Source organism: Loxodonta africana, chromosome 19, assembly GCF_030014295.1.
Source record: "Loxodonta africana isolate mLoxAfr1 chromosome 19, mLoxAfr1.hap2, whole genome shotgun sequence".
NCBI classification, from domain to species: Eukaryota; Metazoa; Chordata; class Mammalia; order Proboscidea; family Elephantidae; genus Loxodonta; species Loxodonta africana.
The window spans coordinates 21,069,129-21,124,823 of record NC_087360.1 but is presented as its reverse complement, the minus strand read 5'-3'; the positions used below and the strand labels follow the sequence as shown (position 1 = coordinate 21,124,823).

The 55,695-nt window shown below is 53.1% G+C and overlaps 2 protein-coding genes across 3 annotated transcripts; both read right to left on the bottom strand.

Moving 5' to 3' along the window:
• Positions 1–4,352: 4,352 nt before the first annotated feature.
• Positions 4,353–6,526, bottom strand: TMEM191C (transmembrane protein 191C). Its single transcript, XM_010598892.1, is given in 10 exon segments — positions 4,353–4,557; positions 4,631–4,671; positions 5,004–5,076; positions 5,158–5,222; positions 5,328–5,387; positions 5,503–5,559; positions 5,743–5,820; positions 5,913–5,963; positions 6,136–6,259; positions 6,372–6,526. Coding segments are annotated over 10 exon segments (909 nt in total).
• A 12,834-nt stretch (positions 6,527–19,360) lies between these two features.
• HIC2 (HIC ZBTB transcriptional repressor 2) lies at positions 19,361–54,305 on the bottom strand. 2 transcript variants are annotated; one of them, XM_064272359.1, is made up of 4 exons: positions 54,243–54,288; positions 37,129–37,194; positions 32,817–32,914; positions 19,361–30,695 (listed from the first exon to the last, which is right to left on the bottom strand). In XM_064272359.1, exons 3-4 carry the CDS (start codon positions 32,840–32,842, stop codon positions 28,880–28,882), a joined length of 1,842 nt encoding a protein of 613 aa, XP_064128429.1. In that variant the 5' UTR covers positions 32,843–32,914; positions 37,129–37,194; positions 54,243–54,288; the 3' UTR covers positions 19,361–28,879. The 2 variants fall into 2 exon arrangements, with proteins under 2 accessions (XP_064128429.1, XP_064128430.1); XM_064272360.1 differs by lacking the exon at positions 37,129–37,194 and having other exon boundaries at positions 54,243–54,305.
• Between the last annotated feature and the right edge of the window lie 1,390 nt (positions 54,306–55,695).

Here is a 55,695-nt window from a genome sequence, read left to right as displayed (position 1 = left end):
GAGATTTTTTTTGGGAGTGGGGCTTAATCTCCTGGCATTCAAGGAAATCTCAGGCTAAACACAAGCTAAGCCTTCAACAATCAAGAACAGCAAAAAAATCAAGGAGAATCTGATTTCCAGAGTTAACACATTATAATATTTGAATGCACAGTTTTCAACAAAAAAAAATCACAAAGCATACAAACAAATATGACCCATCCAAAAGAAAAAAATGGACAGGAACCATACCTGAGGAAACCCAGACATTGAACTTACTAAACAAAAACTTTAAATCAGCTGTCTTAAATATGCTCAAAGAGCTAAAGGAAACCACAGTGTAGAACAAAATTAGACTATCAGTAAAGAGTAGACCTTAGAAAAAGGAACTGAATAGAAATTCCGGAACTGAAAAGTAACAACAGAGAGGTTAAACAGCAGATATGAATAGACAGAAGAAAGAATCAGGGATCTTGACAATAGGATAATTGAAGTTATTCAGACTGAGGAGCAGAAAGAAGAATGAGGAAAAGTGAACAGAGCCTGAGGGACACCAACAAGCAGACCAACCTAGGCATTATGGGAGTCCCAGAAGGAAAAGGGAGCAAGAAAGGGTCAGAAAGAGTATTTGAAGAAATCATAGCCCAAAACTTCCAAAATATGATGAAAGACACAAATCTACACATACAAGAAGCTCAATGAACTCCGAGCAGGATAAACTAAAAAGAGATCAACACTGAGACACATTATATTCAAATTGTCAAAACTCAAAGACAGAGAATCTTGAAAGCAGCCAGAGAGAGCCAGCTCATCATTTACAAGCAATCTTCAAAAAGATAAATACCTGATTTCTCATCAGAAACCATGGAGGCCAAAAAGCAGCCAAGAGGCACCTTTATAAGTGTTGAAAGAAAAAAACTGTCAACCAAGAATTCTTTATCCAGCAAAACTATCTTTTCAATAATGAAAGAGAAATTAAGATATTCTCAGAGAAACAAAAGCTAAGGGAATTTGTTACTAATACACCTGCCTCTACAAGGAATGCTAAAGGAAGTGCTTCATGCTGAAATGAAAGGAACTAGACAGTAACTCAAAGCCATATAAAAAAAATTCAATGATACTGGTAAAAAAAAAAAAAAAAAAAGCTCCAAAAGTAAATACAAAAGCCAGTGTTATTGTACTTTTGGTTTGTAATTCCCCTTTTTTTCTATAAAACCCACTGCCGTCAAATCAATCCCGACTCATAGCGACCCTATAGGACAGGGTAGAGCAACCCCATAGACTTTCCAAGGAGCGCCTGGTGGATTCAAACTGCCGAACTCTTGGTTAGCAGCCATAGCACTTAACCACTATGCTACCAGGGTTTCCATATGATTTAGTAATTGCATAAAATAATAATTATAAATTTATGGTAATGGGCACACAGGTATAAAGATGTAATCTGTAACAATAAAAATATAAAGGACAGAGATATGTAAGAGCAGTGTCCTCATATCGAAACAAGGTTGTTATAAGTTTAAGATGGTAATTGTAATCTCAAAGATAACCACTCATAACTGAAAAATATCTACAGAAAAAACCATGAACAATACAGTATGCACTCCACAGGTTCTGTGTCCGCATAGTCAACTAACTGTGGATTGAAAATATTTTTTTAAAAAGTTCTAAAAAGTAGAATTTGAATATGCTGTGAACCAAGCACTAGGCTGAATCCACGTGAATAAGATAATGTGTAGGCATACCCTCCTGTAGCCTCCCGCCACTTCACAGATCCTCAGTCTCCAGTACTCATTGTTTGACCTTGCAAAGTCTGAGAAAGCATTAAATGTTAAGTGTAAGCATTAACAACTATTTACGTAGCATTTACATTGTATTAGGTATTAGAGATGATTTGAAGTATACAGGAGGATGTGCTTAGGTTATATGCAAATACTAAACCAGACCCGTTGCTGTCGAGTCAGTTCTGATGCAAATACTATGCCATTTTATATAAGGACCTTGAGCATCCAAGAGGGGCCCCAGAGCCAATCTCCCCCCAGATACTGAGGGATGACTGTACTACAAAAAATCAACTAGATACCAAAAAAAAAAAAAAAGTTGTAAAGGAGGAACTGAGGAACAAAAAGCATATAAAATATACAGGCAAGAATAGCTAAATGACAGAAATATTTATCATTAATTCCTTTAAATGTAAATGGACCAAACTTTCCAATTTAAAAGGCAGAGATTAGAACTTGTTTTTTTCTTTTTTTTAATCCATCTATATGCTATTCGCGAGAGACTTACCTTAGATAAAAAGACACAAAGAACAGAAAAGATATTCCATGCAAATAGTAACCAAAAGAGAGCTGGACTGGCCAGACTAATATCAGACAAAATAGATTTTAAGTGAGAAAAGGTTATAAGAGACAAAGAAGGATATATTGATAAAAGATTCAATCCATCAAGGAGATAAAACAATCATAAACATATACACACCTTACAACAAAGCACCAAAATATATGTAGCAAAAACTAACAACTGAAGTGAGAAAGACAATAGTAATAGTTGGAAATGCAATACCCCACTTTCAGTAATTAATAGAACAATCAGAGAGAAGATCAATAGGGAGACAGAGGACTTGAACAACACTGTAAACCAATTAGACCTAACACATATGTTGAACGCTCCACCAAACAACAGCAAAATACGCATTCCTCTCAATGTACCTGGAACATTCTCCAGGATACACAGAATTTACAGAAATTAAAAGGATCATAAGAGAATACCATGAACAACTAATGCCAACAAGTTGGGTAAGCTAGATGAAATGGACAAATTCCTAGAAACACAAACTACCAAAATGATTCAAATAGAAAACTTGCATAGACCTATAACAAGTAAGGAGACGAATCAGTAATCAAAAATCTCCAAACAAGAGTTAAGGACCGATAATTTCACCGGTGAATTCTATCTAACATTTAACGAAAAACAACACCATCCTTCTCAAACTCTACCAAAAAACTAAAGAGAGGGGAACACTTTCTAACTCATTCTATGAGGCCATCATTAATTTGATAACGAGGCCAGACAAAGATACTCCAAGAAAACTACAGACCAATATGTCTTATGAATATAGATGCAAAAATCCTCAACAAAATACCAGCAAACCCAGTCCAGCAGCACACTAAGAGGCTAATACACCATGACCAAATGGGATTTATTTCAAAAGTGGTTGAGCATACAGAATTCAATCAGTATAATCATGAATGGAATAAAGGAAAAACCCCACATGATCATCTCAACTGATACAGAAAAGCATTAACAAAGTCCAACTCCCTTTTATAGTTAAAATACTCAGTAAAGTAGGAATAGAAAGGAATTTCGTTAATAACAAAAAGGCCATATATGAAAAACCCACAGCTAACGTCTTACTTGAAGATAAAGACAAAGCTTTTCCCCTAAGATCAGGACCAAGACAAGGATGCCTGCTTTCACCACTTCTATTCAACATAACCAAACCAAAACCCACTGCCATGGAGTCAATTCCGACTCATATCGACCCTATAGGACAGAGTAGAACTACCCCATGGAGTTTCCAAGGAGCACCTGGTGGATTTGAACTGGAGACCTTTTGGTTAGCAGTTGTAGCTCTTAACTATTATGCCACCAGGATTTCCCTATTCGCCACAGTACTGGAAATTCTAGCCAGAGCAATTAGATGGACAGAGAGATAGAGATTAATCCAAATTGGAACGAGAAGTAAAACTATATTTATAGATGACCTGATCTGACATGTAGAAAACCCTAAAGAATACACACACACACAGCTAATAAACGAATTCAGCAAAGTTGCAGTATACAAAATCAACACACAAAAATCAGTATCTACACACTAGCAACGAACAAACCAAAAAGGAAATGGGGAAAAAAAATTCCATTTACTGTACCATCAAAGAGAATAAAATATTTAGGAATAAATTAAACCAAGGAGGCCCAAAACTTGAACCCCGAGAACTACAATATAAAGCACGCAGAAAGAATCTGACCATCAACAGCTGAGCCCAGGATTCACAGAACTCTGAGGAGAAAGCCCACCGGCCAGCAGCGCCCCCCCCGCCACGCCCCCGAGGACGCTCAGGCTCAGCAGGTGGAGCCGCAGAAAAAAAGTCCTCTTTGAGCCTGCCAGCCCTAGCCCGCACCCCCTGCCCAAGCCAGCGGTCCTTGTGCGGGCGGCGCCCTCTCCCCGCCGACTTCTAAGCCCCCGCCCCGGCGCCGCCCCATCAGCCGCCCCATCCCACCCCCCAGCGTCTCCCCCTACCGTGTGGCCCTACCCTCCGGCGCCCCAAAGATCACGCGGAGACCGAGTGCAGGAGGCCGCAGCCTGGCGTGATGCCCTAGGTGGGTAGCAGCCCGCGCGAGCGCAGCTGGAGCAGAGGGGACAGCGTGTAGCGCAGGCGGCGGAGCGCGGCGGCCGAGCTGAGGCGTGGGAGTCCACGGCGGAGCGCAGCGGAGTTCGCCAGCACCAAGTAGAAAAGCGGAAGCGTCAGGAAGCCGAGCGGTAGCAGCAGCAGCGTCTCCAGCACGCCCAGCGCCCACAGCCTGCGAACGGACGACGGACAGCGCGTGGCGGCGGCTGCGCGGCCCGGGGCGGTCGACCCGTGCGCCCGCCCGCCGGACTCACCTGATGCCTGCGGCGCCGAACAACCGCGTCTCCTGCAGGGAGAGGGAGCTGGCGTCCAGCCCCGCGCCCGAGTGGTCGGGGTTCCGGGAGCCGGGCGGAGCCCGGGCGCCGTGGGGGCGAGGGGTGCGGGACCCTGCCCCCAAAGAGGAGCTGGGAAGGGGCGCGGCGCGGCGTCTGAAAGCGGGGGTCCCTCGTGGGCGGTGGGTGCCCCATGGGGACGGGCTCCCCGGGGGCAGTGGGTCCTCTGTGGTTGGTGGGTCTCCGTGGGCGGTGGATCCCCTGTTGGTTTGGGTACCCCGTGGGCGGTAGGTCTCCCCTGGCGGCAGGTCCCGATCCACCCCACCCCGCAGGGGCCCGCGCTCACACAGTCGGCCTTGGCCACCTCCTCCATGAGAGAGCCCGCGCTGTCCTGTACTGGGCGGGGCTGCGAGTCCCACCTGCGGGGAACGGGGCCCAGGTCGGCGCTCTGCCCTGGCCGACAGCCGTCCCGCTGCACCCCACAGTCCTAACCCCCTTACGGTTCCGGGCCGCCCCGCGAGGCGTCCAGCGCAGCCGCCGCCTCCATCACCTTCCCCTGCAGCTCCTGGAGGGTTGGGGGTTGAAGCCTCAGTGCTGGAGAAGGAGAGGGCGGCGGACGCCGCCAAGGAGTCGGAGGTGAGCGGCTCGCGGCGCGGAGGGGGCGCGGCACCTGCAGAACTCCGCTCTGCTCCTGGAAGCTGGCCCAGGCCTCCTCCGTCCGCCGCGCGCTCTGGGGTGCGGGAGCCACATCAGCCTCGGCGGCCACACCCCTCCCCGCCCCGGCACCTGCCGGGACTCTACCCGCACCGGACGCCGGCCCCTCCCAGGCCCCGCTCCGCCCTCACCTGTCGCAGGCCCTCTGCCTGCACCGCATGCTTGGCCTCCACCAGCTCCAGCTGTTTCTTCGGGAGGAGCCGAGAGATGTCAGGAGCCGGTCACGCCCACGCCCCTACCCTCCGAGTCCTGGCCCCGCCTCCGCTTCCTACCAGCCCTTAGGGCTCCGCCCCATCTCTGCTTAGCCCCACCCCTGCCCTCATGGCCCCGCCTCGCTTCTCCCCGCCTCTCCCTCAGGCCCCGCCCAGCACCTGCAGGGCCACCAACTGGGTCCCCATTTGCTGCTCCGCGCGCTGCTGACTCAGCTGTTCCCCTCCATAGTAGAAGAGCTGGGGACGAGACTCGTAAGGGCAGGGTTCGCGGGGCTTATAGGGGCGGGGCGGGCCATGGGAAGCGAGACAGAGGAGTCCCTGGGGCGTACCTGGCTTGACAGCTCCTCCCACTGCTCCTGCAGCTGCCGGTTGTGTAGCTCCTAAGTATGGGGACGAGAGGGTGTTCCGGGCCTCTCCGCGACACCACCCCTGTCCCGCCCCAACATCGGGCCCGGTTCCCAGACTTGGCCCAGCTCCTAGGCCGGATCCGCCCTCGCACCACCCAGGCACCTGCCGGCCCTGCCCCAGCACCACCCCGGCCTCGCCCCGCACCAGTTCCCGCTTCTGCCGCTCCGCCGCCTCCAGCAGCCCGCGCGCCCGCTCGGCGCGCTCTCGTGCCGCCTCGCGCACCTCCCCTCGCAGGGCCTGCGCCGTCTGGCTGCGCTTCCGTTGCAGGCTGCAGAGAAGACGCTAAGGCCGGCGCAGCCTACCGGGCGGCAAACCCACCGGGTCCCGCGCCCCGCCCGCTCCCGGCTCCCGCGCCGCCTGCTAGTCCCCGCGCCCCGCACCTGCGCTCGCGCTCGCGCAGGTCCTGCAGGCGCCCGGTGAGGCTCTCGCTCTCGGCCTCGAGCCCACGCACCAGCTCTTCCAGCTCCTGGTTCCGCAGGCGCCCGTCGCGGTTGTCCTTCTGCAGCTGCAGCAGCAGCTCCTGTGTCTCTGCCATGACCCCGGCTCTGCCGTTCTTCCCTCCCGCCTAACCTCAGCCCCCCCCCCACCCTGGCGGCGTCACAAAGGGCAGGGCGCCCCCGCTCCCGAGCGCAGGGCCCCACAGCGTCACGGCGCCGTCCATCAGACGCCAATACCTGACGCAAGCAGGTTGAGACCAGTGGGCTCCCCCACACTGCTGACGGCCCTCGCAGATTGATACACCTGTCTTTGGGAAAAGGCTTGGAAATGTGTATCAAGATCTACAAATCGTATCTTTTCACCCAATTTTCCCACTCCTGGAAATCTATCTAAGGAGAAAATTTTTTTTAAAACCTATATATTAAATTATTCATAGACGCTTTTAGATACAGTCGCCACGAAAAGGAAAACTATAATTATTAAAATGATATATTTGAATATTATGTGGCATTAAATAGAAATATTATGTACCGTGAATAAAGTAGAATATCACCATTTTTGCTAAATGAAACTAAGACTAAGGTACACAGGTGAGGTCTGTAAAGCCAACAAGAAAAAGACAAGAATTTCATTGTTTGGTGAGACTGTAGGTAAACTTGTTTTAAAAATTGCCATTACTTGGTCAATTTCAGTTACCAACTTGGATGCAAAAATCCTAAATAAATTGTTAGCGAACCAAATCCAAAACCCCAAACCAAAGCCCTTGCTGTGGAGTCGGCTCCAGCTCACGGCAATCCCACGCGTGTCACAGTAGAACAGTGCCCCGTAGGGTTTTCAATGACTGATTTTTCAGAAGTAGGTCACCAGGCCTTTCTCTGAGGTGCCTCTGGGTGGACTCGAACCGGGAAACTCTAGGTTACCAACTGAGCATGTCCACCGTTTGTGCCACCCAGGGACCTTTATCATATCCAAAACCAAAAACAAAAGCCCACTGCCGTCAAGTCAATTCCAACTCGTAGGGACCCTATAGGACAGAGTAGAACAGCCCATAGGGTTTCCAAGGAGTGGCTGGTGAGTTTGAACTGCTAACTTTTTGGTAAGCAGCCTGAGCTCTTAACCACTGTGTCACCAGGGCTCCTTACCATATCAAAAACCAAACCCGTTGCTGTCGAGTTGATTTCTACTCATAGTGACCCTAGATGACAGAGTAGAACTGCCCCATAGGGTTTCAAAGGAGGGCCTGGTGGATTCGAACTGCCAATCTTTTGGTTAACACCCATAACTCTTAATCACTACACCACCAGGGTTTCCACCATATCCAAAAAGGTCAAAAAAGATACATGGGAACCAAGCAGAGTTTCTTCCAGGAATGTGAGGACTGTTAAAGATCAGAAAATCAATGGCATCCCCTGCTAATGTCTCAGAGTGCTGGAGGGCTCACAAAAAGGTAAGGAAAAAAAAAAGTGTATGAAAAGTATGCAAACACTGTTGGTTGCCTACCCTAAAGCTACTCCCCTCTTTCTCCTTGCCAGCATAGCTCCAGAAATCGCTTTCTTCCAAAGGTCTTGGCCTTTGGTGGTGGGGGTGGTGGAATGGAGGTTGGAGGAGTACGGGCTTCCTTTCCTAGCCCTGAGAGTAAGTGGTACAATTCTGCCTGTGAATTTGCTGGGGGTTTCTGGGAGGATACCCTCTCCATAAAAAAAAAAAAAAAAAATCAGATGAGATGTGATTCTATCACATGTCATCTGCATGTGATGCCTGGAACTGCTGCAGCCACGTTGTAACCATGAGGTACCTGCAAGAGCAACTCTGTCTATTCCAGTGCCTCTTTTGCTGAGAAATCTCCCATAGATTTTCCCTTAGCTCTCATGGGCCAGAACTAGGGCACATTCTCACTTCTAAGGAGGTCACCAGCAAACAGGAGTGGCAACGAGACTGAAGTATGGCATAGGGTGGCTGTGAGGGAGTCATCTCCATGATCACATGGCAAAGGGTGCTGGGAAAACTGACTCAGGAATAAAAAAGAAAAAAAATTGATTCCTATCTCACATTCTAAGCAAAGTAATCCCAGATGAATTAGAGGCTTAAATGGGAAACCCAAAATGATAGACTTGGGGCTTAGGTTTGGGGAAAGATTTCTTAAACAAGACACACACCTCAAACAACCTGTGAAGAGAAAGTCGATGGCTTTGATTGTATCAAGAGTAGGAGTTTCTGCTTATCAGAAGACCCCTTGGTGAGGACAGTACTCTATCCTGATCAGGAGGTTGGTTACATTGGTAGATTGTGGACAGAAGTCAAAACTCACTGAACTGAGCACTTAAGATCTATACATTCTATACTCTTTGTAATTATTATACCTCAATCTACAACAATTCGCCTGGGGGAAAATTTTTTGCTTGGAACGAAAAGACACCATGTGGAACCCTCATCCATTGCTGGTGGGATTGCAAAATGGTACAGCGCTGTGGAGAACAGTTTGGCGGTTCCTCACAAAGCTAAACAGATATGACCCAGCAATCCTAATCCTAGCTATATACCCAAAAGAATTGAAAGCAGGAATGCAAACAGAAACCTGTACGGCAGTGTTCATCGCAGCGCTCTTCACAACAGCCAAAAGATGAAAAAACAGCCTCGATGCCCATCAACAGATGAATGGGTAAACAAAAAGTGGCACATACATACAATGGCATACTACTCAGCTGTAAAGAGAAAAGAAGTCCTGATACATGCTACGACATGGATGAATCTTGAAAACATTATGCCGATCAAATACGTCAGTCATAGAAGGACAAATAGCATATGGTCCTACTTACACGAAATAGGCAAATGAGCAGAGACCAAAGCTTATCAGTGGTTCCTGTGGGGGGAGGGGAATCACTGCTTAGGGGACACTGAGTTTCTTCCACGGGAGGAACATCAACTGGGTTGTGTCGTGAGGTGGAATTGTCATGGAGGGGGCGTGTGCCCCTTCACTGTTTACACTGTCACTGTCCCAGGTGGCTCATGGACTGCTGGTTCCCTGTTCCCTCACATCCTTGCTTATATTTGATGTCAGCCACGGTCATCATTTCTGCTGCTCAGCAGGCTGTGAAGTGTAGGGCTTTTCCTGGAAATCTCTTTGGGTGTTGATGGGCTCTCCTGGGAAGTGCCCCGTTGTACAGACTCTTTGCCCCTTTCTCCCTTTGATTATTGGTCTTTCTCATGGTAGCCTCCGGGATTTCCCATATATTCTAGTTATCAATTCTCTGATTGCAATTCTCTTTTCCCATTCTGTCACCAGTTTGTAAATGTTGTCCGTGGTGTCTTCCCCGACCCCTCCCCGCTTGCTTTTCACAACACAGGACTGTAAAATTAGATATTGTAAGCCCTAGCTGATTAAACACACCAGTTTGTTTCCTTAAGAGCAAACAACTCTGTACACCTGGTGCCTGAGCGCCTTTCTCCCAGGTGCCAGGATGAGACGCTCGTTTTTTTTAATTGGGGTAATACATATATACACCTATATAACAGAACGTTTGCCAATTCAACAGTGTTACATGTATAATTCAGTCACCCTGATTATGTTTATCATGTTGTACAACCATCACCTGTTACAGAAACTCAGCAACGAGTCCCCTCCCTTCTGGGTGGTACGCAGAGGAATGTGAGGCTATGTAGTAGCAAGGTTACAGGGGGAGCAGCTTCACGCAGATGCTTCTTGGCGTCTCTTGTGCTGGAATTGGCTCCCTAGACGTGGAAGACGGATTCAGGCGGGGCAGGAAGCGGGGGACAAGGGTGGGCCAGCATCCGAGGAAGTCAACCTGTTCAACCCTTATCAGCCCATTTAAAAAAAAGAAAAAACTGTTGCTGTTGAGTCGACCTCAACTCATGGCGACCCCGCGTGTGTCAGAGTAGAACTGTGCTCCAGAGGGTTTTCAGTGACTTGATTTCTTCCGGAGCAGATCATCAGGACTTTCTTCCGAGGTGCCTCTGGGTAGACTCAAACCACCAACCTGGTCAGTAGCCAAGCGCTTATAACGCTTTGCACCACCCAGGGGTTCCATTGCACAAGCCCATGGAGGGGGCGCTTCATTTCTCAATTTACAGAAGAGGGACTCGAGGGCCAGAGAGGCACCTGTGCCACCACCAACTTGAATTCAAGCCCAGGTTGACCCAAATCCGTGTGCCACCACCACCTTGAATTCAAGCCCAGGTTGACCCAAATCCAGAGAACACACGTGATATTCCCTTTTTCAAATCACTGAGGGCCCCCCACCTCAGCCCCCACATCACAAATCGATGCATCTGCTCTCATTCAACCTCTGCTTGACTGAATCACTGTAGACTTATGTTGTGACGGGAGTCCCTAAGTGGTGCAAATGGTTAACCCACCCAGAGGCACCTCGGAAGAAAGGCCTGGTGATCTAAAAAAACTATCTACTTCCAATAAATCAGCCATTGAAAACTCTGTGGAGCACAGGTCTACTCTGACACATGTGGGGTCACCATGAGTCAGAACTGACTCAGTGGCAGCTGGTTTGCTCTTTGTTTGTTTGGTTACATTGTAATATGGACTACCCTCAGAAGTGCAGGTTTGGGGGCTTTTTTGCTGTGGTTGACGTTAGACCATAAGCTTCTTGAGGGTAGGGAGCAGATCTTGTTCTTCGTTGATACCCAGACCCAGCGCAGGGCCACGGGAGCAATGATTTAGGACCAGTCATTTCTTTTTCCAGATAAACTCTTTGTCAAATTCTCCCAAATACATTGTTTGGAATTTGTATTTAGATTGCCAAAAAGTATACATATGGTAAAAGAGAAAAATGGACATGTTTACAATATTCTATCATCTGCCCTGTGGCCAGAGCCTTTCTGCCCGTTCTAATAGGTCTTGTTTTAGGTCTCCTGTTAATGTTTTAGGTCCCTGGCTGGTGCAAAAGGTTTGTGCTCAACTACTAATCTAAAGGTCGGTGATTCGAACCCACCCAATGGCTCCACAGAAGAAAGGCCTGGTGGTCTGCTTCCACAAAGATTATAGCCAAGAAAACCCTCTGGAGCACAGTTCTACTCTGCAAAACATGGAGTCACCATGAGTTGGAATTGGCTCAAGAGCAACAAGGTTTTTTTGTTGTTTTTTTTTTATCATTTATGTTTTCTGGTTTGCAAACAGGTTTGACACATTAATCCAGGCTACTCCTACATTGGTTCAAAATTGGAAAAGGTGTGCAGCAGAGTTGTATTCTTTCACCTTACTTATTCAATCTGTCTGCTGAACGTATGATCCAAGAAGCCAGACTATATGGTGACTGTGGCATCAGAATTGGAGGAAGACTCATTAACAACCTGCCAGATACAGATGACACAACCTTGCTTGCTGAAAACGAAGACGACTTGAAGGACTTAGTGATTAAGGTAAAAGACTACAGCCTTCAATACGGATTATGCCTGAACGTAAAGAAAACAAAAATCCTCACAACTGGATCAATAAACAACATCAATGAAGAAGTGGAAGTTGTCAATGATTTCATTCTAACAATCAATGCTTATGGAAGCAGCAGTCAAGAAATCAAATGATGTATTGCACTGGGCAAATCCGCTGCAAAAGACCTCTTTAAAGTTGTAAAAAGCAAGGATGTCACTTTGATGACTAATGTGTGCCTGACCCAAGCCTCGTCCCTTCGTGAAACTCAAGCTGCTTCACCTCGTCCAGGAGGCCCAGGTAGGCCGGGGAGAGGTGTGGGTGACTCCAGCCGCCTGCCTGCACACCGCCAGGTGTGGTGTGGCTCACAGGAGCACCTGCCTAACCCCCTCATTCATTTCGCCAATTTCTGCCTGATCCTCAGGACCTGGGTTTGATTTCCTTCTGTCCTTGGAGCCCTCTGCCGGCCACGATGGGCTAAGCACCGCCTGTGATCCCTACCAGGACTGGCCTCCCGCAGGGCCAGACCCAGCCCCCAGTGGACACAGAGAAAGAAGGGGGTGCAGAACGCCACCTGCCCTGCCCTGAGACAGTTCCTGACCCTTTAGAACTTTTGAAATTGTAGTTGACAATAGCTAGCCTAGAGTCCTTGGGTGGTCAAATAGTGAATTCGCTTGGCCACTAACTGAAAGGTTGTAGGTTCGAGTCCACCCAGAGGTGCCTTGGAAGAAAGGCCTGGTGATCTATTTCTGAAAAAACAGCCACTGAAAACCCTATGGAGCGAAGTTCTACTCTGACACACATGGGGGTGCCATGGGTCAGAAGCAACTCCATGGCAACTGGGGAAAAAAAAAAATTAGCCCTAGTACATGTAGGTCATGTTTCCCCAACATCTTATTATGAAAATTCACAAACATAAAAACAAGCTGAATGCATTTAAGGCCAGCTCCCACAAAGGCACACTGGGATTCCAGCACCAGCAAACTCCTCCACCTGTTTCACTGTACACCTGTGCTTGCTCACTTCCAAGTGAGGAACTGGCTGTGTCTGCACCCCTAGCGCCCCCACACATGGCCACGGGCAAGGCCCAGGGCAGCTCTGTGCTTTGTCAGCATGGATGTTTTATTTGGTAGATTTTAATGAAGTATAACATTCATAAGTAGCATGAATGATATAGATGTACGGTTCAGTCATCTTTCACAGGAAGGACACGTCTATGTAAGAAGTTGTTGCTCTTAGTTGCCATCAAGTCGACTCGGACTCATGGTGACAGATGGAAACGTTGCCTGGTCCTGTGTAATCCTCGTGATCACTGGTGTGTTTGAGTCCATCATTGCGGCTATTGTGCCCGTCCACCTCACTGAGGGGCTCCCTCACGCTCATTGACCCTCTGCTTCACCAAACGTCATGTCCTCCTCTAGTGATTGATCCCATCGGATGACACGTCCAACACAAGCGAGTTGAGCCATATTCTGTTGTGATCCATGAGACATTCGTGGGCTGATTTTTCAGAAGTAGATCTCCAGTCATTTCTTCCTAGTTTGTCTTAGTCTGGGAGTTCCGTTGAAACCTATCTACTATGGGTGACTCTGCTGGTATCTGAAATACTAGTAGCACAGCTTCCAGCATCACAGCAACATGCAGGCCCCCACAGCCTGATAAACTGGCAGATAGGGGGTGGGTATAACAAGTACCCGGATGACTTCACAGCTCCAGAGTCCCAGGAAGGCCAGTGGCCCCTCTGTCAACCACTAACCCCCCAAGGAGGTCCCTGGCCTGGCTCTAGCATCCTGTCTTCCTGCACTGGAGGTAAGCGGGGACCTGCAGGACTGCAGGACGCTCCTCTGTGTGTCTCACTTTTAAAGGAGTCCCCCAGGTGACTGAGAGTGGCACGTGCAGGAGGAAAGGCCCTGGGCAGGTATCTGCTTGTCTCTGACTTGCAAGGATGAGGATGACCCTTGGCTGCGGGGCTGCTTAGGTGAGCGGCATCCTACTCTGTGTGTCCCTTGGGGTTCCATTCTCGTTTCTATGACTTCTTATTTAGTGTCCAGTCCTGTGAGAACATCTATAGGGCGTCAGGAACACCACAATTTTCTGTTTGTTGAATAAGAGGGAGAACCATAAAGAATCTATGGTTGTTTGGCAGACCTCAGGGCACTTTTTTAAAATTTGTTAGCTAAGAATATACACAGCAAAATGTAACACCAATTCAACCGTTGGTACAACATGTACAATTCAGCGACACTGATTACATTCTTCGAGTTGTGCAACGATTCTTGCCCTCCTTTTCTGAGTTGTTTCTCCCCTATTCACATACACTCCCTGCCCCCAAAACCAAAACCAAACCCATTGCCATCGAGTTGATTCTGACTCACTGCGACTCTATAGGACAGAGTAGAATTGCCCCATAGGGTTTCCAAGGAGTGGCTACTGGATTTGAACTGCCGACCTTTTGGTTAGTGGCTGAGCTCTTAACCATTGTGCCGCCAGGGTTCCCACTGTTCCCTAAGGTGCACCTGTTTTTTTTTAACATGGTATATGTCACCCAGCTTTATCTTAACATTTTGCCGTATTTGCTCCGGATTATTTTTTAATTATTAAATTTGTATTGTGGTAAAATATATATCACAAAAAATTTGCCATTTTAACCATTCTTAAGTGTACAGCTTAGTGACATTCATTTATCCACTGTGTTATATAACCATAACCATTATTTCCAAAGCTTTTCATCACCCCAACAGGAACTCAGCACCCCTTCAGCAATGAGGCCTCCTTCCCCAGCCCCAGAGCCGCTAATGAACCTCGATCTCCATGCATTTGTCTCAGAGCCCTGTTTGCATGGTTAGAGATTGAGTTCCCTATGCAGAGGTTAGAGGGCAAGCTATTGTATTTGCTTCTTCCCCCCTGAGTCCTCCCTGGTCAATGCGTGTTGCTTTTATAGTAAGAAAAATAAATATTTGTACTTGGAAGGAAAAAGTACTGCAATCCAGGTAGTCCCCGACTTAGGACTTAGTCAAGTTATGACGAACCACACTTACGACCATCTGGGTTTTGTTTTTGGTTTTTTTACATCTTATTGTTAGTACTATGTATTAATACAGTGTTTCAGTGCGTAACATGCTGATGTTATTCTCAGAGTTCACTCGCAGATGTTCAATGTTATGATTTATAAAGATACTGATGATATATAAAAAAAAAAAAAAACCTATTGCCATCGAGTCAATTTCGACTCATAGCGACCCTATAGGACAGAGTAGAACTGCCCCATGGAGTTTCCAAGGAGCACCTGGTGGCTTAGAACTGCCTTCCTTTTGGTTAGCAGCCTACCACTTAACCACTATGCCACCAGGGTTTCCACTGATAATAAAAGGCAATCATAATAAAAACTAAAAAAAAATGAGGTCTTTGGCTTATGTCAGAATCCACTTACGACAGAGTCACCAGAACGGAACCCCGTCGTAAGTCAGGCACTACTTACATATAAGATGACAGCTACCCCCGAATGTGGGGGCTGTGGTGGTTTTATGGTAGAATCTTTGCCTCGCATGCAGGAAACCCAGGTTCAATTCCTGGGCAGTGCACCTCAGGTACAGCCGCCACCCGCCTGTCAGTGAAGGTTTGTCTGTTGCTATGATGCTGAACAGGTTTCAGCAGAGCTTCCAGGTTATGACAGACTAGGAAGAAAGGCCTGACAACCTACTTCCAAAAATCAGCCAATGAAAGCCCTATGGAACACAACGGTTTACTCCACAACTGATCACGGGGATGGTGCAGGACCTGGCAGAGTTTCATTCCATTGTGCACGGGGTCACCATGAGTCCGGGCAGCTCACATCAGCAACAATCCGAACAGCAAGGTCCTCACTGTATCTACAGAGGCACCTACTCCATCCACCAGGCCTGCCCTCCCCAGCTCCCTAGCCCAGCCACCCTGCTGCAGGTGTTCTTGGGGGGCTTCTAGGTAGGAGTCTGCTCCCAGGCAGGGTTATTCAAAGATGGGTCCCTGGCCACTGTTCTGATGGTCCAACTGGGGCCGCAGTCCCCGGGGGCAGAGAGTGCTCAAGCACGACCTTCTTTACAGTTTGTCCTACCAGGGGAGGTCCACACCAGGGAAACTGCCAGAACCAGGCTCACTCGGAGAGAGACAGAGGGTGGTCTCCATCTCCTGGGTGAAGCCCCCTCCCCCTGTCCTGGGGGGAGGAGACTGAGGGAAGGAATATTTTCACACATAGCTTCCTTAGTCACAACATCCCAGGGAGACAAGGCGCTCCATGCTGCTACACCTGGTCACTCAGTTCTTGGCCTCGATCAGCCTCCTCCTGCCCCTCCCCCTGGGGCTGGTCCTCCCAGGGCTCACTCTTTAGTCTTGCCCCTCTCAGGAGCTCATCCAGTGTTGTGGGGCTTAGCCATCTCTCCTCTGTGACACCCAAATCCCATCTTGGTATGGACCTCCTCCCAAAAATCCAACTTCCCATTCAATACCACTTGCTGCAGATCCGACGCCAACTCATGGCAACCCCATGTGTGTCAGAGTAGAACTGTGTTCCATTGGGTTTTCAACAGCTGGTTTTTCAGAATTAGACTGCCAGCCTTTTCTTGCAAAGCACCTCAGGGTGGACTCCAACCAGACGAGCATGTTAACTATTGCACCACCCAGGGACTTTATCCCCACACTAACCTCTGCTGTCGAGTCAGTGTGGATTTGTAGCGACCCAGTAGGACAGAGGAGAAACCCCCACACTAAGGTGTCCGAAATGGGACTCACACTTCAGGTGTCCACAGTCAACCCCTGCTTTCCCCCTGCATTGCCCTACACGGCCCCTCAATGCTTCTTTGCTTCCTAGCCCTCCCATGCACTTCTCCTCCAACTTGTCAGCAAACCCTGGGGCTCCTCCACCACAAACTACTAACCCATCTCTCATCAGGATGGTTGGAAGGGTGAATGAGTTGCTATTTGCAGAGCACTTAGAAGACTGTGGGCACACAGCCAGAGACAGATCAGGGCTCGTTAATTACATTTAAATAAAAAACCCATTGCTGAATTCTGATCTCTTTTACTGCCTTCAACATCACCAGTCCAGATCATTCCAGCAGCTCCTGAACGGTCTGCCTGCTCCCTCCTTGCCTTCCCCACAGCAGCCACAGGGACCCAGCAAACCCACTGGTAGCTTCTGTCTCACGGAGTACAAGCCCTCAAGGCCACCCAGGCCCGGCAGAGCCAGGACTGACTGCAGAGCCTGGGACCTGCCCCAGAGCCCTCTACACCTGCTCTTCCCTCTGCCTGGAGCTGCCCTCACTCCTTCAGGCCTCGCCCCTGTGCTACCCTCCCTTCTCAAGGTGCTGCTTACTGAGCCCATGGCACCCAGCCCCGCCCACCATAAAAAAAATAGCACGTGCTTTCTTACTGTACTTACCATTCTCTCCCCTGCCAGAGCGCAACTGGGAGAGGACCTGGCGCATACCCAGGTGCCGGGGAAATAAATGAAGCACCTGGCCCTCTGGCAGAGATGTGGCATCTTGCCTGAGCACATCGCCCGGGCAATTGGAAGGAGCTGGAATCAAGACCAGGCAGGCATAGCCAAGCCGCAGGCTCCTCTGCCTTATACCCAGCTTCTCACTCTGGACCAGGACCTCCCCCTGCTTCCCTGTGGGATGTGGACCCTCCCTTCCTCACATTTCTCATGCCAAAGGGGAGGTCTCAGCCCAGGTTGTTGCTGTCCTGGCCAGCGAGCAAGGCTCATTCTTAAAAAAAAAAAACAACATTGCCATAGAGTCGATCCGACTCATAGTGACCCTACAGGACAGAGCAGAACTGCCCCATGAGTTTCCAAGGAGCAGCTAGTGGATTTGAACTTCCAACATTTTGGTTATCAGCCGAGCTCTTAACCACTGCACCACCAGGACTCTTAAACCTGAACAAATCCTCCTGCTGAAGGATAGAGGCTGGGCAGCTGCCCAGTAGATTCCAGGGTGTTCTGTGCAGTCCACTGGCGTGAGCCAGGAAGAAGATCAAAGGGAACAAGGATTCGAAGCCTAGTTCTGCTGCTCACAGAATTCCAAAATGGGCTCCGGTGCCTCCCACTGCCCAGAGGGGAACACCCATGTCTGGCCTCCGACCTGCGACCTGACTTTGCTGTGGGTGTGGACCATGGTGAGAAGCACTGGGGGCACAGAGGCTTGAAGACTGACCGGAACAGGGACACGCACTGTTCTGGATCGAATTATACCCATAAATGTATGTTGGAGTCCTAACCTCTGTATCTGTGGCTGTAATTCTTTTGGAGGAATAGGGTTTTCTTTGTTATGTTAACGAGGCCGTATCAGTGTTGGGCGTGTCCTAAACCTATCACTTCTGAGTGATACAAGGAGGAGCAGAGACAGAGAAACAAGCACCAACACTAATGTGGGAGGACAGATGCCATATGGAGATCGCCAAGGACCCAAGGAACTCTAGGGCTACAGAAGCTGAAAAAGAAAAGGACCTTCCCCATAGGAGAGAGAGAGAGCCTTCCCCTAGAGCTGGTGCCCTAAATTCAGACTTCCAGCCTCCTGAACTGTGAGAAAATAAGTTCCTGTTCTTTAAAGCCGCCACAGTGTTTTCATTACAGCAGTACCAGGAGACTCAGACACCAGCCGGCAAGCAAAGATCCCAAGGCAGCTGACTGCTGGGAAGAAGTCTGGCTGTTGGCTGGCGGACTCACACATTGGTGAGCTGGAGGCAGGTGTGGCTGGAGGCAGAGCTGGTGCCCAAGTGAGGCTGAGCCTGGAGGCCAGAGCCACTGGTGCCTGCGGGAGGGAAAGGCACCCCTCAGCCCGGAGGCATCGCTCCCTCGGACACAGGGCGCAGGGGCCAGTGGGAGCACCCCCCACCCCACCGAGGGCCTAGAATCCCCGAGATGGCTCTCTGTGCTCCCTCTCCCTGCACTGCCCACTGCCTCCTGACTGGCCTGGTGGCTTCACAGCCCACCCTGGATGGGCCTCCAGGGCAGAGTCCCCACACTTGGTGGCAGTCATGGGGAAGTTCCGCGCAAGGCTGCAGCACCCTCAGGATTAAGCCCAGCTCCTCAATTTGGCCTCCACAGCCCTCAGGCCACAGCAGGGCCCTCTCCTTGCCTCCTGCCACTCCCTCTTGCTTCTGGCTGCAGGCAACCTGTTTCACTGTCTCCCACACCTCACAGACCATTTCACCTGGTTGAAACCTAGGGCGTGACTAGAAGCAGTTGCCCGACCCCCTCTCTCACCCTCCAGACAGAGCTGTGGAAGCCTCTGTGAACCCCGTGATCATCTCCCCTACCACAGAATCTGTCAGGTGCTCTAAACCCCACCTGTGAGAGCTGGGGTGAGTTCCACTGCAGGCAAATCGGGCATGTTAATACTAAACGGAGTCCCTGGGTGGTGCAAATCATTAACACACTCACTGCTAACCAAAAGTTTGGCGGTTGGAGTCCACCCAGAGGTGCCTGGGAAGAAAGGCCCGGCAATCTACTTCCAAAAAATCAGCCACTGAAAACGCTATGAAGCACGATTTTACTCACTGACACACGTGAGGTCGCCATGAGTTGGAGTTGACCGGACAGCCACTGGTTCAGTTAGCACCTCAGAGCAGCAGTACTGAGGTAGCTGAACTAGTTACTCTGTTCAGCACCTGGGGCAGTGGCTGGCTGTTTGTCACCACGACTGCTGTGATTTATCTGCCCGTCTCTTCCCTGGGCGTCTGGGATCCCAGGAATTTCATGCACTGTTTCCTTCATGCAACAAGTTCGAGACTCGGGACACAACACGGTCTGATGTTTGGGCTCCTTGGTGATGACCTAGATGCATCCCTTTCCGACCCCAAAAAGCTACGATGAGTCCCCCCCTCCTCTATGCTGGGCCAGGTCGCACTTCAGGGAGGCCCACAGACCATTAGCTTTGCTAGCTGTTGCCAAAAAGGACTTGAATGTACGCCAACCTTCATCGCGGCGCTATTCACAATAGCCAAAATGTGGAAACACCCAAGCGTCCATCCACAGATGAACAGGTAAAAACAAAATGTGGAATACACTCAGCCAGAAGGAGAAATAAAGTCCCGATACATGCTACGACATGGATGGACCTCTAAAACATCATGCTAAGTATATCAATCACAAAAGGACAAATACTACATGATGCCACTTATATGAGCTATCTAGAAGAGGCAAATGCCGAGAGACCAAGTTTATTAGTCGTTAGCAGGGCCAGGTGAGAGGGGGCAGGGATGTCACCATTTAGTAAAGACTGAGTTTCTGCTTATGGTGATAGAAGATCTGGCAACAGGTATCGGCAGTGGTTGCACAACGTGATTAACGTAACTGGTGTTACTAAATTGTGCACATGAAAAACCCTGAATTAGCAAATGTTGTATTATATATTTTTTACAACCATTTAAAGAAAAATTCGGTTGATACCAAAGTTGTTTGAAGCTGAAGTTTTCCTTCCAGGGCTGTGAGAGTCGTAACACTGGGTGAAGGGTGTTGGTGGCACTGCCCGAGGCTAGGCCACTCTGGGTAGGGGGCACAGGATGGCTAAGGGCTCGGCCTTCCAGCATCTCTGCCCCACTTATCCTAAGGATCTTCCCCAGGCCCCTACCTGGTGGGTGGATAGGCTGGCCTCCTGCCAACGCCTGCTGAGGGTTCTTTCCTAAGAAGCAGGCCCTCACCACTGCCGTTGGGCTCCTAAAGCAGAGGCTTCCTTTGGGGGATGGGCAGTACAATGCGGGAGGCCTCCCACACTCCGGGCTATTTGCAGCCTCCTTGGCCCCTGGCAGTGCAGGTTCTGCACCCTGATCTGTGGACGTGTGTCTCCTGGCCTAGAATGCCCTTCCTCCACCCTGTTCTCCACCCCTCGGACTCCATGCACTAGTGACCTCCCCTTCAGTGAGCAGTTTTGGTGGCCCCAGCCCTTCTTCCCTGAGGCCTAGAGCTTTGGCAAGGCCACCTGGGCTAGGTGGACAGACAAGCACCAACCAGCTGCCCAAAAAGGGGACCTCAGGGCCACAGTAGGGGTTGCTCGAGCTTAGGCTTTCCTCACGTCCACCACTCTTAGACTGTGGAAAGGGACTTGGCACCCCGTGGAGGGGGGCAGCACCCCACAATCACAATCACATTTTGCAGCACAACATCGGAGACCCTTTAACGACATGACTGGCGTTCGGTGCGGGTCACTTTGGGAAAGAGCCATTCACAAGCTTCCTTCTGCATTTGCTGTGCGACTTGGTAAGTGTGCTCCTACGAGGGACCAAGGGAAACAGTCGTTGAAATATTTAGCATCGGGCAAAGCCTTCGTGTTGTTGAAATCATGACACATCATTACACGTGAAGGCGGAAACCACCTCTAATTCACATTCCCCCTGACCTTTTCTTCTCTACCTCTCTCCCTCTTCTTCTCCCCACTTTTCCGGTTTTTTTTTTTTTTTTGAACACCAGGGAACACAGAGCCAAATATGATGCTCAGTCACCATTTCTGGCTATGTGGCAGCAAAGCTTTTCGTATCCCTGTGCTTTTTCTTGGCTCAAACATTCTCCACAACACAGAAATCCTTTACTGCCACCTACCTCAAACACCTTTGGGAAAGAGTAGTAGGGAGCCCCCAGGTAGTGCAAAAAAATAAAACGCATTCTTAATGGAAGCTGAGGGTCTACAGCTCAAAACTTCTCATTGATCTTTAACTATAGATTTACTCCCTAACCTGTTGTTGCCAGTAGCCATCGAGCTGGCTCTGACTCATGGCAGCCCCATGTACAAAAGAACAGAACAAAATGTTGCCCGGTCATGCACCATTTTCACAATCGTTGGTATGCTCGAGTTCATTGTTGCAGCCACTGGGTATTCTGAGTGCCTCCCAAGCTAAGGGGCTCATCTTCCAGCACTGTATTGGAAAATATTCTGTTGTGATCTGTAGTTTTCACTGGCTAATTTTCAGAAGCAGATCACTAGGCCTTCTTTCCTAGTCTGTTTTAGTCTGGAAGCTCTGCTGACACTTGTCCACTCTCGGGTGACCCTGCTGGTACTTGAAATACTGGTGGCATAGCTCCCAGCATCACAGCAACATGCAAGCCACTACAGTACGACAAACTGGCAGACAGGTAGTGCACTCCCTAACCTACCCCTGACTTAAGCTCAGGCTGCAGTGCAGTATCTCAATCACCCTCATCTCTATCTAGAGTGTTCTTCAGGGCTCTCGTGCTTATATGTTCCTGACTGGTTTCCCATAATGAGGCCCTCTGTTGCAAACACTGTGGCCCATTTAACATGCGTGAAAGTGTTATGTTTATTTCCCTCCACCCACCTTGCAAAGACGAGTGCAATGAAATGTACACATCTTAAGTGGTTGGTTGGTTTCCAGAAGCTTTTCAGGGTCTCCTTAAATATGAATGAACTGTCAAAATCACCTGACATTTGAGGAACACCTCTAAAATTGCAGGAAAAGATAAAAACAAACTGAAAAGGGGGATCTAAGAGGAAACTAGAAACAATGAAGGGAACAGAAGAAAATGTCAAAAACTAAAATATCCTTAGACAGACAACAGATCGCATCCGTGAAAAAAGAACAAAACACAATGATCGAGAAACAAACAGATAAAAGGTTCTTGGAAATTCAATATAATGGCTGAAATGTTTTAAAAACCAGTAAGAGTTCAGTGAAGGGAATGAGTCTCCAGAGTGAAACCATCAAGTGCTTAGTTCAAGGAATGGAGAAGCCATCTAAAATAAAGAGATGATCCTAAAAGCATCCAGAGAGGAAATCAGCTGCATACAAAAGACAAGACTCAGAAGGAAGCTGGACTTCTTTCTCATCGCACTGGAAGGTGGAAGCAATGGTGCAATACCTTCGAAATTGAGAGGGAAAATGATACTCAACCTACAGCTCTATACCCAGCCCAACTATCAATTCGGTGTCCTTTAAAGACATTTTCAACAATCAAAGGCTCAGAAAATTTTTTTTTACTGTGTCTTCTTTCTCAGGGTGGTGCTGGAGGGAATGTCCTGGCAAAATGAGTAGGTAATCCAACAAAGAGAGCACATGGGGCCAGCAAACAGGGCTTCTCGTACAGGACAAAGTCAGGAAGAACTCCAGCCGCTATATGTGCAGGACTACAGCAGGCTCCGGGAAGGATGTCCCCAGGAAAAAAGTAACACAACAGATGACTACCTGGCACATCTGCATTGAAAACTGTCCTGGGAGGCATTTTACAGAGTTGTGTGAAAGACAGAGATTCAAACTAAGCAATTGAAAAAATAATTATTAACCTCAAGAAAAACAACAAATTACCCACACACACAAAGTAGATGAAGGCCCAGGACACCATCTGGTTCAGCAGTCAACATTTACATAGTGATAACAATGAGTATGGATTGGCAAACTACCCTGCCCTAATTTTTGTAAATGAAGCTTTACTGGAACACAGCCTCACCCACGCATTCACAAATTGTTGACGGCTACTTTTGCACTCTGACAGCAGAGTTGAGAAGCTACCACACAGTCCATATGGCCTGAAAAGCCTAAGTTATTTACTATCCAGCTACTCTACAGGGAGACTCTGCCCACCCCTAGATTAAACTAAATGTCCTGGTAATTTTGGGAATATAAGGCAAGGAGAAGAGGTTACACAGGAACTAAAATCCTCATCTATTATAAACCCACAAACTCAAAAGGATGAATAAAAATCAGCAGTATAAAAATATTATTTAGAAACCTGGAGACAAAGGCACTAGAAAGTGCCACAAGTTAAAGCGGGCTGCACATAAACATGACGTGGGCTGGTGGACAAGAGATTTTTGTTTTAAGCCATGTGATTGTCTAAGCTAAGCTCAGGTTTTACCTTGATAAAACAAAAAAAAATTAAAACCACTAAACAGAACTTACCAAGAGTCAGTCGCGACGCCCGTGCTCTTCTGGAGTAGATCTGGGTCACCAGGCTCATCTGTGGCTGTCCTGGAACCACTACGCAGGTCTACAGTCCACAGTGCCGGGGAGCAAAGTTAGCTGGCCATTTAGCTGGCTCCAACCCCACTCCTCCTCCTGGGTCTGCAGTCATTCTGGGATTCCCACCCCAGGTGGCTGGAAGAGACAGTCCTCCAGAGCCATATCCACTACCCCCTGACCCTGGAGTCTGTGGTTACCTTCCCTTCCTTCTTCCCTCCCACACCTTAAGGCCAAAAAGCAGGAAGGAGCCATGGGCAGAAAACAGCCCTCCCTCTGCCTCCAGCCCTTCCTGAACCCCAAACCTGCTTCTCTAACAGAGGGTCCTGGGCATTGACCAGCCTAGGACATTTCCCTCTCATCCCAGTCACCAGATCTACTCCACAACAGTCTACAGAGCCACTGCTAACTAAACGTCCCCAGCCAACTCAGCCCAACACTGCCCAAAACGATGCGGACACCAAGGTGCGAGTTCCCAGGACCGAGGCCCAGGACCAGGCTCCACCCTCTCTGAAATCCGCCCCGTCCGGGCTCCGACCTCCAAAGCAGTGTGTAAAAGAGCCACAGGAGAACACAGATGCCCAACACAAGCTAGTTTTCAATCAAGCTTTTAATGAAAAGATCATAAAATAACAGTTTCTCGTCACTGTACATTAAGACTGCACGCTTCTGAGGGAGAGATCAGTCGTCGGAGAATTGCTTTTCTATGACGTGGGGGGAGCTGCGGTGCAGCTCTGACCTGAATGTATCCAAACACTCCAGGGACGTGAACTCGACGTGATGACTGACAGCGGCGGAGGCCAGTACAGGAGTGCGAGTTGGGGCGCCCCTCCCCCTTCCTGGGAACCATCCGGAGAAGGAGGACTTGACTCCTTTTCCGGCTCCAATTAAACAGAACAGCTGTAAGCCCACCCCGTCCCCCTCGAGGTATTTGTGAATGGGTCTGTTCCCAACCTGGGGCCCCCTGGTGGGGGAGAGCAGTGATGGGTGGGGTACAGAGAAGCTCCCCTCAGCACCTGGCCCCATGGGGCCCCGCCTAGTGGGGGGGGGCCTGGGAGCCTCCCTGTCCCAGGTGAGGTCTGTGGTGCAGCATCTGAGGTCAATAAATTACAGAATAAATAGCAGGTGAGGTAGGGGGGCTCCTGGTAAAATAGTGGGGTGACTGAAGCTGGGGTTCCTAGGAAGGGGTCCTGGGCAGCCTCAACTCTCACAGCTCACGCCCACCCACTTTGGAATGTCAGACTGAGGCTCCAGCTGGGCCCCTCCCACCTCACTCCTAGCATCAGATTCACGGGACTTGGGACACCAGCGAGGGCCTTGGTCCTTTCGGGGAGGCACGGCCGGCTGAGACTTCTGACTCCACCTTCCTCTTTTGTCCCAGAGCATCAGGGACAGGACAGACGCAGCCTCCTCTTCCCTGAGCCCTAGCCCTGCCCTCCCTGCTGCCCAGGCCTCGCCCCAACTCTGGACAGTCATGGGCAGAGCAGGTGGGGCCTGTTGGCCTGGCCTGCTGGCCTGGCCTGCCAGCCCAGGTTACACTCCTGCCGGCAACCTGAGGTTCAGTGAACACAGACTCGGGCGGACAGGGTGGCCCAGCCCAGGGGTAGACGACGGGACACACACGCTGCGTGAGGACATGGAGGTCAGCAGTCTGACTGTTCGGTTCCCAGGCTGAGGTGTATGGCTATGCTGCGGTCTCTGAGAGTCTCGGTTGCGTAAAGGTCCGTCCTGTCTTGGTTCCTTTTTTGCAAACCTGGAGGAGCCCTTGCAGGCTCGGTCTGGCGGGAGCGGGAAGTGGCAGAGCCCGGCCTGCCTCGCGCCCCAAGTCTGAGAAATAAATACATTCATCACTGCACAAACATATTGATACAAAAACAACACTGTTAAGAGTGTTTGCACCGTCTGAAGGTAAGGGCCAGGCCCAGCCAGCCCCTTATGCTGCCCGTGGGGTCCCCGAGATGGGGACTAGCTGGAGTCGGCTGAGCTGTGCAAAGGTCCTGGCTTTTTGGCTTGAGGCGGACCCTCGCATCAGCCCACCTGAGAGCAGCGGGCAGAGAGGCAGGAAGGACTCGTCTCCCTCCCAAGGCCCAAGGTCGGACTTGGGTCCTGTGGCCAGAGCTGATAGCCACCCCTTCCGCGCCAGAGGGCCAGGGTGCCACAGTCCCACCAGGAGGCCGTAGGGACTGGTTAGCACGGGCGAGCTCTTTGGTGCCATCTGGGCTTGGAGCAGCCCTGGGCTGGGGATGAGGGCTCAGGCGACTCCTGGACGCTTCTGCCCACTCCACAGGCCCCCAGGGTCGCCTCTCTGCCCATGAGCCGTCCAGGGGCACCTCAGGGCCTCCGGCAAAAGGTGAGGCTTCACTGGGACTGGCCTTACAGCTGCTGAGGTCTGAAACTGTAAAAGTTTATGTAAACAATGAGATAAATATATTAGTATCTTTTTTCTGAGCCCACTGAGGTTCCATTCGCATTCAAAATGTGCTTTGGTTTAAAAAATAGGTTTTGTGAATTTGGGTATGAGCTTTTTTTTTTTTTTTTTTTTTAAATCCTCTCTTTCCTACATGACATCTGCTACTTTCTGTTTCCTGTTTTTCCGAAACATTCAGGAATTAAGTGACTAAAGAAGAGAAGTGTAAGCCGCCCTTGGCCTCCAACGGCCCAGTGTCCTCGTGAGGCTCTAACATATCTCCACGCACACACTCACAGGCACACACTCAACATGATCAAAGGGAAACGACAAAATGAAGTGTTGTGTTCATCCCGCCCCACCCCCACAAACCCTTGAAATCTTAAATATGAAACTAGTGTTTTGCTTTCTCATTAAAATACAGAAAAGGCTCGGTACAATACTAAGGTGGGTACAATACTATGTCGCACAGACGTCGTAGAGTGAAGGGGGCTCTGCTCCCCGTCCCTGAAGTTCTGCGAATGAGTCGCCTGCTCTCACCAGTCGCCTGGCAGTGCGCGGCCCCGGCCGGGCGGGCGAGCACCCGGTCCTGCGTACAATCCTTGTACGTACAGACTTTGTGTCACGTGGCTTAAGTGCTGACCGGCAGAGGCCGGGGCGGCAGCGGAAGGATATGCTCCACCCAGATCCTTGCCCGCCCGTGCCGGGACCCGAGACCCAGTTCCCCGTGTCCCACCTGGAGGGGACAAGAGCCGGCTCGGGGCTCTGAGAGCTCAGCCCGGAGCCCGTGGGGCCACGCACTGCACCCCTGACCCGCCGCTCGCCACTGAGGTCCCTGAACTCAGGCTCCGTTTCAGCTGGAGGCTCTTTTGAAGGGTGGAGGGGGTCGGTGGAGGGATGACTCCGGAGTTTTTTGGTCTGAACTTAAAATAGAAAGGAAAAAGAAAAAAAAGAGAGAAAAGGAAAATGGAGAGAGTGCAGGCTGGCCGCCCGTCTCCAGCAGCCGAGAACTGCGTGTGGAGGAGGGGTGGCCACTGGGCCTGCGCAGGCATCCCGGCCCGCGAAGAGGCTGAGAAAGCCCAAGGGGAACTGCGAGAGGCAAGGGCGGGACCCCACTCCCCCCCGCCAGATGAGTGACTATGGGGCAGCTTCCTGTCCTCACCTCAACAGAGCCTGCAGGTTCTCCCCACCACCCCTGACTGCACACCTCACTTTGGTCGCAGACCCCACCCTGCACATCGCTGCTCAAACTCTTGCAGGGCCGGCTGGGCCTGCGGAGCGGGGCCTCACGCTCTGTGCTCTCTAAGGTGTGGCACCTGGTCCCACTCTGCGCTCATGGAGTGGATGCCCTTCCCACTCAGTAGCACGTCAACACCCTCGAGGTGGACATGGCTCAAAGCGCTTGGAGAAACGGGTGCACAGAAAGCCTGTGACACTGCAGAAACCTACACCCAGAGACCATCGGCCCGCGCTCCCCTTGCTCTGACCAATCCCAGGCCTTCCTGGTTGGAGGCCAGGTGGCTCCAGTGCACTAACAGGAGGAACACAAGAGTCATGGCCTCCACAGCCAGTCACCAACACATTGTTCTAGTGGATTCAAGAGGTAGCAAAAGGTCAGAAGTCTCTCCACCTTGTTCAGTGAGGAAGGAAAGCGAAGTATCTGTCCACTCTGGCCGCACATCTCTCTCTCTCACTCACTCACACACACACACACACACACAGAGAAAATAAAAAACAAGAGTACCAAGGACTCGGTACCAAGTCCAGCCTACCCACGCCCACCCCCCATTAACCCCGGACTTTCCAGTTCAAACATTCACATAAACGTTACACTGGTTTTTCTCTTAATAAAAAACAAGTACCTCTAAACAAAGAATATTCCTTGGAAACTATAGGAAAAACACTCTCTCCCAAGGCGGCTGAGGCAGGGCCTGGGGCTCCAGGGAAGCCTTTGGGCAAGAAGGGCTTCTGGGGCCTGGGGGGGGGGCTCCCGATTTGCCCTACCACGAAAAGGGGGGGCGGGGGGGAGAGGAAGGGGCAGCTGCCCCTGTTACATTCCAGCTGCAGACCCAGGTTCAGCCCTGGGGGCTGGGGGCAGGGAGGGGCCCTGGAAGAAAATAAACTATTGTCTGTTTTGGTTTAAAAAAAACAAAATTAAAAAGGGAAAAGGAATAGCTCAGTAGGAATAACAGCAACCCAGCCCCAGAGGGCTCTTTAGTTGTAGAGAGGTAGGCAGGGTCACCCTGACTATCCCAGGGCCAGTGGGCAGGGTGCTCCTGGCTCCAGGAAGGGAGAGCGCTTCCCTCTAGCACCGGCTCCCTGGGCCAGGGACCCAGCCTCAGCACAGACACCACCCAGCCACAGGCAGCCCCAGGACGGAGGGAGGCCCTCCCCGCACACAGCCCTTCTCCAAACCCGAGGCAGGAGAGCAGCCGGGCCACAGTGTGACCAGGGCGGGAGGGGAGGTAGACTGACTCGCTGGGCGTGGTTCCATCAGCGTCCCTTCTTTGCTTCCCTTGGTATACACTGTCCATTAAAGCTCTTGGGGGGGGGCGGGGCGGGGAGGGACTGCGCCCAGAGCCCCACCGGACACCCGCCCCACTTTGCCCTCGGCTTCCTTTCCGGCGGCTCCCCCGTGGCGAGTCTTCGGAGGCCACCGGTGCTGGCTCACAGCGGGCGGGCAGCGGGCCGACGGTCTTTGGCTTCTAGGAGGGGGAGGTGTGCATGCGCAGGTGGCTGATGAGGTTGCGCTGCTGGGTGAACTTGCCCCCACAGAGCTGGCACTCGTAGGGCTTCTCGCCCGAGTGCACGCGCATGTGCTCGGTGAGGCGGTACTGGCGGGTGAAGCGCATGCCACACTCGTCACAGGCAAAGGGCTTCAGGCCCAGGTGGCTGCGCATGTGGCGGGTCATGGTGCCGCGCTGCGTGAACATCTTGCCACAGATGTTGCAGGGGAAGGGCCGCGTCAGCCAGTGCGTCTTCTCGTGCTGCCGCAGCGTGGCCGGGTCCTTGTAGGTCTTCTCACACACGGAGCACTTGAAGGGCCGGGGCTCGGCCGCGTAGGCCGCGCTGGGTGCTGACAGGTCCTCGGCCTCCTCCTCTGCGCCCCCGCTGCCCGTCTCATAGGCGCCCTCCTCTTTGATGAACAGCTCCTCCTCTGTGTGGGTCTCCACATGGGCATTGAGCTGCTCAGAGCTGGGGAAGCCCTTGGCGCAGGGGATGCACACGTACAGGTTGTCCCCGTAGGACACCGTCTCATAGCCCTCAGGCCGGTACAGGTAGTGAGCACCAGCAGGGCCACTGCCCCCCTCACTGCCACTCTGCCCACTGTCCTCGCTCCCGTCCTTGCCGTTCTCCTCCTCCTCCTTGCAGGGGTACGGGGGCTCCCCGTAAGGCCCGCTGGGGCCACCTGCGCTGCCCAGGACGCCATTGGGAACCCTGTCCCCAAGACCCTCGCCCTCTTCCCCAGGGCAGGTACCTTTGGGCCCCACCTCCTTTCGTTCAAAGGGGGCACAGGGCTCCTTCTTGCTCCACTCCTTCTTTCGAGCCGAGTGCCGCAGGCTCTTTCGGGGTTGGGCGCTGGGCCCCTCCAGTCGGCTCAGGGGGGTGTCCTCGGCCCCCTCCAGATCCATGGGCTCCTCAGGGGCACCCCCCAGCTCAGTATAAGAGGCACTGTTGGCGATGGAGGGGACGGGGGCTGTAGGGGGCGAGCCGTGCTGACTGTCACTGAGTTGGGCCGGGTCATCAGGCGTGAGGTGGGGGCCGGGCGTGGCAGGGGGAAGAGGGGGGCTCTTCTTGGACAGGTCCAGGCCCAGCTCCTGCTCACAGCCCCCACTGCTCTCATTGGTGCTGCTGCTGCAGCCGCCCAGGCCAGCCTCCCCACCAGCCGGACACAGTGCCCGGCCCAGTGCGTGAGCACCCTCCTGGTTGGAGCTGCCAAGGAAGAGCTCATCATCCGAGCCTTTGGCCTGGGGGAGCTCCTGAGGGGGGTGGGCCCCCTTGCGCCCGTCTCCGAGCCCTGGGTAACGGGCCTGGATGACAGAGGCGGTAGAAAGACGCTGGCTGCGGGGGGGCCGCCCCATGCCAGTGGCCCCCACCCGGGCTGAGCCGAAGGGCTTGCCCGCCCGCTTTAGCCTTCGGCGGCAGAGAGCTGCCAACTCGGGCAGCTGGAGGTAGCTGGCGGCAGTGAGGAGGGTGCTAAAATTGGGCTCGGCCGGCTGGTCGCTGGGCAGCAGCTTGCCCGTGTAGATGAAGTCTAGGATCTGCTGGAAGACCGTGGAGCTGACCATGTCCGTGTCCAGGTTGATGAGGTTGTCGTGCAGCACAAGCGACTTGAAGTAGATGCTGCTGGCGGCCAGGACGTTCTTGTGGGCCCGGAAGATGGAGTTCTCCACCATGATGATGACGTCACACAGGAAGCCCTTGGTCCTCTGCTGGTTCAGCTGCAGCAGGAGCTGCTTTGAGTGGCTGGGCAGCTCCATGTCGGGCCCCATGTCCCCGCGCCCTCCCCACGCGCACCACCTGTGGGCAGAGAACAGGCAGGCACGGGTTAGCTTAGCAGGACACGAGTACAAAAGCCCTAAGGCAGGTGGGGTGTTCGGGGGGCCTCCGCACTGACCTGACCTCGAATCATGCACTGCATGGGGCTCCAGCCCTACCCCACTCACAGCACACAGGGAGGCAATACTACTGCCCTTGCTGTGCAGGAGCTAGGCACCTGCCACCACGCCAGCACCAGCTCTGTCTGCACTGACTCGAATACAGGGCAGCGAGCAAGGAAGGTCACACAGGCTCCAAGTCGGGAAATGAGCTGGAATTCGGCTCCAAGTCCAAGTCCTTCCTCCCGCCAAAAGACATCAAGTCCAATGCCCAAAGGAGCCAGCAGGAGACCAAAGCCAATAACTAAAGCATACCGGGGGGGCAGGGGCTAGGAGTGCAGAAGCCCATCTTGCAGGAGCTGACTGTCCCCAAGCACCAGGGAGCCCCACAGGGCCTGATCTTCCCAGCTTTCAAGACAAGCCAGAAACCAGATTGTCATGTGAAATCTGCCAATGCTAAATAAACCCATTTTTTATTTTACTACCGTGTGGGCCAAACCAAGCAGGCCTGCTGGCCGACTTCACCCCCAACGGGTGACCTCAGCTCTACACCAAGGTGCCATTACAGGCTCCCCAAGCTTTAAGATATGCCAGAAGTCATGCCACTGCCCGCCCTCGAGCAGGTTGGAGTGCTACCCCAGCTGCCCGGGGCCTCCAGGTGCTGGGTGGGAAGGCTAGGCTAGCCAAGGCCCTGGCACCACCTGGGCCCTGGGTCCTTTCAATGGCAGCCACCACTGGGGCCTGGGAACTGTGGCCAGCTGGCCTCCACCAGAAGGCTGGCACAGACAGTAATTGAAGTCATTAAATAGTAAACACACAAGCATCTGTGGTCTCCATAGGAAACACTGTGAGCCACCGGTGCAACAGTGAACATGTGGGTCCCAGGGATGGGGCTCTGAGTCCCCACTTTCCACCCTTACCAAGCGCCCACACAGCCTGGGCAGAAGGCCCTCCACCAAGGACTGGGCACCCACAGTAGGCAGAGCAAGAGCAGCTCGGCCAGTGCAGAGGGCCAGGACACCTGGGGAGGAGGGAAACATGCTAAGGAAGAGGCCAAGGCTGTGCCTAGGACGGTGCTCAAAACCCTCCTCGCACCCTGAGCCAGCTCACAGCTGAGGGAGCACACCCCCAGTTCTACTCTTGTGCCCTGTCCAGAGCCACAAAGGACCGCTTGGCGAGACGACAGCTCGGCAAAGAGGGCACTGGGTCCAGGCTATGAGGGCATGCAGCGCCCAGGCAACGTCCATAGGCAAGAGACTGGCAGAGAAGGCAGCCTTCTGGCAGGGTGCCAGGCCCTCCCTGACTCATGGCTACCTGACAACTGAGTAGCAAGGCCTCTTGGAGGACGCACCTTCCATGCCACACAGCTGACAAGGGCACCTTATCTTTCCGCTCAAAGGCCCATCTTTCTAAGTGCCTGAACTTCTCTGACCCTCGCTGCCACCCTGGATCTCCAGGGCCTACCCTGAATACCCAGTCCTGCCTTGCACCAGCAGAGCCCTGGGAGGGGCCATGCCGTCCAACCCTGCCCAGGGCCCAAACTCCCTCCCCTGCCCCACATTTGCCCTTGTTTGCAGAGACAGTGGGAAACCCTAACAATCCCAGGTGGGGCCGTGGGTACACACTGCCCTGAGAAGTAACACAGCTCAACCAGCAGGAGGCAGCAGCGCCCTGGTCCCAGGAGAGGCCATCAGCCAGCTAGCCAAGCCTGAGGCAACTCAGGACCGTCCATGGACTCAAGGGAAACTGGGTTTCCTCTATTCCCAACTCCCCTACTCTGTCAGGCAGAGACAAAGAGCCTAGGGCGTGGCTCCCACACAAGCATGAAAGGGCCCCTCATGTTGCCCTGGGCCTGGCACATTGTGCTGCAGGCTGAGGTATGCAAAGGAGCAGCAGTCAGGGCTGCCCACAGAGGCCAGCAGAGCTGTGCGGGGCTGCCAGGAGAGCTGTGCAGGGCTGCCTGCAGGCCCGGGGGGAAGGCGCAGGACCACACCCGCCCTCCCTCACGCCCCTTTCCCAGCCAGCTGCCCCCAACCAGGCCTACCGGAGTGCCAGGGGCCCAGAAACCATGTGCGCAGCAGCCAGTGGGGGTGGCCTCCTTGAGCGCTCGGCCTCCCTGGGGGTGCATCAATGCCTGGTCACCTGGGAAGAAGAGGGACACGGTCACCTAGATGGGTATCACAGTGGGGATGGCATCTAGCCTGGTAGCCTTGGAGCCCTCACCTCCAGGACCCTCTGGCTGGGACACCAGGGACAACTGGGCAAATATCAGTGGCTGCAGGGCACAGGACTGGGGGAGATCATGTCAAGGAACGTGGGCAGGCCCTGCCTTCACCCTCCTTTCCCCACAGGAGACTTGGGGTACCCTGGGGCCCTCTAGGCCTGAGAAGCTGGTGGCAGGCTTGGTGACAGGAGGCCTGGGCAGGGCCCTCCCAGCCAGCCACATTTACATAACAAAAGGTCAAAATTGGAGCCAATTGTGCAAAGGGATATTTTTAAGAACCAGTCTCAACCGCCTCTGGCTCCCAGCCCCCTTCCCTTCCTGGAGCTCCTTGCTGCCCTCTCCCACCCCCTCCCCGCCTGAGGGCTCGGCCCCCTGCCCAGCTCTGCTGGGCCACATGGCCCTTCTATCAGGAGGGTTCGCTGCCTGCAGGCTTGCCCCAACCACCAAGGCTACTGGCAGCTGCTGCCAGACGGAGGGCCCCTCGCCCCCAGAGCATTGGCTGAGGTTCTGCTTCCTTTCACCCCATACAGACCAGCCTGGGCTCCCTGGGCCAGCAAGCGGAAGAGGCAGCCTGAGCAGGCCTAGAGCCCATCCCTACCTACCCCCACCCCCTACCCCACCCCCAGGGCCAGGGAGGCCCAGCATGTCCCTTAGGAATGTGACCAGACCCGGGGTGCCGGCCAACCCGTGGCTGGGAGGCCTCAGCCTGGCCTGCCAGCTGTATCCCGAGGCTGCAGTGCTAGCTGTGCGCTCAAAGAGGGTGACCGGGGGAGGGGCACCCAAGGACCCACCAACAGCCAGGAGACCCTGAAACCAGCTCTGCAGGCCCAGAGCCTGAGCATCCATGTTTAAAGGGTTAGGGCCTGGGCTAAGGCCCGTTCACAGAGCCCAGGCACCCCACCCCCGGTGAGGCTAGAGTCAGTCAGAAGGACAGAGAGGTGCGTAGCCAAGAAGAAGCGAAGCCCCGCCTGTGAAGATGGGCAGAGGGGGACAGACAAGACACAACAGCAACACCTTTGGACAAACCTGCCCCCCAGCTCCCCTCAGGTCCTCAGTCAACACACACCTCCTCAGGCAGAGTGTTCGCCAGCGCCTCTCAGGGGCCCTGCCTTAAGCTTGGGCCAGACTCTGAACCAGGCATGACCCCTCATCAGCTCAGTGAGGGGGGAGTGCCTGCATGGGCGTGCTCCTCCAGCCTTGCCCAGCAGTCACCAGATCTGGGTGAGGCAAGGACTGGACCAGATCTCCCAGCAGGAAGGGACAGATCCTGCGGCAGGTCCCCAGGCTGAGGTGGACGTAACAGTCTCCTCCTCGGATGACCTTTCTGCCAAGCTGGCAGGGCTGGCCGGGCCTCCAGGCGCCCTCCACTGGGTGGGGCACAGAGAGCTGCCTCATGGGAGTTCACAGCAAGCAGTGATGCCACCCAGCCTACTGTCCACTCCCAGGCTGGGCCCAGTTAGGCAACAACCACGTTTGCAACTGAGGGCTCATCCTCACCCCAAGTGAGGGACCCCTCCCGCTGTCAGGGTCAGGACCCCAAGAAGCATTGCTCTTCTCTGCCAGGTGTGGGAACTGTGGGCACATACCCTGAGAGGCCACAGCCTGGGCCAGTGCCAGGTGACCAGAAGCATGGCCAGGGGCTGGCTCAAGAAGCTGGCAGCTCAATGCCCCACCAGGTACAGGGGTTGGTGCCCAGCCCTGGCAGAAGCCACCTACAGGCTCAAACAAGGACACTGCCTGGCACCAGCTCCTGGCACCCGGCAGCCCCTGGCAGCAGGCCCAGGCCATGTGCTTATCAGTGCCAAGGATCATATGCCTGGCCAGGCCCGCTGCCATTGGCACACCGTCTCTGCAATGCCCAGGATCCAGGGGAGTGGAACAGCTGTTCTAAGCTAGCCCAGCCAGCCAGGGACACCTCTGAGGTGGAGATCTGGCCCCTCCACAGGACAGAACCTTCAGGAAGGATGGCACACTGTCCCCCATTGGGAGCAGGAAAGGGCTAGAACACAAGTGCACCACTGTGAGGGTCAGCTCTACCTTCTGAACACAGAAAGGATGGAGAAAGGAAAAGGGAAAAACACTGACTCCCAGGTCCTGAGCCAGACACACACCTTGTTTACAGCATGTCAAAACCCTCCCACCCACCCCACAGGCTGCTACAACCCTGAGCTGGGGCAAGTCCTCATTAAGTTCTCCCTTCCTTTTCTTCCCCTCCCGCCCCACCACACCGAGGGGGTTAGACCAGGACAGGGGCACCCCGCCACCTTCCAGCACTGGGCAGACACACTCACAGGTAAGGCAGGTCTTGCATGGCCTGGCGAGAGCCTCTGAAGCCTCCCTCTGGCTCTGTTCAGGCCCACCCCCCACTACCCCAGAGGGTCCACCAGGCAAGTTCTTCTGGGGGAAAGAAATCTCTGCACGTACAGCCGCTGTTAAACGAGGTCACCTCTGGGGGTGGAGGCGATAAAGTTACAGGAAAACTATAGTTTCCACATGTTCATTCCAGTGATATTTGAGCTGACAATCAGCATAAATTACTTTTATCATCCTAAAAACAACAGCAGGATTCATGTGCATAAATGTCAAGAACATGCTGAGTGAAGGAATCCTTCAAAAGCAAACACGGTGCACAACACTGCTCAGCCGAAGTTCTAGAACAGGCAACGGGGAGCAATGGTGCGGAAGTCCACAAGGGAGTGAGGTGAGGACGGCGTGGAAGGGGCGTGTGGCAAACGTCTGAGGTGACCGGTGTCTTAACAGGACTATGGGTTAAGGTGGTGGCTTTGGTCAGAATTTATCAAGGAATGCACTTAAGATCTGGGCAATTCATTGTATGTAAATTACACCTCAAAAGAAAAAAAAACTAAACAAAAAAAGAACAAAGGCTCTTACAGGACGTTCTCATCTCAGCAACACTGCATTCCTCCTTCCCCCAAAACACCACCAGATAACATTTATTGGACACTTACTGTATGCCCAATGCAAATGGTAAAAGGTTAGTGGCTTGTGGCTGCCCAGATGTGCCTTGGAAGAAAGGCCTGGCAATCTACTTCCAAAAAAACAGCCACTGAAAACCCTGTGGAGCAGTTCTGCTCTGACACACATGGGGGTTACCATGAGTCAGAGTCCACTCAACGGCAGCTGTTTTATTCACTGTATTCCAGGCCCAGCACCCTATGCCATGCCCTTTAGAACACTGTCATTTATCCCTCATGGCCACCCAGAGAGCCCAGTTACTCTGCCAATCTCCATGTGACAGGCAGGGGGGAAGTGACATTCCGAGAGATGCAGCCTGGGGGCCCCTCAGTCTGTGCATACCACAGCAGAGCATTCATCCCAGCACACCCCCAGAGGACAGGGCGACCCTGGTGTGGTGTGCGGGTAGTATGGAGGGTGAGAAAGGGCTCAGAATTAGGACACAGAAGCAGGTGTGTCATCTGTGACCATGGGAACGCAGCACCCGGCTCCCCACTGATAGCTTTCAGCCCACCCAGGTGTGCTGTTCAGCCTCAGTTTCCCAACCTAGAAGTAGGCCATAGCGGCAGAAGTATCTGGCAAGACTTGTCACTTCCACTCCTCCCTGGTCTGGACGTCCTCTGTGGTATCCAGCAGGCAGTTAAGACCCAGGCCAACCCTCAGGGCCCCTCCCTGTGTGTCCCTGACCCATGTCTTCCAAACAAGCACAAGCCAGGAGGCCGTCAGGACAGCCCAGATGGCCTCAAGGACCCACAACATGGCTGGAACTGGGCCAAATCGAGGCCCCTCTTCTGAGCTCCTCACAAAGGGCAGGAGAGCACTCTGGCCCAGCACCCCTCAGAGGCCTCGAGTGAAGCTTTAAGGTGGAAGTGACCCTTTCCTACGCAGCAAACAGGGCACTGAAGAGACTGATTCCAACCCCCCGGTTCTAACCACAGTACCCTAACCTGGCCTGGACTTTTCTGCCCAGAACCTGGGCCTTAGGAGGCTGGGCACTCAAAACATGCCCCCCAAGTGGGACCCCCCCGGGAGCCAGCAGGTGTGGTCCTGACCCTCAGGAACAGTGCTCCCCAAGAGAGCTGCCCCTTCTACTTAATGGCCGACCTCAGGGGTGGGGCAGGAATGAATCCCTCCTCGAGGCAACCTCAGCACCCACCTGAAATCCTGACTTGACGTCAGAGCAGATAGCTTTCCCCATTCCAATGCGGCTGGGCGGAGGGACCTAAAGGGAAGGACAGAGTTCAGGGAGGGGTATGCCTCCTGCACGTACCTCCTAGGGCCTTCTTATCCGCCCCTGGCCATCTCTCGCTTCACAGGGTAGATGGTGCTGCCTGCTCAGCCCCAGGAGATGACTCCTAGCACCTCGGCCATCTCTGGGCCAAGGAATTTCTGCTACAAGTTACAGACTGAAACAGGGCCCCCAGCTGGGGCCGTACCGCCTGAGCGGAGCTCCACAGCCAGGCGGGAGGGACAGCCGTGCCAGGCAGGGCAGCAGTGTGGGGCTGGGGGCCAGCACCAGGCAGCTCCACACACAGGGGTCTAAGTATATCTGACTGGGGCCCAAGAGGGCTGCTGTTCCCAGCCCGACCACCATGATGGTCACTGCTGCTCCAGGTGCAGCCCCAACAGGTAGAATTACAAGGCTGGGGCTGCCAGTGGTGGTCACGCACAAGCAGTGCCTCCACCCAGGTCCCACAGACAGGTGGATGGGCCACAGGAGGAGACTCAAGGGCGGAAGCCAGCTGGCCTGGAAGGTACAAAGCAGCTGGGATATCTAGGCAGAGGAAAGTCCAAGATTCAGGGAGCCACAAGCCCAGCACGCTGGACCCATCAGAGTCCTCCCCTCTCCCCTTCCTAGCTTAAACAAGGGCTCCTCCACAAAGCTGTCCCCACTAGAACAGGGCAGTAAGCCCCTCTCTCTCTCTGTCTCCCCCTCACTCTCTGCCAAGGCCACATCATGCCCTACACCTCAGCTATGTGCGGTCATACCAGCCCTGCGTGAGGCTACTGCTGTGGAGGGGACTCCGTGGACACGATCTGGTCTCACTGGATCCTCCCAGCAGGCCCACGAGACAGAGGTTATCATTACCTCTAGTTTCAGATGAGAAAACTAAGGCTCTTGGGGGTTAAGCAACTTGCCTATGGTCACAGGAGGAAGTAGGTGGCAGATGGAGAAGCCGGACTTTCCCCACCCTGGGGTTGAGCGCCTGTGCCCCCACTCTGGTGAAGGACGGTCACAGGACCTGTGGTACACAGTGGGGGGTGGGGGTTCTGTCTGCACCTCAACAGTCTACACCTGCAACCTGGCCTGCTTGTCCACAGTGGGGGCTTGACCCACAACCCCCCAGGCTGAGTTCTCCTGAGCACATGGAGGATCTAAGTCTGCCTGGCTCCCCCCTCTATCCCGGGCAGCTAAAAGTCACGGGGCAGTGTGTTTCACAGCCTGCTCTAGGGGCCAAACTGGCCCGCTGCTGTCAGGGAACACCCTGTGCCCTCTGTCACCTCTCTGCCCTGTCCCTCCAGGCATGGGCTGGCAGTGGGTGGGGATCCACTCTCTGGGCAAGCCAAGCCATGTAATCCAGTCCCAGACCTGGACACCGGCCAGCAGCTCCTGGCTTTCCTCCCAGCTGTCCTCCTGGAAAGCAGCAGGCTCCACGGATGCCAGGCGCCCAGCCCACTGCCCACGCAGCTTTTACGAAACAACTACTCGGGGTCCATTCAGAGCGGTAGAGACTCAGTGTTCATGGGCCCTGGTCAGCCCTACGGGCCACCTGCCGAGTCACTCTGAGACAGTATGGAGGTAGCATCGCCCCAGGCCCAGCCTCACCAAGCCTGCACTGCGGTCCCCACACCTGCTGGAGGTCCCACGCCTGCTGGAGGCCTGTCCTGCTCAGTACTCCTTACAACCTGCCCCACGTGCACTCCACCTCCAGGCAGATGACCCAATGGCAGCATGTCTGACAGGGAACAGCCCGTGGCCAACCCTCCCACTCAAAGTCCCGTCTGTGGGCCCTGCACACTAAGCAGGGATCCCTCCGCTCCTTTGACCCAGTAAATCCTATCAACAGACCACTGACAGTTTTTTCTACCTGCGCCATAGTGAGGAAAAGTCTAGAACACTTGGCTGTGTCCATAGCCCCTTGGCTCCCAAGCCTGACCTCCCCAGAACACCCAAGGCCTACAGCTCCACCCACTGGGCCTACAACCCTCTCATCATTCTGGCTTTGGTGCCAACACAGTGTGTAGCCAGGACAAGCCTAGGCAACCGCAGCTGGCTCGCTGGCCTGGAAAGGCCAAGGCCTAGCACAGTCTGGCCGAGAGTTCTGCAGGTGAGGACAGCTCAAGGAAGAGGGCTAACCACTTCTGATCATGATGATGAGGCTAAAAACTCTGCTCACCTCCAAACTCTTTCCCCCGTCATACTCTCCCGCAAGAGGAGCATAAGCTGTCGATAAAAGGCTCACTGAGAGCAGAGAAATGAGGCAGGGAGAGTCGGGGAAGGTGGGCAGGCAGACATGCAGGGTGAACCGGCCAACAAGGCAGCAGGGCAGGAGAAATCTGCCATTCCTAACTCACAGTGACCCTTGTATGCAGAGCAGAACTGCTCCACAGGGTTTTCAGGGCTGTGATCTTTCAGAAGCAGATCGCCAGGCCTGTCTTCCTAAGCACCTCTGGGTGGGTTCAAACTGTCATGGTTAGCAGCTAAGTACTTAACCATGTGTGTCACCCGGGGACTTTATCCTACCATCCCTAGTAGACAAAAAGCCAGCAGGGTTCCAGGAGCGAAGTAAGTCACAAGGCAGAGCGGTCCCAGCACGCTGCACCCTAACAGGTCCCACAGCCTCAATGTCAGCACTTGGCGCCACTCCAGACTTAAAAAGCAGAACCCGCGATCTCACCTCAGGTGATTCCAACGCAGGCTGAGATCTGAGCGGCAGTGGGGTAGGTGGTAAGCTTTCTACCGTCCTGAAGGAGTCCCTGAGCAGCGCAAATAGTTCACGCACTCTGCTGCTAACTGAAAGGTTGGAGATTCAGGTCTACCCAGAGGCACCTCAGAAGAAAGGCCTGGTGATCTACTTCTGAAAAATCAGCCACTGAAAATCCTACAGAGCACAGTCCTACTCTGTACATGAGGCTGCCATGAGTCGGAGCTGACCCCACAGCAGCTGGTTTCAACTGGTACTGCCCCGAAAGTAACGTGCTTTGCAAGCAGTAACTGCTGGATTGGGGGGGTGTCAGGTGGGAGGAGAATGCTCCCAAGAGGAAGACACATTTCCCACAGGAATAAGTCCAGAAGCTGACTGGCACCAGTGGTTGACCTGGAACCTGAGACAGCAGGGCACAGCCTTGGTGACTGCAGGCAGTGGCAGCAGAAGCAGGGGTCCGAGGCAAGGAATGTGATGGGAAGCAGAGTGTAGGCTTCAGGAGAGCACACAGCTCCACGAGGGAGGACACACAGTGAGGGCACGGCAGGTCGAGGGGAGCCAAACACACAAGGTAAGAGGGCAGTAGGGGAACCCTTGGCTGCCCTGCTGGATGGGATCATTATGACCGTCCTGACCCCCTCTGGGACGCCCCTCAGATGAGAAAACTGAGCCCTAAAGGCAGACACCCATCAGAGCTGAGCTATGGAGATGCAGCAGTCCAGCTCAAAGCTCTAGGACAGCGATGACCCAACTTCACAATTTCAAAACCAATCTAAAAGTTGGTAGTATTAGAAGAAATATGGAACAAGTATAAGACACACAAAAGCCAAATAAAATGGCAGAAGTCAGTCCTTCCTTATCAGTAAATACAGTGATTGTAAATGAACTAAAAGACTAAACGCTTCAATCAAAAGGCAGAGAGTGGCAGAATGGATTAAAAAAAAAAAAACATGATCCAACTATATGCTGTCTACAGAAGACAGTACCTTAGGCCTAAGAACACAAATAGGTTAGAAGTGAAAGGATAGAAAAAAAATATTCCATGAAAATAGTAACTAAAAAGAGAGCTGGGATTGTGATCTCAATATCAGACAATATAGACTTTAAGTTAAAATCTGTTATAAGAGATCAAGAAGGATATTATATAATGATGAAAAAGGGTCAATCATCAAGAAGGTGTAACAATTATATATGCCGGAAACCGTGGTGGTGTAGTGGTTAAGTGCTATGGCTGCTAATCAAAAGGTCGGTAGTTTGAATCTGCTAGGCGCTCCTTGGGAACTCTATGGGGCAGTTCTACTCTGTCCTACAGGGTCACTATGAGTAGGACTCAACTCGATGGCTGTGGGTTTTATTTGGGTGAACGTCACAGCCCCAAATTATAGAAAGCAAATACTGACTGAATTAAAAGAAATAGACAGCTCTACAATAGCTGGAGCCTTCAGTACACCACTTTCGATAATGGACCCAACACCTAGAAAGAAAATTCAGAGTGAAATAGAAGATCTGAGTGAACGCTGTGGGCAATGCCTGAGTTATGAACAAGATCCACTCCTAAGTCTGCCTTTAAGTCAGGTTTGTAGGTAAGTCGGAACAGGCGTGTGCAGTCTTATCTGCCATCAGTCAAATATTTGTCTTAGTATACAGTATATCTTTTACCTTTCTATGCATATTAAACACTTCCAAACCGTGCAACGTTTTCATGAGTGTTACGAAGCACTGCCTGTATTCATTTTATGAACCATTGTATTTAACTCAAAATTTTTAATATAACAGGCTTCATGGCAGTCCGTTCTTAAGTATGAGTTGTTGAGTTGTCCTAAGTTGGATGTTCATAACTGCCTGTATAAACTAACTAGACCTAACGGACACATACAGAACACTCCACCCAACAAGAGTACAATATACATTCTTCCCCAGTGCACATGGATCATTTTCCAGAATAGACCATGTTAGGTCATAAAGTCTCGATAAATTTAGAAATACTGAAATCACACAAAGTTATCTTCTCCAGACAATCAAGTTTGAAATTAATAACCGAAAGGAAAGTGGAAAATACATAAATATGTGGAAAATGAAATAACACACTATTAAACAACCAAGTGGTCAAGGAAGAAATCAGAAGAGGCAGAAAATACTCGAGTCAAATGAAAATGAAAGTACAACACACCAAAGCTTACGGAATGCAGCGGAAGCAGTGCTCAGAGAGGAATTTATAGCTACATGCGCCTACATCAACATCAACATAGTTACTAACAGTTTCTTATGCCAAGTAACCAGATGTCATCAAGTCAATTCTGATTCATGGCAACCTTGTGTGAGTCAGAGTAGAGCTCTGCTCCATAGGGTTTTCAATGGCTGTGATCTTCTGGAAGTAGATTTCCAGGACTTTTTCTTCTGAGGTGGCTCTGGGTAGATTCGAACCGCCAACCTTCCAGTTAGTAGCTGAGTGTTTAACTGTTTGTGCCACCCAGGGACTCCTTACTCCAAGTAGAGACTTGAAAAAAGATTTAGAACAATCATCTCCTATTATCGTTACTTCATAAAAGAAAACATTTCAACAACCAAAGAACAGGAAGAACCGCCTCTCAATGTAGAAGGGTCCTTCCCAAAAAAGGGTCGATGACAACCCTTCAGCAACATTTTTGCCATGGGCTGGTGGAAGCTTTGAGGCAAGCTGGCATTCCGGGATCACTGCCCTGTCCCATGACATGACATGGCCCACCTGGCTGAGACAGGACTAGATGGAACGCTAAAGGGGAATTAGAAAAACTCAAAACAAACAGTGTGCCAGACTGTAATGGGGTTTTAATTCACCAAACACAGACTAAAAGAATGCCTCCCAGGACTACGGGTAGTGAGGAGATGGGGCGCTTGACGGGTACAGGGTTTTGGAAAACATTCTGGAACTAGAAAGTGGTGGTGACTACACAACACGGTGAATGTCCTAAATGCCACTTTGGAAAGAAACAAGGCTCTTCAGTATGATTCCATTTCTACAAGTTCCGGTGCAGGCAGCACTGATCCACAATGCCAGTAGTGAGGGGCTTACCCTGGGCCACTGGGGGCAGCTGTGTTCTTGCTCTGCATGCTCGTTCCACAGTGTGTTTACCTGTGAAGCATTCAGGGCACCTTGTTTATGACTGCATCTCAGTACAATGCAGAGACCGTCAGGAAGGAAGGAGATCCAACTAAGTTCTAATTAGCAAGCAGACCTGGTCTAAGCAGGAACTGCTCAGGAGCCCCCAAATAACATTTAATCATCACAATGTGAGAACTGGCAGGTGGACAGGACAGGTGCGGAAGGGGTGACACCCAGTGCAGACTGCCCAGTTTGAGAAGAAGTACTCACACACACCAGGCACCAGCCAGAAACTCCCCGGAAACCTAGGGACACCGGGAAAATTCTCTTATTAGGGACAGATTGGTGTCTGCTAAAGATAAAAACCAACCAGATTTTTTTTTTACTTGCCCTAATGGCTAACGCCTAGCTCTTGAGTTTCAAAAGAAGAAACGACAAAACAACCAGTTGCCGCTGAGTCAACTCCAACCCATGGCGACCCCATGTGTGTCAAAGTAGAACTGTACTCCATGGTTTTCCAATGGCTGGTTTTTGGGAAGTAGATTCCCAGGCCTTTCTTCCGAGGTGCCCCTGGGCGGAAAAGAAGAAGAGGTTCTCAAAATCCTGAAAGGCAAACCCAGGGCAGAGCGTAGGCGAGATGTAAACAGACCACCAAAGAATTCCCAGCAGGGCCTGGGCAGGCCAAGGTGTCTTCCTATCAAAGGGAGGAAGCTGAGAAGAAAACAGGCAAGGACCTCAGGAATTTGCATCAAAGCAAGCTGTGTGGTGATGACAGGCTCATCAACTGCCCCTCTGCCTCAAACAAACAGCCAAAGGGTGATCAAGATCAGGTTGCTTTAATCCAAATGGGAGAAAAATCCGGGAAGGACACTTTGGGCATCCAGGAGTTTTTCAAAGCCATTTTTAAGGATAAAATAAGGAAATTCCTCTGAAAAATACTAAGAGCTATGGCTCTCTGCCAAGGTCCCTGGGTGCCACAAATGGTTTGTGCTTGACTACTAACTTAAAGGGTCACTACGAGTTGGAATCAACTCGATGGCAACAAGTTTGGTTTTGGTTTTTGGTTACTAAAGGTTGGCCACTCGAACCTACCCAGTGGTGCTGTGGAAGAAAAGCCTGGCAACCTGCTTGTGTAAAAACAGTCAAGAAAACCCTATGCAGCAGTTCTACTCTGTAACACATGGGGTCACCACGAGTCAGAATGGACATGACGACAACAGGTTTGGGTTTGCTACGACTCTGCCAATTAACTCCCATGACAGATGCAGCCCCTGGGCCTTCAGGGGACGCTCTATGGAGAGGGAGGCTTCACCTGCCCAACAGGGACTAGGAGAGGGTCTAACAAAGACAGAAGGGGAGGAGGCCTGGGGAATCCACAGACTCAGAACACACACTCACAGAGTTTGACTCGCGGGGCCCAGCGGGCAGAATGGTTGTGGGACATGCTGGGACTGGGTTCAGAGACAGAAAACAAAACAAACAGGCACTTCTCTGCCTGGAGAAGTACAGCTCAGAGTCGAGAACTAGCTACTAAAAGCAAAACACCTGGAAACAACCTAGCTGTTCGCCACCAGAAGAGGTAATTTGTGGAGCAGTGGGACCTCGGAAAACCCCAAGTGTCAAGGACACACATGACCAACAGCCCAGTGACCCCCAGAGCACACCATAGCCAAACTTCGAGCAGGCCACACGCCGCTTAATGATCGGTCACATGTGGGGACTTCTGGAGGGAGGCGCACAGGTTGGGGTTCAGAGGTGGAAAGGGAACTAGGGTGTCTGAAATGTGTTCATGCACACGTGTGCATACACGTGAGTTACACTCTGATTTTACTGTCTTTGTAAATACCCTCGTCCACTAGGAAAGCCCCCAACGACAGGGCAGGCTCAGACACCTGCCCGAAGCAAGCAGGGCCAAGAGGCTACAGCTGAGCGCAGCCTTCTGAGCCTCTCCCTTCCACACATGAAATGTCACCTGATCCACGAGGACCAGTGCAGAGACCACACAAACACAACAGCGCTCAAACAAGACTCTGGAGGGTTCAGTCCCACAGGAGATCACCAGAAACATTACTATGCTAATACAACCCAAGCCTCTGCACAGGCAAGTGGGTGGGCCCATCCCAGGGTGCTGACAGGGGAGCCCTAGGAACCCTCCCAAGGGCTGTGGGGAGAGGGCAGAGTTAAAGCTACTCCAAGCGAAAACACCAATGTCTAGAACACATACCCCTCCAGTCCCTCCAGGCCCTTGCCTGGTCCCTGCCCCTCTGATTCAGAGTCCGATCACCGTGAGTTATCTTTCTCAAACACAGGTCTCATCAAATCGTTCCCCTACTGAAAAGCTTTCAATGGTCTCCCAATGCCTGGGATAAAGTCCACCCCTGAGCTGGGCAGGCAAAGCACTTCCCAGAGGGGCCCCAGCCCACCTGGCTGCCACCGCCCCTTTCACACAGCCACACCCCATGCCGAGGCTGGGAGCACCCTCCCCCCCCACCTCTCCCCCTCCACTCAACACACTGTAGCCCTAGTCTAACTGCCTCGGCCCACCCACCTCCACTGCCTAGGCTCCCAAGGTTAGGGACCCTCCTCCCATCCAGCCAGCACGCACTGGGCACGCAGAAGGCACTCAGTAAATGTTTGTCAGGTGAGCAAATGACAGCCAGAAAGAACAAATGCAGAGAAGAGATAGGGTGAAATCATACACTGAAAAAGATAAGGTGCCACAGGGAGGAAGGGAAATGATAAACAGGGGATGAAGGGGGAAGAACTGCCCGGCGCCCATGGTCCCAGCCCTGTTTGTCAGCTGCCCCAAAGGCCTGCTATTGACATTCTTAAAAATGAGTAAGAAACATAACCAACCAACCACTGCCGTCAAGTCGATTCCAACTCATAGCAACCCTATGGGACACAGTAGAACTGCCCCATAGAGTTTCCAAGGAGCTGGCCAGTAGACTCAAACTGCCAACCTTTTTTGGTTAGCAGCCTTAGCTCTTAACCACTATGTCACCAGGGTTTCCAGGAAACTGTACTACCATAAAAAAAAAAAAAAATTCCTAGCAATTCCACTCCTGGGTATATGCCCAAAAGAAGTGAAAGCAGGCACACCAACAGAAACCTGTACACCCAGTGTTCGCTGCAGCACTTTTCACAATAGCCAAAAGGTGGAAACAACCCAAGTGTCCATTAAAAGATGAGTGGATAAACAAAACATAATACACACATACAAGGGAATACTATTCGGCCATAAAGAGAAATGTTCCGATGCGTGCCACAACATGGCTGAACCTTGAAAACATGCTGAGTGACATAACTCAGATACTAAAGTACAAATGCTGTATGACCCCACTTACATGAAACACGCTATTGTATAGAGACTAAAACTTATTTGTGGTGACCAGGGGTGGGCAAGAGGCGAGAGAGAGGGCTTATTGGTTAGGGACACTGAGTTTCCGTTAGTGGCAGTAGAATAATTCAAAAAAGAATCACGATAACAGTTGTACAACATGAAGAATGTCATGGAATTATACATGCAAAAATTGTTGAATTGGCAAATTTTTTTTAAGTATATTTTTACCACAAAAAAAATAAGGACTCAAAGAGGTTTTGTTTATATGGTTTAGATACTACCGTACTAGATGATACTATGCATTACATTACTATTACGTTTACTGTACTACAATAACTGATATTTTTAAATATTTAAATCGTTTCAAATATCAATAATAACCCATTTCGTGTTAACATAAATACTGTTTTTAAGAAAAAAAACAATTCCAAAAGAAAAAAAATAATGAGTGGCACTATTTTAGATTTTTGCAGACTTCCCTCAAGTCTGGCTTCACAGAGGAACTGGGATCTCGTCTCTGCTTCTGCCCGCGCATGTAGCTGTGCTTGGAGTCTGGAGAGACCCGGCCCCATGCGGAGAGAAAAATATTTTAATAACCTTTTCAGATAACTGTTGCTATTCTTCACTGATACTACGCCAAAGCTGGACAAATGGTAGTTTCTGTGTAGTAAGTTGCAATGTAGAATCTGAATCCTATTAGTGATATTTTCCTGTTCAGCCATACTAAGTCTATTGGTCTACCTGGCACTCGGACCCAGGCATGGTGTTGCGATCGTTTGGGAAATATTGGTTCACTGAGTTAATCAGATCTTTCAAATGTTGTCGTGTTTCACCATACTGTGTTTTAAAAAATCACGTGTTAACATCACAACAGATCTTATCAGAGAAGTCTGATTAAAGTGTTGGGAAACTGCCAAGCTCCTGATGAGGGATGCTAGATTTTCAAAATTCAAATTCTCACTTGGAAGCTCAAATTTATCATGGGCAACAAATATCCTCAACTGTTTCCCTTAAACTGGTAGGCTCACTTGATTTTCAAGAAAACAAACAAAAAAAAACCAAACCCAGTGCCGTCGAGTCGATTCCGACTCATAGCGACCCTATAAGACAGAGTAGAACTGTCCCATAGAGGAGCACCTGGCAGATTCGAACTGCTGACCCTTTGGTTAGCAGCCGTAGCACTTGACCACTATGCCACCAGGATTTCCTTTTGAAGAAAAGGCCGTCTGAATAACCACATTACATCAGCTGTTTCTCCGAATAAAAGTGATGCTCCGTGAAAAAAAAAAAAAAACCACCAGCTCAGCTCCCAGCTCAGACAAGGCTTGCTGGGGGTAGTGGTGGTTTTGTGGTGGAATTATCTCGCCTTCGTGCCAGAGACCCAGATTCCAGTCCTGGCCAGTACACCTCATGCAGAACCACCCCCATCTGTCAGTGGAGGCTTGTTGCTGAACAGGTTTCAGTGGAACTTCCCGACTAAAACAGGCTAGGAAGAAAGACCTGGCAATCTACTTCTGCAAATCTGCCAACGAAAGCTCTATGGGCCTCAATGGTCCAACCCGCAACGGATGGTGGGGATGGTGCAGGACCGGTCGCCATGAATCAGGGGCCTGCTGACTCACAAAGCCACCACTGGTTTGAGGGAGCAACACCAACTTGGGAGGTGACCCAGCCCTGCACAGCCCCAGGGCAGAGTGGTCAGTGGGAGCGGTGGGGGAGGGGTGCTATCAGGAAGCAGGAGGTAAGCACTGCTGCTGGGGGCGTGAAGTCAAAGTCCCCTCCTGCCCAAAGCAGCCCAGCCAGCCCTGCCGCCCTTATCAGCGTCAGCACACGCATGGAATGTGGGACTTTGGAAACTCTTCTCCTGGTCTGCACCAGGGCTGCCCCGGGCGCACGTTCCCTGCTGCAGGACCAGCCATGGCTCACACTACTGCTCGGCCCACCCGCTCCTCCCGGAGCTGGAGCTGCGTGGCAGCAGAGGGAAGCACCTGCTGGCGCCAGCCCAAGGGCCTCAGGAGGCTCTGCAGCTGGGAGGAGTTCTACAGCCTCTATTCCTTACCAGGATCACAGGCAGTGGCTGAGCCCCCCACGCTGCCGGCCCACACAGAGAGAAGACCAAGGTGGGGAGGAGGGCTGGGTTCCTTCTGGAACGTTAAAGTTCCTTTAGAAGCCATCGGCACCTCTAAGAAAGGGAAGGGTGAAGTCTACAGGGACAGAGGGACCATGGTGAAAAAGTGGACGCAGAAACCCACCCCAAGACCACTTACCCCCCAGATGGGACCCCTGCTGTACACAGGCAGGCCAAGGAGGCCACCCCCACCTTCCTCTTTGACCCACCTGCCAGGTCACTCTGGGCTCCACCTCCCTGCGTCCCAACCTGCTCTCCTCTCAACTGTAACACCTCCTTGCCAGGACATTAAATGAGGACCATACCACCCCACGTTCGCAGCTTGCCAGCTGCCTCCGCAGGAAGCTGCCCCTGAGGAGGCAGGGGCTGTCTTGTGTCCTGTCTGCCTGTGGGCATGAACTGGACTGCAGTTGTTCCGTCCCAGGAAGGTGGCAGAGCCAGGCCAGATCATACTGGAAGCCCTGCCTTGAGGGTCCCCTCCCCTCCTCCCCTGCCCCTTGTCCATGCCCAGAGAGCAAATCCCAGGAAGTCGGCCTTTTCCTCCTCTCTCCAAGGGTCCTTGAAGTCAAAGAGGAACAGAAGGGGCATGGGTCCCAGAAGCCCCTAGCTGCCCAATCACCCCTAAGCTGTGGCCACAGCAGTCTTGTCAGGAAGCCACAAGAAGCCCAAACACAAACCACGGCTCAGGAATGCAGCCAAGGGCCCATGCCAGGACACAGGGCCACAGGACTGAGCATGGTGGGTGGAGAGTGCTGGGAGGCTCCCTAGGAGCAGCCCCTTAGTGCCTGCTGGCCTAGGTCCCTCCTATTGCCACCCATGGAAAAGGGGAGTCCCTGTGCCTGAAGCTGATCTAAAACCCCGGTGGCCAGCTTGTCTGAATGCACACACTGGCTGACTGCGGACTGTCCTGGCTCAGAGCAAGCCACCAACCAGGTATAGCAGCCCCTCATCACCGGGGATACCGGTGCTGACCTAGGCAGCAGCACCACCTGCTTTATTCTACTATAGACAGAGGTTTATCAACACCTACTAGAACAGCAGTTCTCAAACTGGGCTGCACACTGGAATCGCTTCAAGAGCTGCAGGAAATGCGAATGCATGGGCCTGGCTCCAGAGACTCCACCTGGGCCTCAGCCTGACCGGCTCCCAGGAGATCCCAATGTGCAGCCCAAGCTGAGAGCTGGGGCACTGGCCAGCGACACAGGAACAGCCCACACTGGGCCATGGGTGGCCTGGGCCATCTCCCGGAAAAGCCCCACTGTGTCCACACAGGAACAGGCCACTGAGCCCCTAGCCTTCTCTCCCTTCCGGTTCATTGAGCAAACTCAACAAGAGCATGGGTGAGGGGACAGCAAAGCACATGCTCCTCTCCCTCAAGGACCTCAACAAGCAGATGAGAAGGGGGGATAGTAGTGGTCGGGGTTCACCCCAGGGTGGTCATGAGGGGAGGGTCAGGCTCACCGCAGGGTGGTCACAGGACAAAGGGTGGTGGTAGTCGGGTTCACGCCAGGGTGGCCCACCTCCACCATGGGAAGGTGCTATCCTCCAGGCACTGGAGAAGCCTCTCCCCAACTTGCCAGGGAGAACCCACCTACTCAGCAGAAGTAGGAAGGAAGCCTGAGGCAGCAGCAATGTCTAGAACTGCTGGGACAAGTCTGCACAGCAGACTTTCCATCTCCAATGCAGGCCGAACCCTCCAGAAGCACTCCCTGGCCAAACCCGACCCCTGCCTTCCCCCAGCCCCCCTGCAGTTCCTGTGGGCTGGACAGATAGGGCCATCTGCCTTGACCTCCCCCACTCTCCCCAACCATGTGACTCTGGGAAGTGAATCACTCACAAGCAGAAAACAAGAACCTACTATGCGCTGCATCCCTCACTAAAAGCAGCCAGACCCCCTGGCCTCGAAGCAGCTGACTGAGGCTCCCCCATCAGGACAGGACTCCACCTTGCCCTGTTCTAACCCCAAGGCCACACACCCCTGCCCCAGCGACCAGTACCAGTCTTGGTATGAAAAACACGAAAATTGGACAGTCCCAAGGAGGAGCTCCCTCCAGCCCAGCAGACCTCCCCAACCTCACAAGCACAGGATCCCAGGCAGTTTCTTGGGGTTACACTTCCAACTCAGTCCAGACTCCCTTCCCAGGGCCTCTCTCAGCAATGGCAGGCCTGTCCTGGCCCACTCCCTGGACTGCGGCATCCCCTTCCTTATAAAGTTCCTGGGCTCATGCACAACCCCCACCTGCTTTTCTGGCTTTGCCACTCCTGCCTAAAACTGGGCTCAAGGCAAGCTGCAGTCCCAGGCCAGCCCCTCCTTGGGGGCCCTCCTCCCCCAACCCAGGTCTCTAACCCTTAGGGTAAGGCCCATCCAAGCAGGAAGCAAACCCCTGCAGTGCCAGGCAGAGCCAAACTGGACAGGCTTGTTTGGAAGCCCCTCACCTGGAGCCAGGAGCTCTGTGTGTGTGTATGGGCGGGGGGCTGTTCCCACCCTGTGGGATTGCAAACCTCTCCAGTCCCCGCACTAGGCGCCCTCATGGACTCTGGTGTCCACCGCACTCATGCCTGGCCAGATTCTTACTGTCGACCCCAGCAAGTTACTTCACCTCCCGGTCCCAGTCCAAGGACATCTAGTGTGCTCAACCGAGGCCGCCAAAAGGAGGCAAACCTCTGTCAGCAAGTACGCGAGGGCAGACACTGGCATGTTCCAGTCCACCCACGGGGGCCTGGCACCGAGCTTGTGCTCAGGAACATTCGTTGAACAGCTGATAGAGGAGCCCCTGGGCCAGCTTCTGGTAACGCTCAGCCTCGCAGGCACAGGCTCGGCATCGTGCTCCCGACTATCTCCCTGGCCACCCTCCCACAGCTACTGACTTTCTAGAATGAAATCCAGTCACTCCCTGGCTGAAGCCCCTCACCTCCACAACTGGAATCCAGTGTTACCCCACCCATGGTATGTAACACCAATGTATCCCTTGCCACCACCATGCCCTCTGTGCTGCCCTTGTCCCCGTGCCAGCCCTTATCATGCCATCTCACAATCATTTGCGTGTCTGTCTTCCCCAGACTGAGCTCTGCAGGGCAGCGATATGTGGATATAAACCTCAGTTCTGCTCCCATCTGAGAAATGGAGGCACTAAGGCACCGACAGTCACTGAGATCACATGAGAGTGAGTGGCAGGGCCAGGGCTTCCAAGGAGCCAGAGGGAAAAGAACCTGATGTGTTATCTCCTTGATGGTGAAAGCCAGCAGGACCTGCCCAGGAGGAAGAGGAGCCCCTACCCCCTCCCCCCCCAGGCCATCAGATCTGGGACAGTGGCTCTCAGCTCCAGTGGGCAAGACTAGGAGTGGGGTGGGGCTGACTGCTCCAGGCCAAGAGGCCAAGCAAAAGGGCAGAGCCACAGGTCCCCTGGGTAAACTGAACTTTATTCCTTCCTCACTCCTCTGCAGAACTCTCCAGAACTGCCCGGCCAGCCCTTCTCCAGGGCTAGCTGCTGATTAAAAGGCACCAGTGTCACACACACTGGCACTAGTCCCCACCAGCCCACCCCCACCTTGGCTCTGACCCTGGCAGACAATAAGGACTCCAGGAAGGCAGCAGGCCTGTCAGCTCAATAATGCAAAACCCTGTTGCTCCCAGGCCACAACAGCTGACTTCAAGTAGCTGGGAGGCCGTGCTTATTAACAAAATGAGAAATCTGATCTATGGAAAGAAAACACTACGTGAGGATTAATCCAGGACCGCAGCTCACGGAGAAGGCTGGGATGCTGGCCAGGAGCAGGGAGCAAGGACGGGATCACACTGACCTGTCCCCAGAGCAGGTCCCTGCTCAGCAGGACAGGACGCAGGGCTCCTGCCCCACCTGCGAGGCCTCCGATCCTCCTTCCAGCAATTGCAGCAATCATCTCAGGGTTGCTTTAATTAGAGGCCTGGCTCCCTCGGGCTGTTGCTTCCTCTCCTCTGTGCAGTGCCAGCAACCAGAGGGGGATTTTTCTTTTCAGGAATTGCTTGTAAAAGCTGAGTGAGTAATCTACAAGTCCCAACAGCTGGCAGGAAAACACTGCAGGGAGAAATTCTGGGCGTACACCAGCACTCAAGTCAGCCAGCCATAGAGCCCCATCAACAGGCACCCTGCAACACCCTGAAACCTGCCAGCAGAAAGCCAGGGGCCAACGAAAAGCAGATCAACCTCAGGGCTTTGGCCCCCAAGGCAGGCAGGCAGGTGGGAAGCCCCCTCCCAGCCTTCCAAGGGACCTAGAGAGTTTCACAATAAGCTTAATCGCACAGGACCTAAAGGTTCATTTGAAGGCAGGGGGGCCTACTTCTTGGAACAACCCCTGGGCCAGGGACTAAGTTCAGCCCCCAGTATCAGCCTCCTCCCACCCCCCCCCCACTCGGTGCTAAGAGCCCACTAAACCAGCAATCTCACCACACAGCTTTGTCTCTTGGGGCCAGCCCGAGGCCAGCCCATCTGCTTTTTTTTTTTTTCAGACCACTCCACCAACACTGCTCACCACGCTTACACGCTCTCTCTCCTTGAGCCAGAGCTACAGAATGGCCACATGGCCTGGCTCCTGAAAATGTCTGCTGAAAGGCCTGGGAGTTCAGACCCTGGCAGATGGGATTGGAGGGCAAGAAGCGAAGCCAGGAGCCAGGAAGCAATAAAGGCTATGTCCATAGACATCTCTCCATCCAGGGTCCCTGGAGAACAGCGCCAAGTTCAGCTTAGAAGCTCTGAGGCCCTTCCACTACCTGCCAGCTCTCCCCCTCCCCCAGCCCAAGAGGCACAGCAACCCCCGGATCAGTCAACAATCCACCCCACAAGATTCCTATGGGCAAGGGCTCTGCCCCTCCCCCCACATATGTCAGAGGGGTGGCCTCCCAGGGTTACACCCCTTCTGCTGAGAGGGGTGGGCAGGGAACCTAGCTTTCCAGATGTGCTTGGCAACTACCACTAGAAAAGACACTGAGTGAGGGTGGGGGAGATAGGAAAAGACACGGATAAATAACTTCAAAACGTTCCAGGCCAGCCGGGTCAGTACCGAGCTCCCTTCCCCATGCTGCTCTGGGTGGGGTCACTCAGAGCATTATCTGGCCTCGTCCCCTTCCCTCCATAAGTCGCTCTTCTCCGGGGAGAGGCATCCCCCCAGCCTGTCCTGTGTGAATATGAACCATCTTGGAAGATAAACAGAAAGTGACAGTCTGGGGCCCTACAGCCCCTTCCCCCTGCCAACCGACCCCCTCCCCCAAGCCCATCTCTCTTCCTGCCAAGTGGCTGCCTACAGGAGATCTGGGGGCAGGGAAGTGAGCCCACCAGCCGCAGGGCCTGGCCCTCTTGGGAGCGGCCCATGCAGGCCCGACCCTGCGAGAAGGGGACAAGGGGGCCGCAGGCGGTGCAGGGCCGCAGTCTGGAAATCGCCAAATCCCCCGGCGAGGGGCGGCCACGGGCGCAAGCCGTTTGCATAATGGGCGCCCGCCCGCCTGTCAGGCAGCGCAGCTCGCCCGACGCTGTTCGGATTAGATCTCTAATGAAAAAGCACAAAGAGCAGGCGCCGCTCGCCCGCCGAACCCGCAGACCCGCGCCCGGGCCGGCCGAGGCCGGGGGGCTTTGTACCCGGGGCTCCCCCGCCCGCGCCCGCGGGGCACCGGGCCACAAAGCCGGGCGGGGACCCGCCGGGGTCCCGCGTGCGACTCCAGCCCGGCGGACGCGCGCCCTCCACGCGCAGCCCTGCCGCCCGCGCGCGCTCACCCACGCCCCTCTCCCCGAGGGCGCGCCCCGCAGCCCGCGCCCCTCACCTCGTGTGCGTCGGCGGCGGCACTCCGCCCGCCGGCGGCCGGCCCTGCCCGCAGCCCGTCGTCCTCAGCGCCGCCCGCGCCCCGCGTCCGCCCCGTCCGCCCGCCGCCGGCCCGGCTCCCCGCCCAGCGCGCCCGAGCGCTGCTCACAGTCGCCCGCCCGGCGCCATCTTGGAAGCTTGTGACGTCAGGGCCGCCCGCTCACCCCTGACCCACATCTGAATGGACGAGCGGAGGGGCGGGGCCCGGGGGCGGGGTCAGGGGCGGGGTCTCGAGCGGTCCTCTCTCTGGGCGGGGCGGTGGGGTCGACGGTGCCGTGGGGGAGGGGCGCGCAGGAGGAGCTCGGGACCCCAAACCCCAGAGCCTGCCGGAACCCTGACCCCGGGACTCGGGACGCGAACAGAACTCGCCCCGAAACTCACGGACCTCAGATTCCCCCGGACAGGAAGCCAGGTCCCCCAGAGATCCACGCCCAGCCTCCAGACTCTGGGCTGACCCCACTTTGAGCCTGAGCCTGACCCTGACCCCTCGGACCTCCCATCAGACCCCTAGAGTCCTGCGCCCCACCTCCCTCAGCGTCCCCAAACGGCGCCCCCCCCAGGGACCCCAGCCTCCAAGGCGCAGCCCCGAGGGACTGTAGGCTTCGGGTCTGGGGTCCTGGAAGGACCGGGCCGTTGGAGTCCGGAGGAGAGGGGGATCCTTCTGCCCCTGAGCCCAGCGCCCGTCGGGGCCCGGGCCACAGTCCCTCGGGCTGGCCCTACCTGCTCCCAGGGCGCAGAGGTCCCGCGCACGCAGTGCTCAGCCAGCCCCTTCCGGTGACCACGGCCTCTCGCAGGCCCCAGGGCTCAGGCAGCGCCTGATCTGGCTGCCTCGGACCCGCACTACTGGCCGTCATTCGGATGGCCGCGAGTCCTGGCCTGGCCGCTTCTCTAGAAGGTCACTCCAGGATCCCCTCTACTTTAAATGCCAGAGAAAGGAGCACACCATCGTTACAGCCCAAAAGCCCTAGAGCAACCCATATTTGGGATGTGTGTTGGGAAGTTGGCCTCTAGCTCAAGTTAGGAGCAATGACCAATTCAGTTACCCCTCACCAAACACTGAGAATGCGACGGCTCTGCCCAAATTAATGTGTAGGTTTAATGTCATTCTAACCGGACGTTTCTAAGACTTAAGGGCAAAATTCTAAGTTCACCTGGAGGAAAAAATAGCCAAAAAACAGCTATAATACCCACCACCTTGGGAACAAAAAGAAAAAAGGAGGGTGCATTTGCCCTTTCAGACATTGAAACAAATTATAAGTCTACTGCAACCCAATCGGTGTGGTACAGACCCAGACGCAGAACAGAAAGCCTAGAAACAAATCCCGGAAATGGTAAGAATAAAACAGATGGAAAAGGAGACAGCAAATACCCATGAAGAAGAAAAAGAATATCCCACAAATTTTGCTCAGTAGAGG

Excerpts from the sequence above, each read along its gene's own strand:
- HIC2 (XM_064272360.1), bottom strand. The coding sequence starts at position 32,842 with ATGGTTTCTGGGCCCCTGGCACTCCG. Across the intron at positions 30,696-32,816 it reads TCTGGGCCCCTGGCACTCCG|GTGGTGCGCGTGGGGAGGGC; the intron begins GTAGGCCTGGTT and ends CTCTGCCCACAG.